The sequence below is a fragment of the Rosa chinensis genome, chromosome 2 (assembly GCF_002994745.2).
Source record: "Rosa chinensis cultivar Old Blush chromosome 2, RchiOBHm-V2, whole genome shotgun sequence".
In the NCBI taxonomy this organism is placed as follows: domain Eukaryota; kingdom Viridiplantae; phylum Streptophyta; class Magnoliopsida; order Rosales; family Rosaceae; genus Rosa; species Rosa chinensis.
This window is the reverse complement of record NC_037089.1, coordinates 69,373,107-69,444,322: the sequence shown is the minus strand read 5'-3', so window position 1 is coordinate 69,444,322 and position 71,216 is coordinate 69,373,107. Positions and strand designations below refer to the sequence as shown.

Here is a 71,216-nt window from a genome sequence, read left to right as displayed (position 1 = left end):
AACGCGTGGGCATATCCCTTCCCAATCAAGTAGTCACTTTAGTGAGCGTTTCAACCTTATTGTAAACGTGCTCCGTGGTCTAGAACCTCTTGACTTGGGTAAATGAAGTTCGCCATGAACCTTCATGTATATTCCGTATCTAGATCCCTATAGAGATACGTAGTGACCACATTTGTAAGCTGCATGTTCAGTTATTCGGAAACTACCAAACTGACAAGGTAGTTGAGTGCAATGACATCCATTACGAGAGAATATGTCTCATCGTAGTCAATTCTAGGGCGTTTTATGAGAAGCCTTGCGCCATAAGGCGAGATTGCCATCTCTTTTTCTCATCACGTTTTCTAACGAAGACCCATTAGTCAACAGGTTCTATGTTAGGAGGTGTTGGCATCTCTAGCTCGAAAACCTTCCTCTTCGTTAGAGAATCCATCTTAACCTGGATCGCATCTTTCCATTTAGGCCAAAAACTCTCTACGTGGGCATTCATTCATCAACGGAGCGTGGTTCGATATCATTGGACTCAACAAACTCATGTGCAATGAAATGCGCAACTACATCATCAATTATGATGGAGTTTCTATCCCACGTCTCATGTACACTAGTGTAAGTTTCATAGAGCTCTATATTCTCAAGAATAGGTTCTGACGTTGAGGCGTCCCCCAACGATAACGATAACCCGGAAGATACTCATGAGACGGATTTTTGAGTGTTGATTGATAGGCGCATTTTAATGTGATATTTTAAATGTTAATTCCTCACATTTTGCTTAGTTATTCCTTAACGAATCGATTTTTAACTTAATTTCTATTTTTAGGTACATTGGAGTAGATGAAGAAGAAATGAGTGTTACGTCCATAATTACCTAGAAATGATGGAGAAGAATGAAAATGCACTAAAAAGTCAACCTTGAATATTTTCTTACTCCGGCTAGGAGAATCAGAGCCAAGCAAGGAAGAAGGAGCGGCCACTTGACCAAATGAACTCGAAATGAGCTGAAACTCTCCAGATCCATTCTAGACACCCAAAGGATCATTTCTTATGAAGAGTTCCAGAGAAAAATATGAGTGGAAGACCTTCAAACAATCAGCCCAATTTTCTACAGAAGCAAAACCGGAAAACTGGACCTGTAAGAGGTCCAGCAGAATTTCCGGCCCAACCACATGGAATAAAGCTCTGAAAATTTGTGAGGATGATATACACTCATAGTGGAACATTTTTTATGAAGAAGTCGAAGGCTCATTCTGAAGTTTTGATGGAGAAATAATTGAAGGAATAAAGGGGAAGAAACTGACCTGAAAACAGCTCAACACCACATATTCATGTTTCCCACCCATATGAAGAAAGCATTTCTTTTTCCTTGGATACAATTTTTCTACCCTAAAAGATCATCATCACTTCCACATTTCTTCACCTTCATGCTTTGCTTTCATCATTACCTCATCTTTTACATATTTTACAAACCACTCTCATACTCCACTTTCATTATTTTTCTTCATCTCATCATTTCACTCTTCTTTTCTTCCCTATATAAACACCTTCTCCTCTCATTCTAAAACACATTCCTTCATCCATTCCATCTTCTTTGTCTCTCCATTTCCTTTCCATTTTCCCACACAAACATTCCTTCATCCATTCCATCTTCTTTGTCTCTCCATTTCCTTTCCATTTTCCCACACAAAAATTCCTTCATCCATCTCATCTTCTATGTCTCACCATTTCCTCTCCATTTTCCTTAGTCACCATTTCCTACACCAATTCCTTCATCCATCTCATCTTCTTTGTCTCTCCATTTCCTTTCCATTTTCCTTCTCCATTCTCTAGTTGCAAAGTTCTGCATTTTCAAGCAAGGAGAGGAAGAAGAAGAAGGAGCCGTGAAGATCATATCCTCCATCATCCACCTTGAAGGCTTGCTTCCAAGATTCAAGATCCAACCATCTAGCTCTCCATCTCCATCTCCACTCACGGTGTAATTCGTTCCTTTTCCTTGTAATGATCTTTTGTTTTCCTTGTTTGAATTCATATGAACTTGTTTCTAGTTAACAATAATGTTTAGGGTAAAGTTTAAACCCAACTTCTATGTTTAAATAAAGTTTTCGAATTCCATAATTGTGATTCTAAGTTGCTTATGTGAGTTTGTTCGATTGAATTTGCTTGATAGAAAACTTTTATATGTTTATCTTATTTGGGTCGACACTTATAGGATTTGCATGTAATTGGTGCTAGGTTTAAGAACATGAAATCGACTTTTCGTTTTGTGTAAACTTGAATCAAAGTAGTAAAGGTTTTGGACAAAAATCGAATTCAATTGAAGAGGATTGCAATTAGGTGAACTTATTCATACTAAGTTGTACACTTGAGTTGATAGCCTTTCTCTATGTGTAATGCATTAAACATGACATGATTGACTAGCTTTCTAGGGTTTGATTGCATGTTTAATAGGATTAATCTAGGTGCTTTCGCTTAGATTAATTAGCATTGAAAAGTAAAATATGGGAAATCGTTTGCTTTCGAATGTTTCACATGATCAACTCCTTTCTCATGACTTGGAAGAACAATTATAGGGTTTGAATCGAATTTGATTACATGGAATTGATTTTGATCTTTGTTCCTTGCGATCCACCCTTGTATATATGCTTTTACATTTTCTTTATTTTATTTATCTTAATTTTCAATTCTATAATTCTTAAAACCCCCCCCCCCCCTTAGTTTTGTTCACTTGTATATATTTCTATTCTTTATTTTATTTTTGTAAATAATACTTTATTATTTTAATTCTTTATTTGTTTATACAATTGTATATATTTATATTCTTTATTTTATTTTTGTAAATAATACTTTTCTTTATTTGTTTCACAATTACAAGTGTACCCTCAATCCCCGGAATAGAACGATCCCTATTTGCTTATACTACTAACGATATTTCAGGGTTAAATTGCGCGCTTGCTTACAGCGCATCAATTTTTGGCGCCGTTGCCGGGGATTGAAAAATCACTTGCTAAATTGTGTCATTTATTTTATATATTTGTTGTATATAAATTGTTTAAAACTTAGTTTAAATTAACTAGAATATTATTTAACACGAATTTTAATTGTAAGTTGTAAATTGAGAGGAATAGGTGAAGTCTCTTTTGTTAATATTGGCCTAAACCCCTTATTGGTACCTAGCTCAGGTCCCTTAAGGTTGAGGGCGGCCTTTATTAACACTTGTTGAACTGTCTTCACACTTATGAACTTTTTCATCTTAGTAAGCATAGCCTATGTGGAATGGTGTCTAGGAAGGGGACAACGTTCATGACGGGTTTTTGAATCCAGAAGTGCTTGCAAATGGGCCTAAACCACTATGTGGGAGTAGCTCATGCCAAAATGGATTTTTCCTCTCGTGTTCGTCCTCCCCTACCTGGCCATTTCAGTAAGGTTACCCAAAAGATTTGAAAGGGAGTTTGTGTCTAGGCGACTATACTTGGGCCGCACGTCCACTTGATTTACCGCTTGGAATTTGATTCGATATCAATAATGTTTATAATAAAAGAAATACTTGTGAATACTCTATACGTGTAAATTATTTTGTTGTTTCACACTTTAAACTTGTAAAAATACTTTTCACGTTTTATACTCACTTGAGTACTTAACTTGTGTCTTATGTACAATATACTTGTTAATTATACTTGTAGTTTGTAATTAATAGTTATACTTGTTTTTATTTTGTATTTATTTGTTAATTATAATTACTAACTTTATTTAATGTAGGTACCGTCTGGCTGCAAGACGTAAAATACAAGCGCTACTTGGGAGGCAACCCAATTCAGAATATAATCAGATTTGCTTTCTCTTTCCCTATTTCTTTTTATTTTTTCAATTTTTCTCTTTAGTTTTTATTTTAGGATTTGTTTTCGTAAATGTCTTCTATCTATGCTTACTTATTTCATTGCATGCTTTTAATTGATTACATTGAAGATAATGCAATATTTAAGTGTGGGGGAAGAGATTTATATTTTTGTCTTTCATTTTGAGTCCTATATATATATATTTGTCTTTTATTTTTGAGTCCTATAAATATTTTTGTCTTTCATTTTGAGTCCTATATATATTTTTGTCTTTTATTTTTGAGTCCTTTATAAAAAAAAAAATGCATTTATTCAGTCTTTTTAAATTCAGCTATTTACACACAAAAAAATTAAAAAATTAAATATATATATATATATATATAATAAAATAAAAAATTTTATACACTATACTAAGTCATGTCTGCATATCCGTAGGACTTTGCTTCAAGGACAACAGAACCATACCAAGGACATTGCAGAGCTCAAGAAGCAAATGGGACAAGTGGTGGACTTCATGACCAAGTTTCATGAGAGTGGTAAGCTTCCAAGCAACACAATTCCAAACCCAAAGGGAGGCTTTGAAGGTTCCACCAATTGAGGACAAGAGGAAACCACGTCTAGGCTGAGAAGACGTTAAAACCAAGCGCTACTTGGGAGGCAACCCATGCAAATCAGATTTGCTTTCTTTATCCTTATCTTTTATTTTTTCGTTTTTGCTTGTTTGTTTTAGTAGTTATGTTCGTAAATTTCATCCCTATATGCTTAAGTGTTTCATTGCATGCTTATGCTTGATTACATTGAGGACAATGCAATATTTAAGTGTGGGGGAAGGGATTTACACTTTTATCTTGAGTCATATATATTGAAAAATACAAAAAAAATCGAAAAATGTCAAAAATGTAAAAAAAAAAATTTTGGTTACTTTTGTTTTTGTTTTTGAGTCTTAGGATGCTCCTAACGTCTAGGATGAACATGTCTCCGAATTCATGGCTGAAGGTTTTCACAATCAAAATAGGACTTAATTGAATTCTGTGGTTAATCGACGTTGTGATACTTGTATGAAGATTTGAGATAGGATTGTAACTTGGTTCATTAAGCATGCTAGGATTAAGTCTGATTCATTTGACCCAAGTGAGCTGTTGAGCTAAAATACTTTCTTTTTGAGTGCTTACTGATAATTTCAGAATTTCATGGCTGTATTTGCAAAACCTCATCTTTCTTTGGAAATCCAATGATCATGTGCCATAGATTTTAATGGACTAGAGAGTACTAGAACTCGGCTGTTGTGACTGTCAAAACTTGTATGCCATAATATGCACTGATCCTGGATAGGATAGAAGGCATTAGGGTAACCACCATAGCCAAACAAGCATGTGTCCCCAATTGTGCCCGTCGTGGGACTCCTTAGAATGAACCCCTTTGAGCCTACGTTGAAAACCTTTGTTTCATCACCCTCACTACCCTACCATGAGCTTAGTACAGGATATCTCTACCCTGGTCTTAAGGACTTAGTAGAGCATGACATAGTATGTAGGGGTGACGATGAAAGACAAGTATGGGGTGGGAAAAATCCAAGAAAAAAAAAAATTTTGCCTTGAAAAAAAAGAAAGAAAGAAAGAAAGAAAAGCGGCAAAAGAGAAGAAAAATTGAAAACAAAACTCTTGGGAAAATGTTGAAGTGTGGTTTTGGACTTGCAAATTTGTAGAAGGCTCAAAGTTGAAAATTATGCCTTTGTCCATTCCCATGTTGGTTAGAGTGAAGGTTTGGCCCAAAACAATGATATTTGGTCTACAAAAATAATGACATAAGGTGGTCCTTATATGCTCTGCTAGGTCCTTAGGATTTTTTTGTATCCTTAATCTTCATTTCGAAAACCCTAGCTTAGCCCCATTACAACCTGTTTTAAGTGCTGACTTGATCCTTGAGATGGGCAGTCTTTGGTTAGTGGAGTCAGTTACGCAGTCGAGCTTATGGTTTAGGTCCATTTGTGCACTCAGTCATTTCATGAGGTCTTTAAAAATTCTTCACAAAATGTGTTTATTGATGAAATATGCAAGCTGTTTGTTGCCTTACAATTTGTTCTCTTGCATATACTTGAGTGTGAAGCTTTTAAGCATTGCCATTTCTGAGAGAAAAATCGAGAGTATGCCCTGTGAGTTTGGATTGGACTTGTTCGAAACATGCTATCATTCACTGTATAACTTAAGTTCTCCATATCTTGCTTAGTCATATGAATGTCACAGGTTTATTAACCATGGAATTATCGTTGTGATTTTGATTAAGTGTTTAACGTGAAAGCCATGAGTTTGGAGTCTCTGAGACAACAGTTAGGAGCAATAGAGTCATTTACTTGCTTTTTGTCAAGTCTTTGTTCTGTTTTGGATTTTTTTTGTTTTGTTTTGCTAAGGGACTAGCAAAAGCTAAGTGTGGGGGAATTTGATAGGCGCATTTTAATGTGATATTTTAAATGTTAATTCCTCACATTTTGCTTAGTTATTCCTTAACGAATCGATTTTTAACTTAATTTCTATTTTTAGGTACATTGGAGTAGATGAAGAAGAAATGAGTGTTACGTCCATAATTACCTAGAAATGATGGAGAAGAATGAAAATGCACTAAAAAGTCAACCTTGAATATTTTCTTACTCCGGCTAGGAGAATCAGAGCCAAGCAAGGAAGAAGGAGCGGCCACTTGACCAAATGAACTCGAAATGAGCTGAAACTCTCCAGATCCATTCTAGACACCCAAAGGATCATTTCTTATGAAGAGTTCCAGAGAAAAATATGAGTGGAAGACCTTCAAACAATCAGCCCAATTTTCTACAGAAGCAAAACCGGAAAACTGGACCTGTAAGAGGTCCAGCAGAATTTCCGGCCCAACCACATGGAATAAAGCTCTGAAAATTTGTGAGGATGATATACACTCATAGTGGAACATTTTTTATGAAGAAGTCGAAGGCTCATTCTGAAGTTTTGATGGAGAAATAATTGAAGGAATAAAGGGGAAGAAACTGACCTGAAAACAGCTCAACACCACATATTCATGTTTCCCACCCATATGAAGAAAGCATTTCTTTTTCCTTGGATACAATTTTTCTACCCTAAAAGATCATCATCACTTCCACATTTCTTCACCTTCATGCTTTGCTTTCATCATTACCTCATCTTTTACATATTTTACAAACCACTCTCATACTCCACTTTCATTATTTTTCTTCATCTCATCATTTCACTCTTCTTTTTCTTCCCTATATAAACACCTTCTCCTCTCATTCTAAAACACATTCCTTCATCCATTCCATCTTCTTTGTCTCTCCATTTCCTTTCCATTTTCCCACACAAACATTCCTTCATCCATTCCATCTTCTTTGTCTCTCCATTTCCTTTCCATTTTCCCACACAAAAATTCCTTCATCCATCTCATCTTCTATGTCTCACCATTTCCTCTCCATTTTCCTTAGTCACCATTTCCTACACCAATTCCTTCATCCATCTCATCTTCTTTGTCTCTCCATTTCCTTTCCATTTTCCTTCTCCATTCTCTAGTTGCAAAGTTCTGCATTTTCAAGCAAGGAGAGGAAGAAGAAGAAGGAGCCGTGAAGATCATATCCTCCATCATCCACCTTGAAGGCTTGCTTCCAAGATTCAAGATCCAACCATCTAGCTCTCCATCTCCATCTCCACTCACGGTGTAATTCGTTCCTTTTCCTTGTAATGATCTTTTGTTTTCCTTGTTTGAATTCATATGAACTTGTTTCTAGTTAACAATAATGTTTAGGGTAAAGTTTAAACCCAACTTCTATGTTTAAATAAAGTTTTCGAATTCCATAATTGTGATTCTAAGTTGCTTATGTGAGTTTGTTCGATTGAATTTGCTTGATAGAAAACTTTTATATGTTTATCTTATTTGGGTCGACACTTATAGGATTTGCATGTAATTGGTGCTAGGTTTAAGAACATGAAATCGACTTTTCGTTTTGTGTAAACTTGAATCAAAGTAGTAAAGGTTTTGGACAAAAATCGAATTCAATTGAAGAGGATTGCAATTAGGTGAACTTATTCATACTAAGTTGTACACTTGAGTTGATAGCCTTTCTCTATGTGTAATGCATTAAACATGACATGATTGACTAGCTTTCTAGGGTTTGATTGCATGTTTAATAGGATTAATCTAGGTGCTTTCGCTTAGATTAATTAGCATTGAAAAGTAAAATATGGGAAATCGTTTGCTTTCGAATGTTTCACATGATCAACTCCTTTCTCATGACTTGGAAGAACAATTATAGGGTTTGAATCGAATTTGATTACATGGAATTGATTTTGATCTTTGTTCCTTGCGATCCACCCTTGTATATATGCTTTTACATTTTCTTTATTTTATTTATCTTAATTTTCAATTCTATAATTCTTAAAACCCCCCCCCCCTTAGTTTTGTTCACTTGTATATATTTCTATTCTTTATTTTATTTTTGTAAATAATACTTTATTATTTTAATTCTTTATTTGTTTATACAATTGTATATATTTATATTCTTTATTTTATTTTTGTAAATAATACTTTTCTTTATTTGTTTCACAATTACAAGTGTACCCTCAATCCCCGGAATAGAACGATCCCTATTTGCTTATACTACTAACGATATTTCAGGGTTAAATTGCGCGCTTGCTTACAGCGCATCATTGATGATCAAAGGATTGGAATGTGCCAAAGTATCCTTTGAACCCACAGGCCTCCCACGCATCCTAGCTGGGGCCATGGCCTGTAAAGCCAGAGTGCCACTCTCTTTGGCATTGGCGCCATGCCTACCTCCGTGTAGGGTGGCGCTACGTCCACTCGTAGGGACGTCCTTCCTTGCAGGCATGTTTGCAGCATATTTGTGTGATCTCGTCACTTTAACAGGGATCGAGATGAGACATAGTGGGGACAGGCCACGACAATTCCTGTCGTTCCTGCTGAACATCTGTGTTCTTATCTCCCCCGAACGACGGGAAGACTGTCTCATCAAAGTGACAACCCGCAAATCTAGCGGTAAAGAGATCGCCTTGCAAGGGCATTAAGTGGCGGACGATTGTTGGAGTCTCAAATCCAACATAGTTGCCCATTCGTCTGTAAGGACCCATCATAGAGCGCTGTAGCGGCGCAATTGGCACATAAATTGCTCACTCAAATGTGCGTAAGTACCAAAGACGTGTACCCAGTCACTAGCTGTAACGCAGAGGTACATTGAGTGGCGGTAGGTCGTAGATGAATTAGCATAGCTGCATGAGATATTGCATCACCCCAAGCGGATGTAAGAAGATTGGTGCGCATTACCAATGTTTGGACTACCATCGTAGTCGTGTCCGCGAGACCAATTGGGTGTGTACATGGGAATGTGATGTCCAACATCAAGCCCATTGCAATATCCATCGAAAGTCTTTCGATGTAAACTCTCTAGCATAGTCAAATCCAAGTGACTGAATAGGATGATCTGGGGAGTGAGCCCGTTGTCATATGATATGTGCTAGAAGTGTAGCGTAAGCAGCATTTATAGGTGGACAATGGCACAACACGTGACCAGCGTGTTTGCGTGTCAACCAACATCATGAAATATTTAAGCGTCCGCAAGTTGGTTGAATCAATCCACAAAATCCCTACGGATTCTTTGTAAGAACAGAATGAGTATTGTTATATCCTTTGCATAGGACGGTCTTAGTCCTAGTTTCCCTAAGGAACGAGCTTTGTAAAACAAGCGAGAGGCCTTAGAAGCAACCATTGAGTATTGTGGTTAGGCCTGAGAGTCTAAAACGTTATTTGAAGCAAGTTGGTGATTGTAGCATCACCTGGGGCGCCATCACCATGATGGACGCCATCCATGACGTCATGGATAGGGACTGCACCAGCCCTAGGCTGGTAGTGGACGGAGGCAGTGCCCTAGGCAGCTGTGTCGGTCACACTTAGTCCGGAAATCAATTTTTGATTCATGCTTCGTTTCGCTTAAGAGAAAGGATGTCCATATATATGAAGTCTTTATAGACGGATCATCATATCATGACCAGGATGACCTATCCTGTCGTGACAAAGCCAATATGTGTCTAAATCCAAGAGATCTTCTCTCGTAACCTTATTGGATTAATAGCTCGAATAGTGACATAGAATCCACTAGAGAGACACATAAACTTCCACTACATCATAAAATCACATTTATAGCGTTTCAAAAACGCTATCGTAGGATACCATAGCGTTTTAGTAAACGCTATGTCTGCCCGAGCTATAGTAGATCTAGGGTCTATTATAGCACTTTTAGAAACGCTATGATATGCTCTACATCTATAGCGTTTGCGAAGTGCTATGCTATATTATGCAATAGCAATTCATAAACGCTATCTCTAAACATTCTATAGCATTTAGTAATTGCTATTGAAACAAAAGTTGTAGCTTTCATATAGTGTTATTATACACCATTTTATAGCATTTCAACTGCTATTATCTTGTACGTAAATTTTACTATCAAAAACAGCTATTATACATTGTCATAACACTTTGATCGGCAACAATAAGTTCTCACAAGTACAATCAAAAGTATGCAGATTTTTATTAAACAATCTCAGAAGTGATCAAAACATAATGTAACATTCATTGACATACACAAGCATTACATTTTCTCATTCTTTTCCTTGCGTATAAATGAAAAAAGTCCTCAACAGAACAAAACTGATCTATAACTTCTCCTCCATAGCAGCATCCAAAACTTACATGTCTCTAAACTGCAAAAACACGATATTGAAAGCTTATTCAAATATTATAACAAACTGACACAATTAGCAGAAAATATATATTTCAAACAAAGTATCACATCTTATTGACCTTAAAATATATTCTTACCTACAAGTATAGTGTTAACTTTTTCATGAGCACAACCATAGAAGTTGGAATCAGATACACACCTACACAAAAACACATCCGAACTCTTTATGATGTATTACCAAACTATTCTTCGCGTTAGATTAAACATGAAATTGTTTACGTGAATGCAAAATTGACATGTCACTACTTAAATAATCTACCAAAGCAAAAAGCATAAGAAAGTTTGAAGATTCTTAATATTTGTGATTAGTGCTGAACCAACTGTAAAAAATGAAAAAAATAAAAATAAAAATAAAAGCATGTAAAGAAATAAACTTACTTAGATCAACATAAATAATCCTCTCCTGTAATTAGGAACTGTGGATTGCAGAGGTTGTGAGAACCTTGTTAAATTTACCTTCCCTGTTCCTAAAACGAGAGAAATCAAAATAGTTGCATGAACATACAAAGATTTAGATAAAGATAAAGAAAGAGAAAAAGAAAAAAACAAGAAAACAAATAGCAGATACTAGCTATGAACTAGATAAACTAATGCCTTACCTCATCAAGTATGAATGACTCGGGCATAGTATGGTCAGTAACCTCAACCTCAATATCTTTCTCCTACAAACATCAAAAGATGCAAGTAAGCTAATTAGCTATAAAGAGTCACCTAAAAATTGATACTCTTTTGAAATTGTATTTACAGGAAGCCATTCCACCTAACTTGTATCCCCTATCAGAAGCCAACTTGATATGTGTTTCTTCTTCATGTGGAAGCTCAAGGAATTTGAGCATGTAATTCTGAACTCAATGCTCTTTGCTATAGTGACACCATCCTTTGTCACTTTAGGAGCTCCAAAGCTTTGCTCCAGAACAATTGCGTCCCTGTGGAAAAATCAAACATCAACAACCACCGTAAAGAGCCAAGCCTCCACAACAGTTAATTATTCTGATGGAATTGAAGATTGAAGACCACTAAAACTAACTTATTCTCCACTTCAATTGCAAGAAGTACCAAATTGAAGAAACAAAAAAGACAAAGAAAAACTGATAAAGCACATCTCAGACTCAAACTGAACCAATGCACCAACAAAATTCAAATATATAATTGCAGCAGCAAAATTACTACCAACAAATCAATATACAAATATATTATGTATATTACAAAACTGATAACAAGCACATCTCAGACTAAAACTGAACCAATGCACCAACAAAATTCAAATATATAATTGCAGCAGCAAAATTACTACCAACAAATCAATATACAAATATATTATGTATATTACATATATGATTGTGCTTGACCAAAGCATCAAGTCCAACAATAACAATGAAAAGTCACTCACTTTTTGCCCCGTTGTGACTTTAACAGCATCAGCAAACTCTTCCACACCCCTAAGCATCAATAATCAGGCTTGCAAACCAAAATTTAATATCCTTAGCTGCATAATTCCTTCTCCAACTTATTCTGCAATTCCTTCTCCAACTTATTCTGCTACCAATCTGAACACCAGAAAGCAATTAGAAAGCACTAATGAGATCTCAAAATTTTTAATAGAAATAGAAATTCTCTCATGGAATCATATTCAATAACTAATTTAAGTCCCATAAAATTCTTTTGAAGCTTGATCTAATTGCTTGACAACTTGAGAATACCTAGGTCATGACCCATATTGAAATCATAAAACTTGGCAGAAGGAGAGAATAACACATGCATTCTAAATTTCTAATACACGTTTAAGAGAAATACAAAAGACATAATTAAAATTCAAAAAGTCATATTTAAGTTTACCGGTCGATATGGGTACATAAGTAGTTCTTATATCAGTAGTGGTTGAATGTCTCTGACCTCTGCTGAAGATATACACAAAAGAAAAAGAGCAATGAAAAGGAAACGGATTTCAATTACAAGAGGCCAATAGAAAAAAAAGTCATATGAAAAATCCATGGCGTTAGGAAATTTGAATGCATCTACCTAAACACAATCAAGAATTCAAGATTCCCGGATTCTGCTGGGTAATTTTCACAAGAACTCATAATCATAATGGCAATCACATAGAAAAGTGACTACATAAATAGCCCCAAATTTTGCGACCATATGAATCCGTAGTTTTAAGTTTGATTCATCCCCGAAACCCTATAATCACCTTACGACATTGAAGTAGAAGAGGGGAGGGAGTGAGGGAGGGAGGGAGGGAGCGAGAGAGACTGAGAGAGAGAGAGAGAGAGATCACCTGACGAAGAAACGAAGAGATGAAAGAGATCGAAGATGTTGAGTCAGTGGCGTGTCTTGACTGAGAGAGATGATTCTTTTGGGCTTTTAATATATTGCTTTTCATTTATTTAGGTACACTTGAACTTAAAAATTAAACCCCCGCTCTACTTTTCATTGCCCGCTCACTGTTTTTGTTATCCGCTCACATTTTCAGTGTACGGTTTTAATTTAACAGCGTTTAAAAAGTATAAACGCTACCAAATAGTACAGATAATGCAATCCATAGCATTTGCTGAAAAAACGCTATAGTGAAGTGCTATAAATATGACTTTTTCTTGTAGTGTTCTCTAAGATGCGTCTTTGTTCGCAATCATTAGAGGTGATGCAAAGGAACTCATTTCCGTTCTCTACATGCATTTTCACATGGAATTCGTTGGCTATTCATAGGGTACGATTTGCCTAAGAGTGTAGAGAGTTTCTGTGACAACTGTAATCAAGGTGCCATTTGACAAGTGGAATTTGGGCTATTCCATGTCCTTGAATTAATACTGATGGCCCAGCCATCGTAGTCACAAAGTAATATGCTCAAAATCAAAATTGAGTCATAATGAAAAGAACTCGAAATTTTATTCATAAGCCAGCGGAGTACATCATTGTTTCTTTGATCAAAGAAAATCTAATCCAATAAAAAGTAATATGGCAATCACCTACATCTCTTGGAAAATAAAAAGACTTAATCAAAATCGCCAGTTTCTGGGTCTTGATCCTTGTAGTCTTCTACCCTTAGATCAAGATCGCCATCTTGATCTTCTTGTTCCATGTAATTTGCTTCCCTTGCTTCACGATACGTCTTGTATGCGTTTGCAACATTCTGGGGTGCGGTACATGTTTTGGCCCAATGTTTAGTTGATCCACATCGAAAACAAACATCATTATGGTCAGGCTCCCTTGATCAAGGCGCCATTGGGGCGCTATTTGGACGACCTATGCTCTTGGGTGGCGTTACCACCATGGTCGGAGGCTCCGCCTCTCTCTCTCTTCACACGTTGACCTCCACGGTTCCGTGCAGGCCTCTCTCGGTGATTTCCTTCCTCTTTAGGGCGAACATATGGACCATAATGTCCAGAATTGTCCCTACTCTTAGGGTTTCGCTCCTTACGTCCTCCATTGGGGGCGTGACTATAGTTAGACTCCGGAATAGGCTTAGTTCCCACGGGTCTAGCATTATAGTTCTTCACAAGAATATTATCGTGCTTTTCAGCTACATTCATGGCGCCAATGAGCTCATGAAACCTTGTGATACGTCCTGCATTTACATCAATCCGATAATTCTTTGAAATCATCAGTATAGAGACGGGGAAGGTAGAGAGTCTTCTCGATCAACGTGGTATCAGTTATGGCTTGGCCACAAAACTCCATCAGAGACTTGATACGAAGAGCTTCCGAGTTATAATCAAGCACAGACTTGAAATCACAAAAGCGGAGGCTATGCCATCGCACTTCTAAATCAGGAAGCAGGGAGTCACGAATGTTGCCAAATCGTTGCTCAAGTTCTACCCATAGCTTTCTTGGGTCTTCCTCATTGAGGTATTCATTTTGGAGCGTGTCATTCATGTGCCTTGTCATGAGAATTATGGCTTTAGCTTGTTTTGCTTCAAAAGCAGTAGCTTGCCCAATGGAGAGCACGTTCTAACTAGGCTCTTAGATGGCTTCCAGAAGTCCATCAGCCTTAAGATGTTGGCGCACATGTCGGACCCACCTATGGTATCCTGCGCCAGTTGTCTCTAGTGGAACAAAGTTCAGCTTGTTCAGGTAAATCATCCTAAAAAACAACACAAGATTAGGGTTAGTTTCGGAGCGAAAAAGGCTACCACGAAAAGCTATTAAATTTCTGAGCGTAGTCGCTTCCAAGAAATTAGGGATTTTCTTAGAGTAGTCGCTTCCAAGAAAATCTGATTCCAAGAGGGGTTTTGGATTAGATCGAAACAACGATGTATGTGGTCGATTGTTTTCTTCTCAACAAACTCTAAGTTTGGAGGACTCTACAAGCTCCAAGCTTGGAGTGAGCACGAACCCCCACAGTTCGGCTTTTGGTCTCCCCTATAAAGAAGAAAGGGGGTAGAAGAAGGGATGTTGGAAGTCCCCGAGAAAAGAAGAAGAAATTAAAAAAAAACTTCAAAAACGGGAACTTTTAGAAAAATTACCTTAAAAAGATGGCCGGAAAACTTGACCGAAAAGTGGCCGGAAGAGTCGCCGGAAAAGTGTTGACCGGTGTTGACTGATGGTTGACCGGGGTGCTGACGTGGCAGATCGGAGCTGACGTGTGCTGACTGTGTGCCTGCGTGGACGCTGACGTGGCAGCTGACGTCAATGGGCCGCGTTGCTGGGCTTCTGGGCCTAGGGTTGACAGGAGGTTGACGTTGACTGAAGCACAGGTTCAGGCGGCGGTTTGGTGGTTCAGGTGGCGGTTTGGTGGTTCAGGCGGCCGGTTCACGTGGTTCTAGGCCGGTTCACGTGGTGATTTTTCAGCTCCTGTGATCTAGGGTCCGGCTGCAGCTGCTGGTGAAGTTTGGTAGCAGTAGGTAGGGAGGAAAGCTTCGAACCGGGCAGAGGGACTTTCGCTACTTCCGGTGGCAGGTTCAGTGGTTTTCCGGCCGGTTCTGGGGGTGGGGCCGCCGGTTCTGGACTCCTGGAGTTGAGATCTTCAAGGTGGGCGGAGGTGGTTTCTGGGATTTGTAGGCTACGAATTTAGGATTTCAAGGTTAGGGCTTCGTGCTGATAACGTGTTTTAGGGAAACGAGAATTGAGAGGAATTTGCTTTGTCTTCTCATTGATAATAAGGGCCTCTTTATATAGAGGATTACAATGCATAGAGTTGGAATCATACAAGGAAAGAGAATCTCTAGATTCTTCTAATTGAACCCTATTACCACTAGGTCAAGTAACCTAGAGTTTGGATTAAACACAAATAGAGATATCCTTAAACAAAAAGCTTATTTAGAATAACAAATTTATTACCATCATCATAGTAAGAACAGTTTTGCCAGAAACCAAAAACAAGTGGCTTTGACTAAGTAAAAAGTAGCTGTCTGGGATTTAGGCGCCTTAGTTTGGGATTTTACTTTACTTTTACAAAAATCAGTTTTTTTTTTTTTTTTCTAAAAAAAAAAAATTGGGTTTTAAGATGTTTGGTAAATTAAAAAAGAGCAAATTTCAAATTACATCCCTTAACCTTTATATCATAAATTACATGTGTCCCTACACTTTTAATTTCATCACAGATATCCTTGCACTTTCAATTTCAATCAATTTTATCTAATCCTTAGCTTTTATGCCAACTATTGTATAATATATCTTGAAATTTTGGTTAATTAGGATTACATCCCACATTAGTAAATGATCTTAGAAGGCAGCCCATTGAAGCAAAATTTCCAATTTACATAATATTTGACAAAACAACTAAGGATTTGATAAGATTGATTAAATTTGAGAGCACATGAATTTAAAAATGCAAAGACATAACTGAATTAAGGTTTAAAGGTTGGAGATATAAAATGAAATTAGTCCCTTAAAACAGCATATTTAATTAGAAATTGGGTCGAAGATTGTAAAAGCAATCCAAAGATTACTTTTAAACATTGTTGTCGATCAATACACCCTAAAAACTATAAATTCCAACAACACCCTCACTCTTTGTAGAAAATAACAACCATCCCTCTATGGCTATATCTGCTTCTGTTCTCATCGTGAAGAAACATTGGGCGCGAATAACTAGGTTTCCTCCAGTGGCAGGAAGAATAGATGGTTACTATAGATATCATTTTTTTTATGTATTAACAACACCTTAAAAGTATTATTTACGAAACTAAAAATTATTTTAATTCAGTACTGATTATTCTCACAACGCAGCATTTCTAAACTAACATTTTGTTAGTAGGATGTCTTCATCCACAAAAACCTTATTTCTCAGGGGATTTTTTTTTTGACACTTTTTGATTAAAGACTTAGACCAAACAGATTCAATTAACTTTTAGACTAGGCCTGGTGTAACGTCCCGAACCTTAGACGTTCACTCATTCAGTAGTTATTGGACGAGAAACGACAATCGCTCACGTTTTACTTAAGTTTCGGTACAACTTGTTTCTCTGGGATTATATCTGACAAACATAACCAAACTATAGGAGAAAACTCACTCCACACCCTGTAGAACTAGGGGTGTTTGGAACTGCTTGCTTCTTCAAACTCCATTTCCTACAGTGAAGTAATATTCAGCATTGTCATCACAATAGGGGATGTCTCACCAATCTTCTCACGTCATTCAGAGTAATCTTCAGTAACTAATTAATGTCATCCTCCTCAAAGATTTTAAAGCTGCTTGCTGCACCAATTTTTTTATGTCCTTGAGATTTCTCTTCAAGCTCATTATCATCAATGAGGAAACTTGATGTGCTTGCTCCACCACTCTTCTTACGTCCTTCAGCATTGTCATCATCAGCAGTTTCTGACCCACAGGGTTGCGATGAGTCATGGATACTTCTTGCTGAGTAATCTTGTTTAACAAGAATGTTAACTTGACAGTTGTAAGAGATTTCAATCTCGACTAAACCATCAAGTGGGGTTTTTTTCCACAGTACTCCATCGATCATCATGTTTACAACCTCAACTGAATCCTCAATAAACTTGAAGCGAATTTCTCTTACCTAGCTAGCAACAAAATATAAGGTTAACTACTACCATGCAATGAAGGCATCCTCAACTTGAAAGACAATGAGCTCTTAACTAAGTACTGAACACACAACAATTTTAAATGATTTATGACCTGATCAAGGCGAATCCACCTTTTCTTCTGGGAAAGTAAATCATCTTTTGAACCAATAATTTCAAGATATCCATCATCTATGAAAGATGAGGACAGGCCTCTCTGTAATTCAATTTCATCAACCAAGAAAATTTTAATTGATAAGTTCAACAAAAAGTAGTAATAAAACACGAAAACCTGATTAAATTTCCAATCACACAAACAACAACTATGTATTTCACAGAAATAAAAACTAAAAAACATTCACGTACTGTTTGATCTTTCTTTATATCTGCTGTCGTCCAAGGAGTTAGCCCACCAAGAAAACTAGGCAAGTTAAGACAAACAATTGATCTGATGCTGTATGTCAAAGAAATAACTTTAGAATGATGAACTTCAGTTTTGTATATATGTCAAGTATGATTTGCTCACTACCACATTATGAGTATTCCATGAATTCCAATACATTAAACTTATCCAAGGTGAAGGGCTGAATGTAGTGGTGAGCAAATTTGTTCCGACTTCTCAACAATTATTTTCTTTCATTTCACGATCATATAAATGGAAGCAATGCAAAATAAACTGATTGATTCTTGAATTAAGTGATCATATTTTAACTAAGATGTAAATGTTCACATAAACAAAAGTAGAATAAGGTGAATTGGATTTTGATAGTTTACCTACTAGGAATGCTAAGCAACTCCCACTGATCACCATGATGTTTCAAAACCTCTACTTTTGCAAGTGCGATGCTTAAGGTCCTGTACATTAGGGAAATTAAGTATATTCTTATAATAAAAGAAAAATGTACTAGAAACATTAATCTAAAATTACTAAAATTGAATTAAATTAATAATTTGATATAAGATGTTTATATATTCATGAAAGGCTTATCTATTGATATAGCTTGGCTTGAAATACAGATCATAACGTATCAAGTGTTTGTTATGGTAGGATGAAAGCAGGAAGCTCTATATCATCTAAATTGGCTTGCAATAACTACCTTGAAGTATGACGAAAGCGGGAAGCTCCATACAACCTTGGGTCATCGACTCCTACAGAAAATGGGAGACTTTTTTGCTAGAACATGTTTACGTGCTCTTCTATTTAACAAATATTTTGGTTTCACTATTTTGAGTATTTTCTAACTTCCCATGAAGATACAAGTATTTTTGATATATTCATTTTTGCATTTGAGCTTTGCATTGCCAAAAACAAGGTCATCAATATGGTCTTATATTGCATCAAGCATATTGACTGTCCTAAACTCCTAATTCAAGCAAAGCTCTAATCTCTGGGTGAATTCTTGAGATTGAAACTTCCTTTGCTACAGTATCTTGGATATAGATGCATAAACTAAACCACTTTCAAATAGTTACATACACTATAACAAATTCAGTTTTTGTTTAAGAAAAGCTAGCTCTCATTAAAAGTAAACTTGATAATAAAAAAAGTAGATACAAAATGTGGTTTACCTGTTTTCATATGAAAATTTTGGTAGCAAACAGTAATATAGAGACTTTTGCATCAAAACTTTTGTTACTGAATCCATACATAGTTACCAGTTTAAACTTAATACAACATAAGCGACACAATATTCAGCATTTAAACAGGACATGCTATTATGTGTTGACATATTCATACATTTACTTATGTACAAATGCATGAAAAAGCAGTGGCGGATCTACATACTGCCTTGGGCGGGCTGGAGCCCGTCCGAAAATTTTGGGTCTAAAAAAAAAAATAGATATATACTTAGTTTTTTTTTTTTATTAGGTATGGTCCCGTCCTAAACCCACTCCAAACTCCACTACTCCAGTCGACCTCTCCACTTCGTGTCTTCGTATTCGATTCCTTCTCCAATCTCCAGTTCGTCGCCTCCAGTCCTCCTCCTCTAAACTCTAGCAGAGCTCGGCTAGTCGGCTTCTCCACTTCAAGTCTCAGAGATCAAGAGTTCAAGACATCAATAGTTCAGTCTTCCTCCCCAAAGTGCTTCGATTCCTTCTCCAGTTCGTCGCCTGACTCGCCTCCAGTCCTCCTCATTTAATTGAATGTAAGATTTTGTTTAATTGAATCAATCCAATTTGGGGCAATTTCTAGGGTTAAGGATTGATGTGAAATTCAATTTCGTAGGTTGTATTGGATTGATGATTTCATGGATTGAAGAATGAAGGTTGTCTCTTGGTCTGGAATTCTGGAAATCTGGTATGCAGCTCTGGTTTCTCTCCGACTTCTTGGTTCTGCAATTTCTGGGTTCTGCAGTTCTGGGTTCTGCTTCTACAGTTCTGCAATTTCTTAGGTAGGGCTGGTGTGTTCTGTTCATTCACTTCATTGTGCATTAGTAATTAAGGTGGATTTGGGATTTTGGGTAGGTGGTTTTATTCATGATTGAATGGTGGAAAGAATAATATAAACCAGCTAGTGTTAGAGTAGAGAAACATATATACTTGATGTCTTGATCAGTTGATCGATTACTAAACAAGAAAGTAGGGACTAGGGACCAATTATAATATTATATAGAATGAGAATGAGAAATTTCCAGCTTTCTATTTAAGCTCATCATCTTTCGCAATTCACATATATATAAACCTCCAGGGGCCAGGGCCAGCTAGTTATAGTTTATTTGTCTTTGTCTTTGCACCATCAACATGCTCGACCTAATCACTATTGTCAGCTTCTTTCGTTACCAACAACTCTCTTTCATATAATTTATATTGTGGTTTTTTATTTTTGTTAAATTAGTTATTATGAAAAGTAGTTAATTCAGAGTTAATTTCTTAATTTATAGGTGTTAGAGTAAAATGTCAAATCATGAGCCAAAAGCGAAGCGATCAAAATTCATTGACTCATGGTTTAAAAGAACAAATGTTGAGTCTTCAAGTTCAAATGTGGTTTCTAAACCTTCCATATCCTCTCCAAATTTTGATGTTGAACCCCAACCTTCCATTCCTGAACCACAAAATAATATCAACGCTCTTGAACGTGATCCTGAATTACGTTGTGCCATATGGAAATTATCTCGCACGTTGTGCCATATGAACGTTGATCCTGGATTTTGTTTTTTATTTTTGTACAGATATGCATTTGAGGGGTAAGGCTCACTACGTCCCCCCCTGACTAGATGTACATTTTTTTTTAATTTATAAAATTCTCTCGCACCGTCGAGATTCTCCATAATATATATATATATATATATATATATAATTTTTTTTGTTTAAGAAATCCAGCCCGTCCGAGGTTCCAATCCTGGATCCGCCATTGTGAAAAAGAATAGAAGATGCATGAGATGACTGTGAAGTTAAGGAAATAAAAAGATTTTCCCACCTTCTAAAGAAAATAAGATTAACAAGGGAGAAACTCTTACGGCTTACCCAAGCTGAAGTAGTTCCAAAATCCTCCGTATATTAATGTCGGATTATCCTGAGAAAAATAAAAGGTGCTAATTAAAAAAAAGATGCGTCATTCACTGTAAACTCACTAATGATCTCACGATCGTAAAAAGGATATTAAAAAAATATATAAAAAGGTAAACCTCGAAGTAATGTAATAAATGCAAACAATAGGGTATTTGTTGATGAGCTGTCGCTTTCACCTTAATGAGGATATGCCAGCTGAAATCCAATTCATAAAAATAACGAGAACTTAGTTTCAGCAAACTACTGCTCACCAGATAGTTTTTCCGAAAAAGATTATATTACAGTATAAGTTTCAGTACCCGTCTGTTTTCATCTGCTTTGCATGATTTAGTACCATCCCCAAAATCTTGTTCACCGGTACTTTATCAGCATCAAACTCCTGGAATTTAGCAAAACACATATATGGTACATGTGGAAATTAGATAAGTTTAAATGCTTTAATAACTTGATTAATACACAAATTAATGACAAATCTCTTACCCATCCAAATGAACTTGCAATGTTAGCTTTGATTCCCAATGCTATAGGAACAATGGAGGGTGAGCCTGGCAATTTTAGATCACAGATAACTCCCATAAACCAGTTAGCAAAAACATCCCCGCCAACAATCTGAGCAGCAATATATGTCAGAAACATACCACTGGAACCACAAAAGTTAATCACAGAAAATAGAAAAAAAAAAAGGCATTTTAGGAATTTGTGACTCACCATAATTGTCATCTTCTTTTGAATCTCATCAGCAAATTTATGTCCTTTGCACTTAAGATTTTCGAGAATGCCATAAAACTCTTTTAGCGCCTTCTCTGGTTCCTCTGTCTTTATCTTTTGCCTATTAATGAAACTCTGGTCTAGAACAGCAACAACCTTGAAAACAAAATATACTTTCAGCCCATAAAACCAAAGTCAAAAGGCATGCATGATTACAATTATAAAGCTTACATTTTAGTTTCACTAAAAGTCATAGAATTGAAAATGCATTTTCAAGGAGCCACAGTTATCCAGCAAAAAGTAAGAAAAAGAAAGAACCGGATCTTGATTAAGCTGATAGCGAAATTCTTCGAGAAGTCTTACTGCAAAGAATTCCATTTTTAAATCAACAAACACGAAGACTGGGCATTTTGGTATGTCAGTTTTATCAGCAATCCATTTTATGTTCCTTTCGTTGACTGGAACAAATATGTATGAACGATGAATAAGAAATTCATGAGGTATCAACATCTCCTTCAGGGCAGACCTACAATATTGGCACTTTTTTTTATTATATGTAGATATAAATTTGGTATTGAAAACTTAACGTGTTTCATAAGGTCAGTCTCTCCCCCCCCCCCCCCCCCCCCCCTGTTTTCCTGATAAATCCATGATAATGAGGAAAATTTTACTAATAAAAAAAAGAGAAACAAACATTTAGAGGAGCAACATTAAAATAAACAACAAGAAGAGTCCACAACCAAATGGAAACCAAAATAACCAAAACGAAAGTTCCCTGAGTTACATATATATAAAATATTTAGCTTCACAATAGGCTTTCTATCCCTGATGGGGTAATGACGTATCCCATAAGCTAATTTGGTAAGAATAGCTCTTAGGTTTTGTGTCTCAGTTAATTTCTTTGGTGTCCTCAAGTGGAACTCACTAAACTGAAGCAGCTATGCCGGAGATGACAATGAGTCATATACAGGACTTTATGTAAAGGAATATGAAGAGAGCTGTAGAATTGGAAGAGGATAGAGATGTGGGAAGAAAACAAATGTTAATAAAATAGGTTTGTTCTAGAATGAATTATCTAAAGTCCTCTATATATGTATACATAATCATAAACAACAGAAAGAAAAGGCTAAAAGTTAAACCAGGTACCCCTTATCATCAGTCTCACTAATCCGTTTTTCAACTATTAGTTCTGCGAGTGCCTTAGCAATTGATGGTAGACCACCTATTTGATCCAGAATTTCATTCTCAATCTTCTGCACTATTTCCCAATTTGACATGCTAAAACGTTTTTCTTCACCGAAACCTTCTGCTTTCGTTGTGACAAAGGACCTGAAGTGCATCCAGCACCATCCTTTGTCCCAAGGCCTAGCAAGAAATACATTATTCTGGCCTACCATGTCTTGAGCCACCTCTCTTATCCTACTAGTGACAATGACCGCACCACCACAATGCTTAGGTAATCCGTGTGATAGGCAATCACCAAATTTCTCACCTTCTGGAAGATTATGACCTATATCCGAGTAGAATTCCATAGTATGCCACACATCATCCAACACAATCAGATACCTTTTAGCCGATAAAATATGGTTGAGCCTTTCCAAGAGTGAATCAAGGCCGAGTCCAGAAATACTTGTTTCTTTCTCGCCCAACTTGTCAAGTATGCATGTCACAATGCTGATGCTGACCCAAGTGGCACTAGCACTATCTACTAGTTCTTTTTCTTGGATTATATCCGACAAGCATAACCAAACTATGGGCGAAAACTCAGTTGAGACTCTATGAAAAGTCAAAACCTCTTGCACCATAGTAGATTTACCCACGCCAGCCATGCCTACTATTCCAATTGGAGTAAATCCAACTCGATCTGTATCAACAAGCAATTCATGAATCTCCAGTGTACTTGCATTAGGAAGTACTACTATTTCTTCTAAATTCTCCTTTACAGCCACTTTCTCTTGAGTAAGTAGTCCCAAACGTTTGACAGTGTTGTTCCTCTCTTTCTGCTCCCTTGCATTAGAGACCAAAATCACAAACTTCCTTTTCAGTGTGGTCAACCGCCTCTTCATCTTTAGGAGGAAATAAACCGTGGAAGGACTGTACACTAAAACCTTCTTGTTGATCTCCCTGCCCTCATTTGCAAAGATTCGACACTCTGCCAATGCGTAATTGAGCTCAGACGGATAAGCATTAGCCCGAACATAAGTACTCATTTCCCATGACGCATTCCATGGCATCAACATTTCTAAAGAAAATGGAATTATCTGTGTGTTTACCAAGACACTTTTGATTGCTTCAAAATAAGAGAAGAGATTCATAGCACCTGATAATTCAGACTCCGAATCTACAAGAGACCTCAAAAATTTTTTCCACAGAAACTGAGCAACAACGGCCGCCGCCATTCCCTGTCCTTCCTTCAAAAGAATCAACACATCAGTCCAATCTTGTTAATCCAACTAGGTCTTCTTTGACATGGTTTGGACAGTTATTCCAAACTAAGCTTAATTAGCTGACCATCCTCCTGTGATTGAAAGTAGACCTTCTATCAACTAGTCTAATTGAGAGAGTTGACTACCCACCTATCAATCTTTGAACTTAGAATTGGTAACGTGATTGCCAACCCCATATCTCAGTCCAACTTGGACTACAAAATAAAATAACAATTCTTAATGAGGATCATTGTTGCTGTTATTGTTCTTTTGACAAAGATTCCAGCTTCAGTATATAAGAAGCTGATGACATGTCCATATTTCATATGATTTGATTCTGTAACTACAGATCAGAAAACAAGACTCTTACAAACAAGTGAGGGAGATAATCAAATGCAGAACAGTCTATCTAATGCAGGTACTGATGGCAATCATGAACAGAAGAGGTAAGAAAAGATAAAACAGAATCAATATAAAACTTATCTGAACGTCGCCAACACATTGTGAGAAAGTTCAGTAAAAAAAAGCCTCATTCGTAACTCCTAAATCACCAAACAATCCAATTACTGAGTCCGAAACGAAAGCATTGAAGACATAAGCTTTGGATGAATAGAGAGACCGGAGCAGTAACTGAAGGAGGAAGAGATGATGGGTTGTATTGATAGCACTAACATGGGCAGAAATGCAGAGGTGGAGATGGGAGACGCCAACCTCCATGGCAGCACCTCAGTGTGTTTATGACTGAAATTTTTATAGTTACTAGCCTACTCCACCGAATAGTAGGAAAGACCGAGTGTTCTTGTTTAAATTGGGCCTGGGCCGAGGTTTAGTTTTTTGGAGGGTTAAAGGATCCAGTAATGTGATTTATCGAGTTGGATCTTGATGCTTCTTGTATTTCAGTATGTCAGCTGAGAGCTCTTAGAAAAACTAGTACAGTGATTGATTATTCCCTAGTTCTTCTTGTATCATATTCACCGATCAATCAAATTGTCTTTGAATAAAAAAAAAATTGGGAAAAAAAAAAAAGGTATTGTGATTTTCTCCGCAGTAATCTGAGTAGTACCTATATATGGTCATGTTTTCCATATAAGCCTTTCATACCCCCGTCTTTGCCGCGTGCTTAGTTCAGTGTCTCGACATGGCCATCAAGTTCTTGAGAGTACGTACTCTTCAGAATTGTCAGCATGATAAGGGATTTCCGAAGGGGCTTGTCACCAAACTTTTCATGTTATTCAAAATTCAAAAGTACTCTTCATGAATCAATGTCATCAGTCTCGTGGCTCTGAGAGTGCTCTTTAGTCTTTAGCCTCATTATCATCAATAGTGAAGATATTGGAAGTACTTTCTGCACCAAGCTTCTTATATGGCTATGAGTCATGGATACTATTTGCTGAGTAATTTTGTTCAACAAGAATGTTGACTTGACGGTGGTGAGAGATTTCAATCGCATCTAACCCATCAAGTGGGGATTTTTTCAACGGTACTCCATCGATCATCATGTTTATAACCTCAGCTGAGTCCCCAATAAACTTGAAGCGAATTTCTCGTACCTAGCTAACACAAATATAAGTAGTTACATTGACTACTACCATATATGCAATGAAGGCATGCAACAAAGAACTCTTAACTAAGTACACACTAAATACACAACAAAATGATGTTGATAAGAAACAGCGTTGTATATAAACAAAAATTTAAGATATTGTGTATGACCTGATCAAGGCGAATCCACCTTTTCTTCGGACAAAGCAAATCATCTCTGGAACCAATAATTTCAAGACGGCCATCATCTATCAAAGATGGGGTCAAGTCTATCTGTAATTCAATATTATCAACAAGGTTAATGTATTTAATGAGTGAAGGTAGTAACATATTGTGAAAATGTACCTGATTGCAATTGCCAATCACCGAAACAACTTTGCATGCACATACAGAACTAAAATCCACATCCAAAAAAAAAAAAAATACTTACACTTTGATCTTTCTTCACATTTGCTTTTGACCAAGGATTTAGTCCGCCAACAAAGCTAGGCAAGTTAAGACAAACAATTGACCTGATGCTGTACATCAAAGAAATAACTTCAGAACGATCGATGAAACTAACTCTTGCAGACTATGAGTTTGGCTGTGACTAGCAAGCATTACCAACATAATATATATGAACCGCTACATGAGTTTTACATGAAATCCCAAAACTCAAACTCAATCAATGGCTGAAAATACGGTGGTGAGCAATTCTATTCTGACTTCTCAACTATTTTTTTTCATTTAGTGATTAAAATTGAAGGATAAAATGATCATATTTTAGTTCGGTAATTGTTAAAAGTAAACAAATTCAACCAACAAGGTGATGTAAATTTAACAATTTACCTACTAGGTATGCTAAGCGTTTTCCACTGATCACCGTGATGTTTCAAAACCTCTACTTTTGCAAGTAACCTGTTTAAGGTCCTGTAATATTTGCGCGCACGCGCACACACACATATTGTTAATAACTTAATACATAAAACAGAAAGGACAATTGACAGCACAGAGAAAATGCCAAGCATGAAACTCTATAAATATCATCTATATTGGCTTATAATATCTACCTTGAAATGTGGCGAAAGCGCAAAGCTCCATACAATCTTGGATCGTCAACACCTAAAGAAAAATAAAAGGACTGGCTATTAATCACAATATTATTTAACAAATATATATATATATATATACTTCCACTAATTTCTAACTTCCAATGTGTGTGTGTGTGTGTTGAAAATCCTTTAGTTCTGCCCAAGCAAGCACATCCATACACACTAGAAGCTGTTTCACATATATATCCTTTCAATAATTTCTAACTTCCCATGAAATATATAAAGCTTTGAAATCCTTTAGTTCTGCCAAAGCAAACACATCCATACACACTAGAAGCTGTTTCCAGCATATTGAGAAATCTCCTAATTTTAGTATAGCTTTGATCTCTTTTTTAATACGAAACTGAACCATCCTTTGTCTACACCTTCGATGTAGTTACACAAATTCATATCCGTGCACAGTGCACTACAACAGAGGTTTTGGTCAGAGCAAAGCTCCAAAAGTTAATGCTCCCACAAAAGTCTAAGAACAAATAGTTAAGCTGATCAAAAAACATTATTGTAAAAGCAACAGTAACTAAACCTAGTAAAATTCATTCACCAACCGTGTTTTGATTTGCTGTTTTCAACACTATTTTTAATTCAAGAGAAAAGTGAGATTAGAGAGGGAGAAATCCTTACCAAAGCTGAAGTAGTTCCAAAATTCTCCACGGATTATTGGCTGGTTATCCTGAGAAACAAGATATGCAAATGAAAAACACATACCTCATTCACGAAAAAATAATCGGTACAAAAAAAGAAAAAAAATCAATAATCAGTAAAGCAGCTAAAGGAAATTTCAAAGTAGTGTTTGTAAAAGAAAGAATTGAAAATCAAAAACAAAGAACTGAGCACTTTTTTTTTTTTTTACCACATTTTCCATATTTGGTTTGTGAACTGGATGACATAACTGCAAACAATATGGTATTTCTTGATAATCTGTAGGAATGGCGGCTTCCATCTTGATGAGGATATGCCAGCTGAAAATCCAATATATGAATATAATAACAGTTAAATTTCTTCAATGCCACATGGTCCATAGGAAAAGAGTAAAGTTTCTAGAGTACCTATCTGTTTTGATATGTTTTGTATGCTTTAGAACTGTCTCCAATATCTTGTTCACTGGTTTCATTGCATCAAATTCCTGGAAATTAGAAAACAGAATGTTGTGTTTGGAAATTACACCAAATAAGCTTGCAAGTTTAAAGTAACATTTTTTATAATTAAGTTGATTATACAAAGACTAATAAGAAATCTCCTACCCATCCAAACGAAAATGGAATGTTACTTTTGATTCCGAGTGCAATGGGAACAATGGAGGGTGAGTCTGGCAATTTTAGATCGCATAAAACTCCTAAAAACCAGTTAACAAAAACATTTCCACCAACAATCTGAGAAGCAATACATGTTTGAAAATTAACCATTGCATCCAAAGAAAAAATTAAATAAGGCAAGTTAGGAATTGTGACTCACTATAAATGTCATCTTCTTTCGAATTTCATCAGCAAAATCATGTCCTTGACCCTTAAGCTTTGCTAGAGAACCATAAAACTCCTCTAACGCCCTTTCTGGTTTCATTGGCGAACATCTTCGCGTAATGAAACTCTCATGTAACACAGAAAGAACCTAGAAAATGAATTATAGTATAAGCAAACTTCACAAAATGACTTGCAAGGTTACAGTTCAAAGATTAAATCCTCTATAATTTATTAATTGGACTAATAATCATAGAGTTGAAATGGCTTTTGAAGGAGTGACAGTTATTAAGAAAGAAAAAAAATACCTGCACACGATTAAGCTGGTAGCGAAAGTCTTCAGCTAGAGCTCCTATAAGGTCGCTTTGGAAATCAATAAACACAAAAACTGGGCATTTTGGCATGTACATTTTATCATGAGCCCAGTCGAAATTTCTTTCGTTGATCGGAACATACTCCCATGAACAATCAATAAGAAATTCACGAGGTATCAACATCTTCTTCAGGGCAGACCTACAAAATTTGGAATGTAAGCCATTTTAATTCCTATTGGTTCTGATTGCATGCAGATATTAATTCTGGGGTTCAAAAATGAATGCAATTTATAATCAATAACATAAATTGAAAAGAGTTCAAAATTTTGTTATAGTCCAATACAGGACAACATAAAACTAGATCATGAAACAGTTGAGTTGTGAGATGGAACTGATCAAAGTCAGTGATCTATATAAGCAAGTTTAAAATTATAGATCCATCAGATAAAAAGAAAAAAGTAAAAACTGATAAACAAGACTACCGTACCTATTATAATCATTCTGACTGATCTGGTTTTCAAAGATTAAGTATGCGAGAGTTTTGATCATTAATGGCAGACCACAAACTTGATCCAGGATTTCATTATGGACCTTTCTCACAGTTTCTGTATTTGACATGCCAAAACGTTTTTCTTTACCACACCGTAATCTTTCATGGAAGATAAAGCTGTCGAAGTATAACAAGCACTGTCCTCTATCCCAAGGCGTAACAAGAAACAAGTTATTTTGGCCCAAGCCAACCATATGTTGAGCCACTTCAGTTATCCTACTAGTGACAATGACCGTACCACCACAGTCCTTGGGCAATCCGTGAGATAACTGATCCCCAATTTTCTCACCTTCGGGTAACTTATAAGATAAATCTGAACAGAACTCCATAACGTCCCACACATCATCCAACACAATCAAATACCGTTTACCCGATAAACTATGATTTAGCCTTTCCAAGAGCTCGGCAATGCCAAGGTCTTGCCTCGCTATGGAAATCTCCAACATTTCGAGGATACATGCCACAATGCTAATGCTGATCACCTCATGACTGGCAGTGACATTTGGTCCCTGTTTTCTACCTTTGATTATATCCGAAAAGCATAACCAAACTATGGGATCATATTCAGACCACACGGTTTTCAAGACATTGTGCACAAAAGTGGACTTACCGACGCCAGCCATGCCAACTATCCCAATTGCTGTAAATCCAGTTCCAGTTGGATCACCAACAAGCATGCGGGAGTCCTTAAATTCACTATATATCCCTACATTAAGAAGTGGCACGTTTTCACTTGAAATGTTCTTTACCTTCTCAGCAAATGGCAAACATTCTTCTGCCACACTGGTCTTCTCTTTTGGTGTAGAGATTGATGGGCTGGGTGTGTTAGATATAGGTGTTTGGTGTTTTTGCCGTTCATGCACCAGACTGGAGACTGCAGACTTCCTTTTGAGCATGGTCAGCCGCTTATGCAGAGTACTTTGCATATCCCCACCATATCTAGAGCCACTTCTGGTATCCTACTAACCACAATGACTGCACCACCACCATCCTTAGGCAACCCATCAGATAACCGATCCCCAAATTTCTCACCATCACGAAGCTGATAGCCAAGGTCCCTATAGAACTCCATATTATGCCACACATCATCCAACACAATTAAATACTTTTTACCTGATAAAAGGTGGTTGAGCCTTTCCAAGAGCGAATTAAGTTCAAGGCCAGAAATACCGGCAGTCTCCTCCTCCCCCAACTTTACAAGTATAAGTTTCACAATACTGATGCTAATGCTGGCCCCACTGGCACTATTAGTGTTGTCTACAACATTATGTTCTTGTATTATATCAGACAAGCATAACTGAATGATAGGAGAAAACTCAGAGAGCACAGCTGTCTCTTCCACAAGTCTTTGTACTAAAATGGACTTAACCACACGAGCCATGCCGACAATCCCAATGGAAGTAAATCCAATTCCAGCTGCAGAGCCACCAAGCAAGCCCAAGAGCTCAACCATAGTTGTAAAGTCTTCTGAATTCATTGCAACAGAAAACACCACAGTTTCTTCTGAATTCTTCTTTAACACCACTATATCCTTCTCAGTAAATCCCAAACATTCCACAGAGTTTCTCCCTTTTCGCTCCCTCAAGATAGAAGTAGGTATTGATGGGCTCTCAAGCACCAAAGTCTCAAACTTCCTTCTCAGTGCCGTCAGCCTCTTCTTCATCTGTAGGATGAAAAAAACAGCGGAAGGATTCAACGGTAAAATCTTCTTTTTAAGCTCCCTGCACTCCTTTGCAAAGATTTGGCACTCTGCCAGTGCATAGTTGAGCTCCAAGAGATAAGTATTTGCCCGAACATAAGTATTCACTTCCCATGATGCATTCCATGGCATCAACATTTCTAAAGAAAATGGAATTATCTGCGTGTTTACTAAGATATGTTTGATTGCTTCAAAGTAAGAAAAGAGACTCATAGAACCTGATAATTCAGACTCTGGGTCCACTAGAGACCGCAAGAACTTTTTCCACAGAAATTGAGCAACATCAGCTGCCGCCATCGCTTCTGCTTCCTTCAACAGAATCAACACTACCCTCCAATTTTGTGAACCAAGCTTAGCAGTAAGAGCTAGCTAGGTGGAAACTGGGTCTCCTTTCACATGGTTTTGGGGAGTAGTTCCAAACTAAACTAAAATTAATCAACTAAAACTAGACTTGCATCAAGTAGTTTAATTCAGAAAGTTTACTCATTCTAACAATCAATTATTGAAGAAAACTCCAAAATAATGAGGTCAACAAGTGAGCTGTCTTACTCTCACAGAATCATATTCCATTCCTTCAGCTTTGAATTAGGGAACGTGATGGTCAACTCTATCCCCCTCCAATTCCCATTTAAAAAAAAGAATCAGGGATCATTGTGTTGCTGTTATCTTTTATTAAAGACTCAAGCTTGACCATCCAAGAAACTTAATCAAGCATTATCAAAACTAGTCTGTAACTACAAACCAGAACACAACACACTCACAAACATTAACACAGTACAACACTATCAAATGCAAGCCCTGATTAAAGTGAACAAGCTAAGGAAAAAAAAACAGAAGCAATGAAAAACTTATCTGAGTTCGTCATGACAAATAGCTCCATTGATTTGTAACTGGTAAAGATATAAGCTTTGGATTGGATGGGGGCAAAGTAAGTGGCGGAGGAAGAGACGGGAGGCGCCACCACCATGGGGCAGCACCTCCAGTGTTTTTAATCTTCAGTTAACTTTTTCACTGTTATAAAATATTCTTTATGAGTTTCCAAATTAATTGGGCCTGGACCGGGTTTGTAGGCCGGGAGGTTCCAGTTAATCACTAGGTCGATAGAGCTGTCTTTTCGGTGATTAATTATTCTATGGTGCCTGAGTATCATTTTGCATTGCCTCAAGCAAATAGAATTGAGTTACTTTTATAAGTTCTGTTGCAATGGGTAAAAATAAAATTATAAGGGATTAATCAACAAGTTGTTATGGGAATCAATGATATGTAAAGAATCGAAGAACAAGTTGTTTCCACACCTCCACCATCAATCATACCTAGTTCCCTCAGTCACCCTTCGACCAACACCGAGACCACAAGTCCACAGCCATTCCTCCCTTTCTTCTAACGAAGCCCCAACCCACCTCTCCTCTTTTCTCATCTCTCTCTCTCTCTTCCCATTTTTATTTTCTTCACCAATTTTCCACCTTTTCAAAGAATTTCAAGGAAGACTCAGAAGGGGCTCTCAGTACTTCACATCATGTGAGAGTTTGATTTTGGAGTTAGGGTTGTTAAGCTCTAATTCATCTTGTACAAATGTTGATGCTTTAATTCAAATAAATGTAATTTTCTTTGTGTATGCTTTAAATCTAAACCAATAAAATCATGTTTCTAGGCTTTATCTCCTTTTGAAATTATATCGTGGGCAATTGTGATAAATAGATTTTTTTTTTTTTTTGTGAAATAAAGAGTTCATACCAAACAGTATGACCCTGGTTCATAGATTCGAATAGTACAAAAAATGGACTACTCTATTTGGACAATGATAGCGCAGAGTAGTCCATGCTAACAAAAACACCTCACCTCGTAGGCACTATATTCTACCTAACTTCAAACACCGAGCACGCAATTGTGGTACATTGAAGCTAAGTACTTCTATAAAGGCTCATAGAGACACTTATACTAGCATAGACATTATTCTAAATAGAGCTAAACTAAACAACTAGTGTCTCCTTCCCTAACGGGAAAGGAAGTATCAACAACTAAACAATAAGAAAAAAAAAAACCCAATGAACATTCTGAACCCAAGAAGATCAAGCCCAAAAATTAACAGCAACACTCCAGGCCCAAGTAACAGTCCAAGAAGCCCATCTAGGGAAAACCCTAGTTGCACCTCAGGTAGCCACCAAAACAACTATGCCTCCATCTGAGATACCAATTCCGGCCGGCCCATCAATCCAACCAGCCCTGACCTACTTGCCGGCCACCACGCCGCCACTATCGTCCCCGAGGAATGGAAGGTCCAAAAATGGCCTTCTCCACAGATTCCCAATGTTAGGTCATCCACCACCTCAGCAACCACCGCACCACTAGCCTCTATCACAGCCTCCCTGCCTTTGTGGCCTCTTGTCAGTGCATCGCCCACTAGACGACATTGTATCTCTATCAAAGCTAGAAAGAATCCCACTAACACCAGCTAATCGAGGCTGAGCCAAAACCCCAAGAGGCCATATCGACACGATCGTCCCACCATCATAAGCCCAAGAGGGCAGGCACTCACTAGGAGGAACATGAAGCTCTTGTAAGGATAGAATGCAGCATTGGATCAAAGAGATCCAATCGAAAACTGAACCAATGTTAGGCATAACAGCCAAATCAAACACTACAGTAAGAGACTACACCAGGACGAGCCTGGCAATCCGACCGGTGGCTGAGAATAGTGCGGCCATCATGCCCAGCTCCTCTAATAGACGCCTCTAGGGTTCCAAGAGGGAGAGGCATCAAAGCTCTAGTCATCGTATCTTAATTAGTTATTTGTGATGAATAGATTGATCAATTGACAACTTATTAATCTTGTTCCATCTAGAATTTGAGTGTGGCGATCATTAGCTGGATTAATTGTAGCTAAGCTTGCTTGGGTCTCTATTAACTTGCATTCTAGGCTTGTAATTTTGGATATTGCGGCCTTAACCGTCGTAATGCCCAAGTTAGAAAGCAGGGCCGATCCTGAGATTAAGAATTAAAATGTGGCCTCCGATACATTTTTTTTCTTTTGCCAAATAACAATACAAAATTATGTATTTTGAATAAAATAAAAGTAGAATTAATTACAAAACAAAAGTATATGAATTTTTGTTCATCCATAAATTTCTGAAATACAAAAAATAGTTAAACATAAATTTATATGGAAAAGGAAAAGAAAGAAAAAGGTGGGTTTGGCCACTGGGTCCACTAACGAGAAAAAAAAAACTTAAAAAGTTGTTGATTCATGGACATAACTATAATCAGAGACAATCGCATGAGAGGGATTCTATACATTGATGATTGGTTTGTGCCTTACTCGCCCTCTTCTTCCTTGGGTGAGTGTCAATCAAACCAAGTGGCCTCCCCCTCTTCCTTTGGGGAGCCACGGTCTCAACCACACTTCCACTAAGTGTGGTTGCAGTGCCTCTATCTGCAGCACCGTGCCCCTTGTTGGGAACTTCTAACCTTGCAGGCATATTTGCAGCTGGTATATGTGATCTCGTCACTTTTGCTATATCAGTAAACTCATCAGGCATCGAATCTGCTACGTTCTGAAGATCGATTATTCTTTTCACTTCATTTTCACTTTGTGAAGTGTGGGGATCAAAATGAGACAGAGTGAGGACAAACCACGACAATTCATGTCGTTCCCTTGGAAAATCCTTTTTCCTATCTCCCCCTAACGAAGGGAAGACTGTCTCATCAAAGTGACAATCTGCAAATCTAGCGGTAAAGAGATCGCCTGCCAAGGGTTCCAAATAGCGGATAATTGTTGGGAATTCGTGTTCAACATAAATACTTAATCATCTCTAGGGACCCATTTTGGTGCTCTGTGGGGGCGCAACAGGCACATATATTGCGCAACCAAATATGCGTAAGTGTGAAATGTCAGGCTCCTATCCAGTTACCAACTGGTAGCAGAAAATGGTTGGCTAGCAGTGGGTCTGAAATGAATGAGTAAAGCTGCGTGCAATATTGCATAACCCCATGCAGATATAGGCAGGTTGGTGCGCATAACCAATGCCCTAACCACCATCTGTAGCCTTTTGATGGTGGCTTATGCGAGACCATTTGGTGTATGTACATGGGATACAGGATGCTCTACATCGATCCCGATTGACATGCAATAATCATCAAATGCTTTTGATGTAAACTCTTCAGCATTATCAAGCTTTATAGACTTGATAGGGTGATCAGGGTGGTGAGCCCTTAAATGTATAATTTGTGCTACGAGTTTTGCAAATGCAGCATTTCTTGTGGACAATAAAATGACATGTGACCAGCGTGTCGAAGCATCCACCAGAACCATAAAGTACTTGAATGGTCCGCATGCTGGATGGATAGGTTCACAGATACCTCCTTGTATCCTTTGTAAGAATGGAATGTTTTGTTTTGTATCTTTAGCATAGGAATGTCTCAATCTTGTTTTTGCTAAAGAGCAGGCTTTGCGAAACGAGTGATATGCCTTTGAAATAGTCAATGAGGCATAATGGGAGGGAGGTAGTGCTTCTGGTACTTCAGAAGGCAATGGCTGTATTTGTGCGATAGTAGGACCGACACTTTGCAGTGTGGCAGACTTTTCTCTCATTTTATTTTTCACTCGAAAGAAGGGATGTCCATATGAGTTCTTTAAAATACGGATGATTACACGCATTTTTATTCGTGTAATTATATCTAAAATACTAGAAATAAGCCAATCCTTGTGTCAATTATAATGTAATTAATTCATTTTTTGTTATTTTGTAGAAAATAAGCGGAGTTGCGGAAACGAGAGAAAATATTGCGAAATTGGAGTTTTCAAGAAAAAAATGAAATTATTGATGCGGTCAACTACAGTCAAAGTCAGAGGAGGAGCTGAAGGCAATTATTCATAATTGTAGCCATGCACTTTGAAATTACGAGGAGAGAATGAATATATATATATATATATATATATATATATATATATATATATATCAAGAGTTATTGATTAATTAATTAATCAATCATGATTGATTGATTGATTAAACCAACAAGGAAATGGTGCTGCACGTATGTTTGGCTTCTAATGTTACTGTGGCTAGCTTTTCTCTCACCACCACGTGCTTGACCACATCCATTTACCCTTTCAGACCATGTGCTGCTCACACTAGCACACTTAACGCATACATCTTTGACACGTGCCAAACCACCTTACCCATTCAGCCCTCTTTCATCCTTGACACGAAACCTACCCTATATTAAGGGATATTTCTCTCTTCCTCAGAGCTAACACCTACAGCGCCGCACACACCAAACAGAGGCAGCCCTTTTGGGCTGCTCTCTCTCTCTCTCCTTTCCTCCTCCATTTTTCATAATAGTTTTAGTTTTTTTTGGGTATTCATAGAATTTCTCACACAAGCTTCAAGGATTCATCGAGAGCTACAAGATTCAAGCTTTAGGTATTTGTGGGAGTTGTAATTCAAGGGAAGTCATATTAGCTTCCTAACTAATTGTGGCTACATTTGTGTTCTCCTACACTTCTATAATCTTTTCTCTTTGAATTTTGTATCTTTGATGTTCATAGTTATGGGTTGTGAGTAATTTCTTTGTTGGGAGTTAGGGTTGTGAAGCCCTAACTCATCTTGTATAGATATTGATGCTTTAATTTTAATAAATGCAATTTCCATTGTGTATGCTTTAAATCCGAATTTATTGGTCCTTAGAAGCATGTTTCTAGGCTTTGTCAACCTTTGGAATTATGTTGTGGGCAATTACGATGAATAGATTGATAAATTGACAACTTATTAGTCTTGTGGCATCTAGGATTTAAGTGTGGTGACCATTAGCTAGCTTAATTGTAGCTAAGCTTGCTTGGGTCTCTATTATCTTGCTCTCTAGGCCTCTAATTTTGGATATTGCGGCCTTAACCGGCGTAATGCCCAAATTAGAGAGTTGATTGTGGCCTTAACCGGTATAATCAATACACCGAAAGGATAATTGGTTTAGTAGCCTTAACCGGTACTAAATACGGGACTCGACACATATAGGAAATGCATGCATTTGTGAAATTGGCTTCGATATTTGCAAGATAGTTAGTGTGAATCACCCGACACTCCCATGTTCCCATTAATTTGAAAACCCAAATTTAATTTTCTAGTTCGTTAATTAGTTGTTTAGTTTACTTTTCGGTTGCGTTTAATTTAGTTAATTCACAATTCAAAACCCCCTACAAATTTCGATTCATTGTAGATAATCATCACTAGGCTCTTAGTTGTGATTAGGCTTTGGTGAGAACCAAAACCGAGCATTGCTAGGGCTTGGTGCCTTAGATTAACATTTTTATTTATTCACTTTATTTTTATTTTGTTTGCTTAGTGACTTTAGTTCCGACCACCCAAGGATTGTGGGTTAGCCACTAATCCCCGTGGTACGATAATCTTTGGGCTCAATATTTCCCTTTCTTGACAACGATTCGTACGCTTGCGAAAGTTTATGAGTCAAGTCAACGGATCATCATGTCACGACTGGGGTGCCCTACGCGGTCATGCCAAAGCCTGTATGAGTCAGTGTCCCACATTTCGTTGTTGGTGACAGCATAGGATTCAATGATCCTAATCATAGTGAGGTACAGTCTCTAAAATGCGTTTCCTTCCACATTCATTAGAGTTAATATCAAGATATTCAGTTCCATTCCAGAGAAACTTATCAAGGTTCGATTAGCTCTTAGTGTATATAGAGAGTCTGTGACTTGAAATGTTGTGCCATTAGGCAGCAAAAATTTGGCAGTTCCTCGCCCTTTTATTACTTGTGATGATCCAATCATCATAGTCACAGAGAAATTATAGGCTATTGATTCAATGAATAATTGCCTATTTCTTAATATTGTGTGGGTAGTCCCACTATCAATTAAGCACTTAAGTTCTCCTCCATTCATTCCTACAAATAAATGGGAGGTATTTAGAAAATATAGCTCATATTCTTTAGAGTATTTCTATTTGTGTAGAATGGTATTATTTTCATTCTAATAATTTTTCTCTAGATGTATTGCTTTACATCTTTATAGTGCTATGTCGAACCATGTAAATATGTGTAGTAAATAAATTTGAATAAATTCAGTGCTTCAGAATAAAATTCAAAATTTATTAATAAGCCAACGATAATCAAATCAAGGTCTTTGTTCAGAAATCTAATTCATCAAACCATTCTTTAAGACCAAATAATAGTCTAATTAAAAATGAGGCATTATGCCTTCACAACTGTCTGTGGAAAATAAAATGAATAAAGCAGATCAGTCAAGATTGAGAGCATCCATTGACTTAGCAAGTTCCTCTTTGTCATTGAAGTCTGCAATTGTAAGGTTGACGTCTAGGTCATGACCTCCTTCTTCCATATAGTGAACCTCTTGTTCTTTAGACTTTCTATACCTCTTGTAATTGGCTGCTACTCTGTTGTTTGCTTGGCAGTTCTTGTACCAATGCCCAATGAATCCACACCTATAGCATGGTTCATTGTCAACTCTTTCCTTTTGCATATTGTTTCCACGATCCCCATGTCCCTTTCCACGTGGTGCATGGTTGCCACGTGGGTAGGGATCAGCATGTCTAAACCCCCTTGCATTGGAATTCTTTCCACCTTTCATTTTTCCATAATTAACCTCGAGAATTTTCTTTGTCCCGGTGGGCCTGGCATTGTTGTTCAAGAGAACCTCATTATGTCTCTCAGCCACTTGCAGTAGGCTTATTAACTTATTGAAGGTTGTGATTCTTTTGTTGTCATACTCCAATTTATACTGGTTCGCTAGTATAAATGCTGAAGTAGGAAAGGTGGTAAGAGTCTTGTAGATCATATCATCTTCTGTGATTTCCTTTCCACAGAAATTGAGACGTGCCTTAAGGCTCAACATGTCCTTGTTGAAGTCATTGACCCTTTTGTAGTCAAGCAAGCGGATTCCATTCCACTGAACGGCCAGTTCTGGGAGTAAAATGTCATGAATGTTCCCGAAACGTCCCTTAAGGGCATCCCACAGTTCTTTGGGTGTCTTCAACTGAAGGTACTCCCAACGTATGCTAGGATCAATATGTCGCCTCAGAAACAGTAAGGCATCTTTGGGGTCGGTAATGGTGGCAGTGTAGTCTTTTGCTACAAAGGCAGTTTCTACATCGGAAACCCAACGATTGTACTCAAGTCCTTCTGAGTCCAAGATGTCAAAGTCAGGTTGAGTTGGATCAACCATCTACATAAAACAAGAGAGAAGATATAAATTATGCAGTCATAAAAACATCCACGTAAATTATTTTCCAAAAATATGAATTAGATTTCAAGACCAAGATTCGTAATGGTCACATTTTTTTTCGATGCTACGTGAAAATGCATTATCACGGTAAGTATGTATGTATAATGCTCATGAATTTTCATTATCATGGCAAACCGGATTATATATGTTGCATTCTAAAAATAAGCATAACACATTTAAACATAGCATATATAAGAAATAAACTACATGGCAAGCTCAAATTTCATAAATATACAACAAATTATATACTACACATAATAATAGCAAGAATATATCATGCATAAAATAAAATGTAAACAATAGCATAATACAAAGCATGCGTAGACATACTTTATATAAGCGTAAATAAAATAAAAACATGCTCAAAATTTCATAATAAAAATATCATCAATAAAATATAAAGCATGCTTAAACATAATTATATAAATAACAAGGCATGCTTAAAATGATCAAAATTATCTTAACTAAACATGCTTAATAACAAAATAAAAGCAGAAACAATAGAGTATAAAGCATGCTTAAAAATAGAAAACATAAATAAAATTCAATGCTTGGTTAAAATCATAAAATAAAATAAAGAAAACATACTTGATTTTGAGAAAATAAAACAATCCTAGCACACGCGCGTGTTGATGCAGGCGTGCGTAGCGATGTTTTTCACTTTTTTGTGCTTGAGAAAAAAAAAAAAACTGGGCCGCTTCCTCTTTCTTTTGAGCAATGGGCTATGGTTTTTCTTTTTCTTTGCCCTTTTTTTATTTTTTATTTTAGATTGGGCCGGCTTTTTCATTGGGCCGGATCAGCCCCTTTTTTTTCTTCCTTCTTTGATCTTTTTGCTTTTTTTCTCTGTTTTTTTTTTCCCGTTTTTCCTCTCGTCTTCTTCTTCGCGCTCTCTGTTCTTCGTGTTGGTGTGGAGGCAGCGCCGGCGAGGAGGCTATGCAGCGATTGCAGACGGGTGGGCTAGAGGCTGTTGCAGATCAGGTTGCTGCTGCAAGGGTGGGCTGGGATGCGGGCTGATGCAGATCGGGTTACTGCCCGGAGGTAGGGATGAGGCCAATCTGGTGGAAGGCCGCACGCGAGTTGCTATGGTTGCTAGAATCTGCGCAAGTGAGGCAACGCAGGGCTACGGGGATCTGCGCGGCTGTGCGTGCGGGGGGCTGAAAGGTTGCTGCGACTGGGCTGCAGGCTGCAGATCGGTTGCTTCACGATGATGTGGGTGCGGCTGGGCTTGCTAGGGCGTTGCAGGCAGGTGCTTGGCCAATGTGGGCTGGCAGGGTGAGGTGTGTGCTCAAGGTTGCTGCAAGGCGGGGAGGGCTGCTTGGAGGCCGGTCTGCTGCAAAAGAGATGGAGGCCGGATGGGGCCGTTCTGGGGAAGAAGGAATTTTTTTTTTTAAATGGTAGCGGCAGAAAAAAAAATTCTAGGGTTTTTTTTTTTTTCTAAGCTAGGGTTTTTTTTTCTTGGCTATTGGCTTTGAGCGTGCTGATAACGTGTTAAAGTAACATGACAATTGGAATTGGTCTACTCATTTAATTTCATAGTCCCTTTATATAGGGATAGAATTACAATGGAAATATCGATTACATTAATGATACTAAATGTTGATTGATCCGTAATTGCGTTGATTGATGGTAATCACTGATTCCTTGATTCCCTCTCCGTCAGTTGCTTTGACGAAGGCACACAATATGTTTTTCCTTTAACACTAAAATTTTTTTGTGAGATATGAGAATTGTTCTCATATCAATTATACCAAACATTTTTTTGGTAAGATATGAGAATTATCCTCATAACAATTATGTCAAAAAAAATTTATGACAAACCCAAATTCAAACATAACCCATTTAATAATCTGTTAAAAATACAAACTAAAATCCAACTGTTCAAGTAAATCCAGAATATGTATCTGGCCCAAACTCGAGGTTACTTGCTCTAGTTGAAATAGAGTTTATATTAGAGATATTCTCGGAGAATCTTAGGAGATATCCAATCAATGTACGATTATGTTCCATGTACAACTCTATCTCTATGCTTGTAATCCTCTATATAAAGAGGCCCCTATTATCAATGAAAGTACGACTCAATTCTCTCCTAATTCAGTTTTCCTTAAACACGTTATCAGCACGAAGCCCTAACCCTGAAACAAATAGACAAACCCTGATTCAAGAAGCTAAAAACCTTGAATTCGGATACAAAACCTTGACGTCTTTTCTGCCTCCACCTCACATCTTTAAGAACTCGATCCCAGGAGTCCAGAACCGGCGGCCCTACCACAAGAACCTGCCGGAAACCTACCGAACCGGCCACCGGAAGCTCCATACAACTCGCAGTAAATATTCCACCGGTTCACCATCTTCCAGACCTCCAATTTCCACCAAATTTTGGTAGCAGAAGCCTCTCAAGCTAAAGATTCAGGAACTGGAAGAAAAAGCACAAAAACAGGCATAAAAGTTGGCGAACCAACCGACTAAATCTTCCACAGAAAACTGGCAAAAAAGAGAAGAAAAGAGAGAAAAAAAAAAAAAAAAAGAGGAAAAGAAGGAAGCCCAAAAGCCCAGAGGCCCACTGACGCAGGCCCACCGCCACGTCAGCTTCCAAGACCCACTGCCATGTCAGCACCGAGGGACCCATTGCCTCGTCAGCATCAGGACCCCATTGCCACATCAGCACGAACCCCACTGCCACTTCAGCGACCAGTCAACGCCGGTTGACCAATTCCGGTCAACTTTCCTGTGACTTTTTCCGGCCAATTTTCCCGACGATTTTTTCTGGCCACCTATTTCAAGGTATTTTTTACTAAAAGTTCCCTTTTTTTTAGTTTATTCAATTTCTCTTCTTTTTCTCGGGGACTTGCAACATCCCTTATTCTACCCCCTTTCTTTATCATAGGGGAGACCAAATTAAACCAAACGGTGAGGGTTTGTACTCACTCTAAGCTTGGAGCTTGTAGAGTCCTCCAAACTTAGAGTTTGTTGAGATAAAACGATTGACCGCAAACATCATTGTTTCGATCTAATCCAACCCCTCTTGGAATCGAATTTCTTGGAAGCGACTATGTTCAGAAATTTCTAATTTTTTGGAAGCGACTACGCTCAGAAATTTTATTTGTTTTCGTGGTAGCCTATTTCGCTCCGAAACTAACCCTAATTTCTTGTTCTTTTTCAGGATGAGTAACCTGAACAAATTGGACTTTGATCCATTGAGAACAACTGGCTCTAAATATCACAGGTTGATTCGTGATATCCGCCAGCATCTCAAGGCCGATGGAATCTTGGATACGATTCTCGAGCCTAGCCAGGACATGCTAACTGTTGAGCAAGCTCAAGCTTTGGAAGCAAATAAGGCTAAAGCCATCATCCTAATGACTCGACGTATGGATGATTCGCTCTAGTATGAGTGTATGAATGAAGAAGACCCCAGAAGGCTGTGGGTCTCACTCGAAGAAAGATTTGGCAACGTCCATGACTCCTTGCTTCCTGACCTAGAAGTGAAATGGCATAGCCTCCACTTCTGTGATTTCAAGTCAGTTCTTGACTACAACTCGGAAGCACTTAGCATTAAATCCTTAATGGAATTTTGTGGTAAAGAGATCACAGATGCGATGTTGATTGAGAAGACTCTCTCTACCTTCCCCGTCTCTGCATTGATGGTTGCTACGAACTATCGAATCGATGTTGTTGCAGGACGGATCACAAGGTTTCATGAGCTCATTGGAGCTATGAATGTTGCTGAAAAGCATGACAACATCCTTATGAAGAACTATAATTCAAGATCCGTGGAAATAGAGCATATTCTGGAATCCAATTATAGTTGCACCCCTAAGAGAAGGCGCCAAGGGCGAAACCCTAATCTTAAGGATACTTCTGGACGTTCTAGTCCATATAATGGCTCTACTTTGGAAGGTAACCACCAAAATAGGCGAACACGGAACCGAAGAGGTAAACGTGGAAAGAGAGGGGGAGGCAACGCCTCTGGCCATGTTGGTGGTGCCACCAACACTAAGAGCCATCTAAATGACGCTTTCAAAGTGCCTCAATCAATGATGTTTGAGCAAAGAGATGTATGTTCTCGATGTAGAGTGTCTGATCATTGGGCACACATTTGTAGAGCTCCTGAAGAAATCGTCACCTCCTACAAAGCATATTGTGAAGCAAGAGAAGCTCATCATATGGAACAAGAAGATCAAGAAGATGATCTAGAGTGAAGGGTTGAAGACTACAAATCTGGCTGGGATCAATATATCGCCAATTCTGTTTAAGTCTTTATTTTTCCAAGAGATGTAATAGGCAATTGCCATATATTTTTGTAGTAAATGCCAATAATTTATTTTTTCTTCAAAGTAGGCTCACTCAAAGTAAGTGTGATGTCTAGGAAGGTTCTGAGATTAGTGATACTTAAGCCAGCCTTGCTCCACCAACATCTCTCTACTCATCTGGTCACATTTATTTTGAAATTAACGAAAGAAGTTAGACGACTACCATTGTTTTGCATTAGCTATCATTTTGTATTAAATTTTGTTTAGTCAAAGAGACAATGATGTAACTCTGTTGGCTTATGAATAAAATTTTGAGTTCTTTATGACTCCATTTTGATTATGAGCATATGACTTTTGTGACTACGATGGCTGGGCCATCAGTATTAATTCAAGGACAAGGAATAGCCCAAGTTCCACTTGCCAAATGGCACCTTGATTACTGTCACAGAAACTCTCTACGATCTTAGGGAAAATCATATCCTATGAATAGCCAACGGATTCCATAAGAAAACGCATGTAGAGAACGGAAATGAGTTCCTTTGCAATACCTCTAATGATTGTGAACAAAAGCGCATCTTAGAGAAGTTTATGTGTCTATCTAGTGGACTTTATGTCACTATTCGAGCTATTAAAGCCAATAAAGTTACGAGAGAAGATCTCTTGGATTTAGACACATATTGGCTTTGTCACGACATGATAGGTCATCCTAGTCATGATATGATAATCCATCTACTAAAGACTTCACATGGACATCCTTTCTCTCGAGGGACATGAAGCATGAATCAAAAATTGATTCCTGGACTAAGTGTGACCGACGCTGCTGCCTAGGGCACCGCCTCCGTCCACCACCAGCCTAAGGCTGGTGCAATCCCCATTCATAATGCCATGGATGGCGTCCATCATGGTGACGGCGCCCCAGGTGATGCTACAATCACTAACTTGCTTCAAAGTAGCGTTTCAGACGCTCATGCCTAACCAAAATTCTCATTGGTTGCTTCTAAAGCCTCTCGCTCGTTTTACAAAACCCGTTCCTTAGGGAAATTAGGACTAAGACCGTCCTATGAAAAGGATATAAAAATACTCATCATGTTCTTACATAGAATTTGTGGGGATTCTGTGGACTAATTCAACCAACTTGTAGACGCTTAAATATTTCATGATGTTGGTTGACACGCAAACACGCTGGTCACGTGTTGTGCCATTGTCCACCTATAAATGCTGCTTATGCTCCACTCCTAGTACATATCATATGACAACGGGCTCAATCCCCAGATCATTGTATTCAATCAATTGGATTTGACTATGCTAGAGAGTTTACATCGAAAGACTTTCGATGGATATTGCAATGGAACTGATGTTGGACATCATATTCCTATATACACACCTAAATGGTCTTGCGGAAAAGACTACGATGGTAGTCCGGACATTGGTAATGTGCACCAATCTCCTTATATCCGGTTGGGGTGATGCAATATCGCATGCAGCTATGCTAATTCATCTACGACCCACCACCACTCAATGTACCTCTGCGTTACAGCTAGTGACTGGGTACAAGTATCGTACTTACGCATATTTGAGTGAGCCATTTATATGCCAATTGCATCGCCACAGTGCTCTATGATGGGTCCTTATAGACGAATGGGCAACTATATTGGATTTGAGACTCCAACAATCGTCCGCCACTTAATGCCCTTGCAAGGCGATCTCATTACTGCTAGATTTGCTGGTTGTCACTTTGATGAGACAGTCCTCCCGTCGTTAGGGGGAGATAAGAACATGGATGTTCAGCAGGGAAGACATGAATTATCGTGGCATGTCCTCACTATGACTCATCTCGATCCCTGTTAAAGTGACGAGATCACACAAATATGCTGCAAACATGCCTGCAAGGAAGTATGTCCCTACGAGAGGACGTAGCGCCACCCTACACGGAGGTAGGCATGACGCCAACGCCAAAGAGAGTGGCACTCTGGCATTATAGGCCATGGCCCTAGCTAGGATGCGTGGGAGGCCCGTGGGTTCGAATGACACTTTGGCACATCCCAATCCTTTGATCATCAAAACTCAAAATCCATCTCATGAGAATCTTCCAGGTTAGGGTTATCATTGGGGGACGCATCAACATTAGAACCTATTCCTGAGAATATAGAGCTCTATGAAAATTACACTAGTGTACATGAGACGTGGGATAGAAACTCCATCATAATTGATGATGTAGTCACGCACTTCGTTGCACATGAGTTTGTTGAGTCCGATGATATCGAACCACACTCCGTTGATGAATGAATATCAACGTAGAGAGATTTGGCCTAAATGGAAAGATGTGATCCAAGTTAAGTTGGATTCTCTAACGAAGAGGAAGGTTTTCGAGCTAGTGATGCCAACACCTCCTAACATAAAACTTGTTGACTAATGGGTGTTCGTTAGAAAGTGTAGTGAGAAAAAGATATGGTAATCTCACCTTATGGCGCAAGGCTTCTCATAAAACGCCCTGGAATCGACTACGATGAGACATATTCTCTCGTAATGGATGTCATTGCACTCCACTACCTTGTCAGTTTGGTAATTTCTGAATAACTGAATATGCAACTTACAAATGTGGTCACTATGTATCTATATGGGGATCTAGATACGGAATATACATGAAGGTTCATGGTGAACTTCATTTACCCAAGTCAAGTGGCTCTAGACCACGGAGCGCTTTTACAATATGGTTGGAATGCTCTCTAAAGTGACTACTTGATTAGGAAGGGATATGCCCACGCGTTTCCATAACAAGTTTCGGATTCTATCGCGGTTCATGTTGGACATGATCTTCATTAGAAGTCCTTAAAGTGTTAAGGGAAACCGCTGAACACTTGAAAACCAATTTTGAGATGAAGGATTATGGGAGAACACGATTATGTCTCGGTTTGGAACTTGAGCATCGTGTCTCGTGTCGATAGATGCTTAGGCAATTTGACAAGGTCAAGCCTTCAAGCACCCTCATGATCGTCCGTAGTCTTAATCCTGAAAATGATCTTCTTCTTTGAAAGGATGATAATGAAGATGTGCTAGTGGCAGGAGTGCCTTACTTGAGTACAATAGGCACATTATTGTACTTAGCTCAATGCACAAGACCGGACATCTCATTTGCCATGAACTTGTTAGCTAGATATAGCTCTGCGCCAACGCGCGCCATTGGATTGATGTAAAAGATATCTTTCGATACTTGAGATGTATGATTGATATGGGCTTGTTCTATCCCTACAAAGAGATGATGGATTCGAACCCATCACACACCAGGAACGCCGCCAACACTGGCCTGTGTCCACTATCCCCATCATTCAACGACATGTGTTTTGGAAGGTTTTGCTGATGTTGGGTATCTCTGTGACCCATACAAAGGTCATTCCCAAAATGGTTAAGTGTTCACCATGGATAAAGACCGTGATATCTTGGAGGTCTACAGAAATAGACCATAGTCGCTTTATCTTCGAACAATGCAGAGATTATTACTCTTCACAAAGTGGTTCATGAATGTATATGGATTGGATCCATAATTAACCATGTTCGAACAATTGTGGTTTGAAGTCTACCACAGATGAGCCTATGAGCATTTAAGATAATGCTGCTTGTTTTGAATAAAGAAGCAAAGGCTACATCAAAAGCTACAACACCAAGCATAATCAGCAACAACAAACTCTCCTCAAGATCAAAGTGAACTAGGTTCGATCTGAGGACGGTGTGGAATACTTGCTTACTAAGTCAATGCCTAAATTCCACTTTTGAGAAACATGTTGGTAGCATCTTTTGCGGAAGTTATCCGAACTCCCATGACCGTTGTCATCAGGGGGAAATGTAGACATCAGGGGGAGATGTTTACATGTATGGTCTCAAAGCGTGAATGGTGTGTTGTGCTCTTTTTCCCCTTCGACCGAGCTTATTTTTGTCCCACATGGTTTTTGTTACTCGGAAAGGTTTTTAATGAGGCAACGAGAGGATCACCACGTTTGGGCGACACAAGGGGGAGTGTTCAAGTAAATCCAGAATATGTGTCTGGCCCAAACTCGAGGTTACTTGCTCTAATTGAAATACGATTTATATTAGAGATATTCTCAGAGAATCTTAGGAGATATCCAATCAATGTACGATATGTTTCCATGTACAACTCTATCTCTATGCTTGTAATCCTCTATATAAAGAGGCCCCTATTATCAATGAAAGTACGACTCAATTCTCTCCCAATTCAATTTTCCTTAAACACCAACATATTTATAAAACAGGTGATCCGCGATGACGTGCCTAACCCATTTAAAAAAATAGATCATGTTGGGTTGAATTCAAATGATCCTACTAAATCATATAAAGGGGTCACCACTTGACCCATTTAAGACATTTTAATTATAAAAAAAAAAGAGCAAATCTTGAAATAATTACACAGGCCACTTAACACATTTAAGATGTTGACCTAAAATATTTAAAAGATTACGTATTTTTAATGGGTTTTGTATATGAATTTCATACAGGTGAACTCAATCATAATAATAGGTGGGTTACACCGGTTGCTTTCGTGTTAGCGGATTGATCAACATGCAAATTACTCATTTATTAAATGGGTCTTGGCAGGTTGACATGCAAATGATCCGTTTTTTAATTGTGCAGGTTCAACCCGCTTTATTTCTTGTGGGTTTCGAGTCATATCAGAATTGACAGCTCTAATCTTATCATCCACAATGCGGCATTGCTGCTATGGATTTCCTAATTCACACTCTCCTCTAAAGTTTTTACTATAAATTAACCTTAGTTTACATATATATATATATATATATATATATATATAAAATAAAAAATCACACGCAGTTTAATGCAAGACCTAAGAACAAATATCCCCACACAGCAGTTCACAGAAACAGAATTTGTAAATACAAGACAATATCAAAACCTTTTAAATTTAATTCATTCTAATACAAGAAGATAGAGAACTATGAATATGACCCGTAACGTAAAAACCTAACCGTCTGCTAGGGTTTGAGAACAGACGCCTTCAGCTTCTTAAGTCTTCACCTTTGATTAGGGCATCACTTTAATTCTCTCTTGCTCCCCCATATCTATTATGATTGAGAAGATGGCAGCATGTTTGTCAACAGCTCTGGCATTGACGGAGGCGGCGATGGTTGATTGTGGGTCCCTGGGCGGCAGTGGCGGACGAGGGTTTTTACTTGGTGGGACAATTTCTATTGAGGATTCCCAGTGATGAGAAAGGTTGCCTGGTTTGATGGCAACATTCTGGGTCCTGAAAAACAGTCTAGTGATTACGTCTCAGGGAGGGGATCAATTTGTGTTTCCTTCTAAGGTTGGGGAGGAGAGAAATCGTATATTGCATGGGGAGCTTTCACATTTTGGTGGCCGCATGCTGGTGCTAGGCAAGTGCGACGGCTTGAGCGAGGTGGAAATAGTGCCGCTGCAGATGGTAGAGACCTGGAATATTAGGATCAAGGGCTTACCTTCTCATCTGAGGACTGAGGAAACTCTAATCCTCATTAGGTCTTCGATGGGAAAGTTCTTGAGCAGACCTGTTGCCATTATATCGTGGTATGACAGAGCAGCGGTACAGAGGTCAGGTGGACGTGGGGTTTACTTTCAAGGCTAGAATCTTGGAAGAGGTTCAGATCCAGTAAGAGAAGTTTAAGGGGCTATGCTGGGATTCTGGATTTTTTTATCTCATGAAGTGAAGGACTGTGACAGGTTTCTGCGCCACCAAGCCGAGAAACAGGTGCAGAAGGTAGCGCTAGCGGCGGCAAAGACAAGTCTAGTGGCGGTGGCGGCTTCTGTTGGGTCGCAGAATAGTGTCTCTGGTTTGGGGGGGGCAAGGAGAAGCAAGGGTCTGGCCGGGGAAGTGGTCAGTCTGAAACTAGGGTTTCTAATCCTAGTTTGGAGACCTAGAAGACAGTGATGGTGACTCGGCGGCCAGAGAAGGATTTGAGTAGTCTGTTCAAACTTCAAAGCGGCGGATCTGAGTGCAATCCCAGGCTGGGATGCAATGGTGCCATCCAGGGTGGTTGTGGCAGTTTCACCAGTGGAGATGCAAGCTCCCACTATTCGAGTCTCGAAGGTCCGTCGAGAGGCCCAAACTGCATTGAATCGGATCAGAAAGAAGCCCAAGTTGGTGGATGGTACCAATTCAGTCCCTTTAAATTTTGAACCTAGTTTTGATCTTTCAAACACCGATGGGTGATTTACTTGTCCCCTAAGAAACGAGGACGTCCAAAAGGTAGCAGGAATGTAGCTAAACCAATTCCTGGTGTTCCCAAACCCAAGAAGAAGTAGTTCCCTACAAAAGGAGCGGAGAAGATGGCGGAGGAGGCGGTGGTGAAATTGTCTTCAAGTGAGGAAGAATAGGGGGGAAATCGATGGATTGTGCCAACCTCAGTTTAGAATTGGCACCTAATTCAATCCTGGATTGAAGGAAGTCGCCACCGACCCTTGTGGTATCTTTTTTTTTTTTAAAAAGGATTTGATTTTATTAAATATCAAAACCATGAACAAACAGGCCAGAATCTAACAGAACTTACATAAGAAGAGCCGGAACAAACATGATGTCCTATCTAAGTCACACTTAAACTCATTAAAGTCTAAATGGTCACTTGCTGAAACAGCAAGCCAAAAACTAAGCAAGAATAAGCTCACTTCCTAAGGCAAAATCATTTATCTAGTCTAATCTGCCAGTACTCAATTGTGGTACACATATCAACTAGAAACATCTTAGAAAGTATATAGAAGTCACTCCCACTTGAGAAGGCTTGAAGTTCAGAATGTCTTGAAATTTTGTACCTTAAGCAAGTACCATATCTTTCCCCTTAGGGTTAGAGCTAGTACTAGTTTTAGTCTCCTCAGCAGCTAACAACCTCAGCATCAAGTTGGTCTTTTTGCTCTTTGTCTTTTCCATTTCACCGTCTTTCTTTTTTCCTTTTCCTGCTGTTCCATAAGGCAGCTTATTCACACTTCCAATAGGGCGTCCTCTTTTTCTCTTTGGTTAATCACTGTTGTTGGAAGGTCCTTCCAATAAACCCATAATCACTGCATCCAAATTTTTCTTCCCAATAGCAAGACTTAAACATAATTTTTTTGGAGAAATAACTACCTCGTCATTTTCCCTGCTTCGCCTTTGTCCTGTAATTGGATCTCCATTGAGTCTTGGCTCTCTCAGTTCTCGAATTTGCACCTATCTTTGACGACGCATGGCCATCACAGATTGGGGAAGTAAAGCTTCCAGTATGCTATTTGGTATCTGAGCCTTGAAGATCAAGGTTGATTGTTTACCACCACCCTATTGTTATTAGGGTTTTCCTGTCCCCGTAGTATTGCCAAGGTCGTGGGCTGCACCACCCTGCAACTGGTGTATCACTATCTTCTTCCAGATCAGGCCCTAAACAAGGAAGGCCAACATGGGTAACTAGGCCACAGGTACCGCATCTGCAAACAACTTATCGTACCGAAACTGCACCATGAATTGAACTTCATCTTCCACCCAAAATCGGCGACGAAACAAGAGAGGCTTTGCATAGTCTATCTCGACCCTGATGCACAGGACTCGGGTCTGGAAAGCCGGACGATCAAACTCCTTGAAGTCTCCCAGCGTACTACCGATCAGGCGCATAATACGCTCAGACCTGAACGCCGGTGGTACCCCTTGCAGCGTCATCCAGTAGGATGATTTCTTCAATGGTATCTCGCTTGCCAGACTGACACCGTCGTACAGCGCTAGTGCTACAGGAGCCCTGTTGTAGCCCTACGGTCCACCTTTCTAAACCCTATCCACATAAGAGGGATCTGTGAAAGTGAACAGAACTCGGTCATCTTCTCCAACTTCTTCAACGCTCAGTCTGCCATTGATCGCCATGCAAATCGGAACATGCCAAGGAAAGAGCGACGAGAGTATTCCCGCGCCGTGAGCAGCTTTCCCACCATGAAAGCTTCGGGTTGTCTCAGTCCTTTGGATGGACGCAGGTCCACCGGTTTCTTGCCATCAGCCAACGCTAGGGAGGAGGCCAAGCGGGCTGCCATTGCATCAATTGCCATTGACGTGAGAGAGAGGCTACGTAGTCAAAAACCCTAACCCTAGTTTAGAGAGAAGAGGGCGGCTACGTCTGGATCTATCCCCTTGTGGTATCTTTCCTTTTGATTTCTTCTTAGATAGTGCAGGGTGTTTTCTAGATATTTTTAAGTTTCTGAGAATAAAAAGGTCGAATTAATTTGGTAGTGACTCTATCTGACAGCTACACTAAGCCCGTCATTATATGTAATTTTGCTGAATTTCAATATTAATTGACTATTCCTCTCAAAAAAAAATAACATAACCCGTAAATCATTGATGGGAGTGACCTAACAAACTATTTTGCTGACCTATTAAATTGAGAATAACAATTCAGGTAATCATATTGAAGACAGACTCAAATTCTTGCTTAATTACAAACGTTACTTCTAGCTTTTTTGGGGCCGGGACAGCCAATGAAATGTACAACCTATTTAGTCATCAGAAGGACCAACAAACAACATATAACGATCCTTGCTCATTTTCAGCAGAGTCATGCATGTACGTTTTTCGGGGTGTGTAAATAACTCGTCTTCCATTTGGCCTTCAATACCTTGTCTTTGGTGGGCAAGCTTACTCTTTCGAATTGTCAGCGTGATAGGGGGGGATTTCGGAAGGCTTACTTCACCAAACTACTCATGTTCTTCAAAGCGATCTGCATCAATTGATGTCACCATTCATATGGCCTTGAGAGTGCTAGCTCTTTAGCTTCATTATCATCAATGCCAAGCTTCTCATTCATAATCCATTAGTGACAGGGTTGGTGAGCAAGTACTCTCTAATCTCACAGAGTTGCTAGCAGCTGCTATGAGTCGTGGATACTTTTTGCTGAGTAACCTTGTTCAACAAGAACGCTGACTTGACGGCAGTAAGAGATTTCAATCTCATCTAAACCATCAAGTGGGGATTTTTTCAACGGTACTCCATCGATCATCATGTTTACAACCTCAGCTGACTCCTCAATAAACTTGAATCGAATTTCTCGTACCTGGCTAACAACACAATATGAGTTATAGGTTTACTACTACCATGCAGTAAACACAGAAAATGCAATAAGTATCAGCAGTAGGTATGAAGTTTAAGATAACGTATATGACCTGATCAAGGCGAATCCACCTTTTCTTCGGAGAAAGTAAATCATCTCGGGAACCAATAATTTCAAGACGTCCATCATCTGTGAAAGATGAGGTCAAGCCTTTCTGTATGTAATTCGATTTCATCAAACAAGAAAATTTTGATTAATGAGTGCAAAAAACTGGAAAAAAAAAATTAACCAAAACAAAATAACCTTACTCTGTGATCTTTCTTCAAATTTGCTGTTGTCCAAGGAGTTAGTCCACCAACAAAGCTAGGCAAGTTGAGACAAACAATTGACCTAATGCTGTAAGTCAGAAGAATTAAGTTTGTAGTGGTCAGCAAATTAATATATTCTGATCGACCACTCATTTATTTTTGGACAATAACAAACTTAATTTCTTTTTTTCGTTTTACACTGGATAAATAAAGCGAAGCATGCATATGCATGATCACTACAACATAAACAATATAGTTCTCGGATATAAATGATCATGTTTTAATTAAAAGATAATTGTTAAAAAAAACAAAAGCATTTAAGTAAGGGGATGTTAATTTGACAATTTACCTACTAGGAATGCTAAGCATTTCCCACTGATCACCATGATGTTTTAAAACCTCTACTTTTGCAAGTAACCTGTTCAAGGTCCTGTAAGGGATAAATATATTGTTAACACTAAAAGAAGAATATATATATACTACCTACTAACATTAAAATTCTTGCTAGAATTGAATATAAAGAAGCTTGTTTGTATATTACTCAGAAAGTTATATATGTAGTTTTAAACTTCGGCTCGAAAGATAAATAATAATGTTTCGAGTATATCCCTTACAAAATCTACCTTGAAGTATGGCGAAAGCGCGAAGCTCCATACAGTCTTGGATCGTCAACACCTACACAAAATTAGCGATAGAGAATTTTGCTTCCAGAACTATTTAGCAGATATTTACTTTCGCTAATTTCTAACTTCCCATCTCATTGCAGAGAAACAAAAATTAGATTGGCAAGAGAGGAAGTCTTACCAATGCTGAAGTAGTTCCAAAATTCTCCACGGATTAATGGTCGATTGTCCTGATCAAGATATATGCAAATGATAACATGCCTCATTCACAAAGTACTAATAAGAATCTCATGATCATAAAGCAAGAAAGATGAGATCTCGATCAAAGTAGTGCTTTTCAAGGAGTAGAACTGAAAAACAAAACCAAAGAACGTAGCACTTGGAACTTAATTTGTTACCACATTTTCCCTATCTGGTTCATCAACAGGAGTACATAAATGCAGACAATATGGTAATTCTTGATTATCTGTAGGAATGGCTTTCAAGTTGATGAGGATACGCCAGCTGAAATCCATTATATGAAAATGGCGAGTTTAATTTCTTAATGCCAACTAGTTTCCCATAAGAGCCAATATATACTGACTTTAACTTTCAGTACCTGTCAGCTTTGATCTGTTTTGTATGATTTAGAACCGTCTCCAAGATCTTGTTCACTGGTTTCATAGCATCAAACTCCTGGAATTTAGCAATCATGGTGCATTTGGCAATTAGACCGAGCTTAAAGTAAATGTTTCAATAATTAACTTGATTATACACAAGCTAATAATGAATCTCCTACCCATCCAAAGGAGAATGGGATGTTACTCTTGATTCCGAGTGCTATGGGAACAATGGAGGGTGAGTCTGGCAAATTTAGATCACAGAAAACTCCCAGAAACCAGTTTATAAAAACATCCTCACCAACAATCTGAGAAGCAATATGTGTTGGAAAAATTAACCACTGCAGCCTAGATATTAATTGAAGAAAAATAGATAAAAAGGCAAGTTAGGAATTGTCACTCACTATAATTGTCATCTTCTTTTGAATTTCGTCAGTAAAGTTATGTCCTACACCCTTAAGCGTTGCTAGAGCACCATAAACCTCAGTCAGCGCCCTATCTGGGTTCACTGTCGATAATTTATACTTGTTATGGAAACTCTCGTGCAGAACAGCAATGACCTGAAAAAACAAACAACAAAGAATTTTTTTTACTAGTAATGAATTTTTTTTTTACTAGTAATGACCTGAAAAATCAAAGAATTTATACTTGTTATGGAAACTCTCGTGCAGAACAGCAATGACCTAAAAAAACAAACAACAAAGAATTTTTTTTTTGGTCTGAAAACAACAAAGAGTTAAATAAATAACAAACTTTACAAAAAAGATATGCATAAGCTCTTTTTTTTTTACTAGTAATCATATATAGAGTTGGAAGTGCCTTTTGAATGAATCACAATTACTCTTCAGTCAGGCCAGCTTTCGCGTTTCGAAAGTGAACACTCGCGAGCAATTTTTCTTTCCTTGACATACTCTGTAGCATTCTGTACTTGTCCACTGCAATTCAGTAACATTATGCAATGTCACTGTGATTGCAGTGTCATTTAAATTTTTTGACATTTTCAAGCCTATAACATCCATATCTATACTCCGAAGAAAAAAGAAAACATGAAGTAAAGAAATTTAAAGTTAAATATGAAACTTTACTTCAGGCAATTAAGAGCTTTTGGTGAAGTGCTAATTTGCTATGGTATGGCAAATTGAAAATGCATTAACCGCAAGGGGGAAAATGTATTAGTTTTGGAGAAAGTCATTGTAGAATTGTACCTGCTCACGATTAAGCAAGTAGCGAAGGTCTTCAGCAAGATCTCCTACTTGGTCACTTCTTAAATCAATAAACACAAATATTGGACATTTTGGTACTTCGGTTTTATCCTGAATCCATTTCGCTTTCTTGTCTTTTGTCGCAACAGTCACCCATGAACATTGAATACGAATTTCATGAGGTATCAACATCTTCTTCAGGGCAGACCTACAATTTTGGAATGTTACCCTTTCCTTTGCTTTCTTATTGCACGCAATTATGGAATTTTAATCAATCTTCTACTTTGAAAGGAGTTCAAGAAATTGCAAGTGCAATATTGGATACATAACGACCAAAGTTAAGGGATCAAATAAGAGTTCAATATATTGTAGGAAGAACTATGGAAAGTCACTTATTCTTATAAGTCAAATAATAAATCCATCAGACAAAAGAACGATTTTGTTGTTGTTGTTGTTGTAAGAAAATAAAAACTTGGGAAGCTGAAAAATAAAATCATGTACCTATTATAATCATTTTGACCAATCTGATTTGCAATGATCAAGTCTGCCAGAGTCTTGGCAATTGATGGTAGGCCACAAACTTGATGCAGAATCTCATCATGAACCTTTTTCACAGTTTCCATGTTGGACTTACCAAAGCGTGTTCCTTCACCGCACCTGTATTTTTCATGGTGTAAAAAGCTGTTAAAGTTGGAAAAGCACTCTTCTCTCTCCAATGGCAGAACAAGGAACAACTTATTTTGGCCAAAGCCCACCATATCTCGCGCTACTTCCGTCAACCTAGTAGTGACAATGACCGTACCACCAGAGTCTTTAGGCAATCCGTGTGATAAGTGATCCTGAATTTTTTCACCTTCCGGGAGTTTAAAACATAAATCCGAGTAGAACTCCATAATGTCCCAAACATCATCAAGCACAATCAAATACCTTTTACCTAATAAAACATGGTAGAGCCTTTCCAAGAGCTCGGCAAGGCTAAGGTTCTTGTCTATGGAGACCCCCAACATTTCAAGGATACATGTCACAATGCTAATGCTGATCTCCTGATCAGTGGCAGCAGTAGCATCCGGTACTTGGTTTTTAGCTTTGATTATATCCGACAAGCATAACCAAACTATAGGATCAAATTCGAACCACACAGTTTTCAAGACCTTGTGCACGAAAGTGGACTTACCAACACCTGCCATGCCAACTATCCCAATGGCCGTAAATCCAATTCCGGCTGGATCACCAACAAGCAAGCTGGAGTCCCTAAAATCCCTTTGGTTCCTGGACCTCCCTACATTGGGAATTAGTAGCACATTTTCTGGTGAAATTTTCTTTGCCTTCTCTGTTAATGGCAAACATTCTTCTACAACATTCGTCTTCTCTTTCGGCGTAGAAATCGATGTGGGGCTGTTATCTATTGGTGTTTGATGGTCTTGCCGTTCCACTGAAGTTGTCGACCGTACTCCAGACTTCCTTTTGAGTGTGGTCAGCCGCTTATGCACAGAATTTTGGCGAAGCCCCACCATATCGAGAGCTACTTCTGGTTTACTACTAATGACAATGACTACACCACCACTATCCTTAGGCAATCCATGCGATAACCGATTCCCGAATTTCCCACGGTCATTACCCAAATCCGAATAGAATTCCATAGCATTAAACACATCATCCAACGCAATCAAATACTTTTTACCTGATAAAAGACTGTAGAGCCTTTCCAAGAGCGAAGTGAGTCCTAGGCCAGAAATACCAGTTTCCTCCTCCCCCAACTTTTGAAGAATGAGTTTCACAATGCTCATGCTGACCCCATTGGCACTAGTACCGCCTACTACATTGTTTTCTTGCATTATATCAGACAAACATAACTGAATGATAGGAGAAAACTCAGAGCGTATGTCATTCCACTCCAAAATTTCTTTTAATAAGAAAGTGGACTTACCCACACCAGCCATGCCGACTATCCCAATGGACGTGAACCCATTTCCGGTTGCACCGTCACTGAGCAAGTGGAAGTCCCTAAGCGTCAGTGAACCACTATACTGTCTCCCAAATCGTACATCAGAAAACACCACAGTTTCTTCTGAGTTCTTCTTTATCACCACTATATCTTTCTCTGTAAATCCCACACATTCGACTGCGTTCCTCTCTTTTTTCTCCCTCAGGACAGAAACAGACGTTGATGGGCTGCTACGCACCAAAATGTCAAACTTACTGCTCAGTGCCGTCAGCCGCTTCTTCATCTTTAGGATGAAATAAACTGTGGAAGGATTCAAGGGCAAGATCTTCTTGTTAAGCTCCTTGAACTCCTTTGCAAAGATTCGGCACTCTGCCAATGCGTAGTTGAGCTCCAAGAGATAACGGTAAACCAGAATGTAAGTATTCCTTTCCCATGACACCATATTCAATGCCATCCCTGCAGCTATCTCGGAAAAAGGAATCGTCTCTGTTTCTATTAACTTCTGTTTGATTGTTTTGAAGTAAGAAATGAGATTTATGGAACCTGATAATTCAGACTCTGCCTCTAACAGAGATCTCAAGAACTTCTTCCACTGGAATTCAGCAAAATCCTTGGCAGCCATTGCTTCTCCTTCAACAGAGTAAACACACACCACGCACCCCTCCAATTTTGTGAATCCAGGAACAGAGTTTTGCTCTGGTTTGGGCACTTGCCAAAGTGTGAACTAAAATTCAAGAGTGGATCGTTTGATTGTTAGTTGATTCATGATGTATGAGCTCGAGAGAGAATTCAAGTTCTCCACCTAACAATTATTGACAGAAAACTCTAAATTAATCCCGTTGATCAGCTCAGCTGTCTCACTCTTACAAATACTAGTATTATTTTTCTACTTGCCACATGACTTGGGATGCATAGTTGACTTCAACAAGCCTGTGGAGTCTCTATGCTCTGTTTTCACTTCCACAGCTGAAACAATCTGCAACACTTTTTTACATCTCAAAACAATGTCTACTTCATCATCAAAAGATGCAGAGAAATGCATTCCCAAGTTGCTGGGTCGTCTCAGCGAAGCCCGGACTGCCGCCAACACCGACGATCCGGCGGTTCTAAATAGCTTCCAGAGGATCCAAGAAGAGCTTGAAATCATGAAAAACATGCTACTGCTACCCAGAGCCAAACAGTGGGAGCAAACTCTGTCAGACCAGTTCAATGCCTTGGAACGCCGCCTCGACAAGTTCATCTTGGGATCCCAGGACGGCGAGTCCATGAGCAGCGTGGCAATCAACCGCGTGCTGGATCCCATTTTCGATAACGTCGAAAACATCAAACTCGCAATCCCTTTGGTGGAGTCGATGCCATCATTTCAACACGTTCCTGAGTCATGGACACGTTCGTCTCAGAGTCATCAAGCAGCTCAGAAAAAGTCACAGGTGTGGTCTCAACTGGACGTGGAGTATGGGCTTTACGAGAGTGCAGCCATGAGTAGTATAAAGCTCAGCTATGAGCGTTTAGAGAGCATCGAACTGAAGATGTGCTGTCTATCACTGTCGATCTTTCCAGAGAGTTCTGTCATAAAGAAGAGGCCTCTAATTTACTTCTGGATTGGCCAGGCTTTCGTTACGAGCACACAAGACGAGACTGCAGAGGAGGTAGGAGAAGATGTCTTTAGAAAACTCATGATATGCAACTTGATTCAACCACATTTAAATGCGTCCAGTACTTTTGTGAATAATTGTACAATACATCCTTGGATTCATCGCATGTTGATGTTCTTGGCTCATGAAGCTGAGCTTTTCGACTTTAGTTCAAGATTGCCATTGAAGGAAACTATGAAAAATAGTATGGGTGTATGCTTAACTTTTGATCAGCCAGTCCCTGAGTTACCTCCAGCTGACTTCGACAATGTAATACCGACAGTTTTCAATGTAAGTGCCCAATATCTCATATTGAAACCAGAATGGCTAATCGGGTTGAAGACACTCACGGTTCTCCAGCTGGGACGGTGGCAGAACTCGACTTCTCATCACATTGAAGTGGATGATGAAGCGTTTTTAGATGGATTAGGAGCCCTGAAGCACTTGAAGTATTTTAGCCTCCGCGGAATGTCAACAATTGCCAAGCTCCCTTCAGCTCTCCTTAAGCTCATCAACCTTGAAATTCTAGATCTGAGAGCATGCCACAACTTGGAGAAATTGCCTTCGGATATCTCATCGTTGAGGAAGCTCACACATTTGGATGTGTCAGAGTGTTACTTGCTTGACATTATGCCAAAAGGGATTGACAAACTCTCTTGCCTTGAAGTTCTGGAAGGTTATGTGATAGGAGGTCCGAAAAGAACTCCCTGCAGAGTTGGTGATCTTGCCAAGTTGAAGAGACTAAAGCGGCTCAGCATACACATGGGGAATGAGGCTGAAGTTAAGGAGGGGGAATTGGAGGAGTTGGAGAAAATTGAATCTCTTTGCCGCCTAAAATTATCATGGGGAGTGGTTGCTCCAAAGTTGAGAAAGAAGGTCTCTCAACAGTCCTTAAAACTCTCATTTCCACCAGATTTAGAAAAATTAGAACTTCAAGGCATCCCCCTAGGACAAGTACCTGAATGGTTGAACCCTAGCAAATTGAAGAAGTTAAAGAAGCTCTACATTAGGGGTGGGGGGCTTGATAGTTTGAATCATAAGGAGACTGAAGATTGGAAAGTTGAAGTCTTGCGTCTCAAGTACTTAAAGAAGCTGGAGATAGGATTTCAACAGTTGCAGCAAGAGTTTCCTCATCTGCGGTACTTGGAGAAAATCGACTGCCATCTGAGTCAAGGGGATACATATGATAAAGACATTGTTTGGAGCAAAGTGGAAGGCGATATATCAGATAGGTATATCAATGCTACGAATAAAAGCTAGTCAAATAGCTGTACTTTCTGTGTGAATTTATAATGTGACTTAATCAAGTAAGGCTGTGTTTATATGTTCTTCTATAAACCTTTCAGGATTTCATCCCTTGTGTTATGAGTTCTCTAGCTACTTTAAATTTGTATGTGAATCTAGTCTACTACTTTCTGTTGTTTCTGTGGAAGATAAGTAATGTTCATATTTAACAAATACATGAAAAGCATATGTTTGTAAGAACGATAGTCTCCAAATTTATTTGACGATGAGAGTCAAATCCATGGCAACCTAGATGATTATTACTCATTAGTATCCACATATATGATTGTTCTGGTTCTTCTGTTATTTTACAGAAAAATGTGTACGGCTTACAGAATAGCAATTATTCATCAGAAGCAGCAAACAATTAATTAGCTCCTTGGTGTTCTTTTTATGCATACAATGTAGCAGGTTTCCAACTGCATTTTTTTTTCTCTTAAATGGAGTAAAAACTTACAAAAATAACAAATTAAATAAACAATGTCTCGATTCAACAATAGAAGCAAAACAGGATAGACAGCAACCGCCAATTCCGGATTAAAGAAGTGAAGAGGTCTTTCTTTTATTTGTTATTAGGTCACTCCAGTGCACACTGTTTTATTTATTGTATTAGAAACAGTTTATTCATAGTAAACAGAAATATAATTTGTCCATAGTGAACGAGTAACATGCAAAACAGCTGTTCACTAACTGCCTGATTGCTTAAAACAAATTGCATTTGTTTTGTTATGTTACGTTAGAATTTTTTTATTTGGTTCATAGAGTTCTCTTTGGTTATTAGGTAGATTCAATGTTTTCATTTGGCTAATCTGGCTTTAAATCAGAGTCAAATTTATGGCTCTTCTTAGATTATCTTCAACAGGCCAGATTCTTCTATTAGAAAATGATCATGTTTGTGAAGAGCACACTATTATTAATGTCTTCCCAATTAGTTCGCATCGATCAGTTAGCTGCAGATTTCTTGCTCTGATAGCACTTGATGCAGCCCAGATATGAATGGGGAAGTAGATAATTATTAAGGCATAAGCAGTTTGAGTAGCATAAAGAAACTTGAAATTTGTTTTCAAAAAAAAAAAAAAAAAAACTTGAAATTTTGCAGAAGCATCCCCCATACGAAAAGAGAAACCACGAGGCAGATACAATTAAATGAACTGAAAAGGATATATAAGTACTCAACAACAGAATGTATATGCATCATCAAAGAAAAAGACTTTGTACACAACAAGTCTGGGTTTTCAAGCAGATCGCTAATATCCCCAATTCACTTAATGATAAGGCTACACTTACTACATTAATTATTCAAAACATAGATACGTTTACTTTCCCACAACAAGTTTTGCTCTAGCATGGCCCTCATTTATTTGGAACTGCTCCCCTATGCCAAAATGAGCCATCAATAACCAAACAAAAGTGACAAGCTCTCCACCTTTACACAGCAACTGAGCATGGTCATTTGCTCTGCAATGCCCAGCAGAAAATGACAACAATTCCACCCACACTTCACTTATTAAATCCCATTTATTTTCCTTCAATTTCTGCAGCTCTTTGGCCAAAATGCATGCATCAAACAAAACAGATTTACTTCTATCCCCTTTGACATCAACAGGTTTGACATCAGTGTTTACATCAAGGATTCTTTTACAAGCCTCTTCGATTCCAGATCTCAATTCCCTTCTGCTGAAGAACTTTTTGGCTTCTTCACAAGTATCTCGGAATCTTATTTGTCCAATTCCTGGTACAGAAGACATCATAGTAGGCTGCATAACTAAGAGATATAACATGTAATCAGACAGTGTCTTACTGTATTCTTTTCTCTTATTAAAATAGTGGTCACTATCATCACTATCATCATCATCAGCACCAGCACATTCATCATGTTGTAGATGATCCCCAGCAATTTGATGCGAAACTAGATTTTGGCAAAAATTGGCCATGGCCTCCCCAAGCCCCCATATCGCTCCTTTTAATTTCTTAATAAAATCTAGACCTATATGTAATGGTCTTGAAAGTTTTGCGAAGAAATTGTTGATTCTGCCACTATCAGCAATAGCCTCACCAGCAATACCACTATCATTATCATCACTTGCATCATTGTAATCATCCATGTTATAGCAAAACTCAGTAGCAATATGCCATAATAGAATGCTTTGGTCATAATCAACATCAACAACATAAGATAATAACTTACTGATCACCATGTTTTTGTCCACAGTACTATCCCAATAGCTATCTCGGAGAGTCCAATCGCTATCCTGGAGAACCCAATCACCTCTGGCTGAACATATCTTCTTCGCAGTTTCAGGATCATCTGCCAGCAGAGATTTACTTTTCACCTCTTTGAAAATGAAATCCCATAAATCTTTAGTTAGTGGCTTGCTGGACCTGTATTTCATCCTATCTCGAAGATCCTTAACACCCAATAAGTCAATGATTTTAATGTAGACAATGCCAAAGTAGTCCAAAATTGTAGGGGAAATTTTTGGACATTCCTTGAGGGAATAATGTATCAAGTTGAATGCAGACACAGATCCATACCATCTCCGGAACAGAACTTCTCTAGTCCACTCCAAACAGATTGTTGATCTTGCAATTGGAGTTTCATCACTGCCATTTTTTGCTTTGGTAGACCACCATGATCTCTTAAGATGGAGATACTTTCCTAGAATAGCAGTGGCTATGCAAGAGTCTTGCCAATACTTGTTCAGGGCTGCTACAGTCCAATCGGAGAATAGAACCATGAAAGCAGATAATGAATCCAGGCCAATGGCACCATAAAGCAACACATAGGTAATTCTGACATCATACCTATGAAGATCCGTTTTCTCTAATTTATAGAAGAAAACAAGAGCTACAGAAACTGCACCAAAGGATATAGCCCGGAAGAAGTATCCTAGCTTAGAATGCACCACAACCACCTTGGTGAAGAGAGCTTCATATATAAAGTTGAGCTCAACAGCGATTAATTTGAAAGCTTCTTCTGAGTTTCGCTCATGGAAAATCACACGGCTCTCGTAGCGTTCATGAAAGCTAAAAATGAGATCTACAATAAGACCCTTGAAGATTTGGAAGAAGTGATGAGCATGTCGTACCACTGCAATGTCATTCTCCATATCGCCTTTTTCAATCACATAAGTTATTGTCCTGGATTCTTTGCTGCGCTCTGCTGTGAGTTCAATATGAGTTGGAAGTTGAGCATCTAGCTTTGAGGAGTATTCTTCCATGAGCTTCGCATAATTAGGTCCAGCATCAGGCTTCTTAAGCATGGATTCCTTGAAGTTATCCAAGCTTGCAAGATACAAAGCACGTGTTCTCTCTGCATACTTAATGATTCCAGCAACAAAGAGAAGCCCTGTTGGTAGGCACAGCTTATTCGGTAGTGACTGAAGGAAGAGATAAATAGAAGCTATGACCTGGAATACGAGGCCAAGCAAGTGCCTTAGCCACAGGGTATTATCTTCCAGAGCAAAAGCAGTGATGGTGTCTGGACCACCAAGGTGTAACAAAAGAAAGGGAGTCCAAAATACCAAAAGATCACTGGCCTCATCGGGAACTGAATTATCACCTTGGCTGTTGGAGATTAATCCAACTGCAAAGTTAGCAGCCCAATCAGCAAGTAGGTACGCTGACCAGATGACCAAGGTTAGCCATGTGTTGGGTGTTCTCTTTCTGAATGGTGCAAAAAGAATTAAAGTGGTCTGCAATGAGAGGCTTAAGAGGACAAAGCTCTGGAGATTCCACCTTTCCCATAGATTCCTAACGCTGTCGGGAATGAGAGTAACCATATCCTCCTTTGGCTCCCCTCCTAGTTTCAGACCACTAGAAAATAAGCTTCAGAGGTTAGTTTTACGTCCTACAAGTTATCATTAAAGCAGAAGGGATATACGATTGTGTGCTTAATACAATAATGAAATCAACTATTAGACTACTATTGGATCCATGATGACCTCTATTATTGGTAATGGTACCCTGGTAGGTAGATGATTAAAGACTTATTACCAGATGAGTTCTATTCAATTACCATCAAAGAAATTATGTTTCGAGGTATCTTATAATACTCAGAGAACCTCTCTCTCTCTCCCCCCTTAAAACTAAAGACTAATCTATCACCTGAAAGTCTAAAGCTAAAAGAACAAAGACAAATCTCTAGATGATTCTAGCCATTGGAATATAGGACACATCTGAAACATTTTCCAAGTGACAGATAGCAATATTCAGAAACCGTATAGCAAAAAATCAGAATTAGAACAAGAGATGATTAAATGAATACAGGCTCATAAAGATATCTAACAATGAGAGATGTTAAGTTCATGAGAATCTGACAGGGTATCTGAAATAGATCTTCCTAATTGACAAAGAATCATAACAGCCAATGAGTATATCAGTGCAATGTGTTTTCAACTGTTCAGTATCGAGTACCGGCAACACTAATGGGCAATTTGTTGCCAACAAATAAAGACAATCCCATCAACAATTGCTCAAGCAATGAACCAATACACAGAACAAAGCAGAAAATAAAGACAGTGAACGAGAGATGAGAGAACATACACAATCCGAGCTGTACGCAAAAGACTAATGACAGCGTGCTTGATTTCCAGTTGATATATATGATACTTCTCATATCTGAGCCATACCAGGAGTCAACTGTGAAAGTCCATATCCTTGTGACTATCTCCAACCGAAACTGAAACAAAACTCTGGAGAGCAACCTCAAAGTTACTACAAATTAAATGATCCAGCAAAAGAAAATGAAAATTTAGTCAATATAATATATATTTCAGCATTGACCAGTTAAAACTAATAATGATTCCAGGATGGCCTCCGTTTACTAGTAGCTAGGGACCTTATTAAACTATTCCAGGAATGGCATCTTTTGTTTTGTTTTGGTTGCATACTTGCATATGTTCAATTAGTTAGAACAAGCATTTCTGGCCCGACTTACTTTCCACCTTCTCTCGCAACTTGGGCTAGTAGCCCCAAAACCAATTACTATATCCCATTTCAAGAACATAATTTTCACCAATCTTGGTTGCATGTGGAAATTTGATTCAAGTTTAGCGGAAGTTAATTCCTCAACTGCAGACTGACACTAATATCACATAAGAAAGTTTCAACAAACACCTTCTTCTCAAAGTCATCCATATTTCATCGAATAAATCAAACCCAAATCACAGAGGAGTGCAAGAACGTCTATTGATGATAAAGCAACAGAGGAAGAAACTTGAACCCAAAAACCTGTGGAGAATACTAAACGGATAGACTGATGGACTCCTCATCATTCTTATCTCTAATGACAGACGGCAACGTCGACGGAGTCTAGGCAGCCGGTGTCTCCCTTCCGACGTGACGAAAAACGAAAATACTTGGGATCCCAAAATATCAATACCAAATGATGGGGCATTGGGGCGTACGTCTTCAACCTAATAATTTCCGGCTTTGTATTTCTATTAAACTTTGTAACTTTAAAATAAAACATTAACTATTAAAAAATTTAGTCAAACTCGAATAAGTTTTCCAACCCTATCACATACACACTTCTCCAGATGATTGTATTTCATAAGTAGGATACAACTCTCATTATAAACCGAGAATGATTTCTAATTTTGATTTGAAATCAGCCAAGATGGATTATAGAACAGTATATGAGTTTTGAAAACACAATGGCAAGTGATATATTTGGTGAAAATTATATGGATAGTTGTTCTGCACTTTTGATTGTGTTAGGGTTTAATCAAGTTTTTAAATTATTATTTTTTGGCTAAATAATTATTTCTTTTTTAAATGAACACTTAATTTAATTTACTGGATTTTATTGAATTAAAGGTGATGATGTGGCACTTACCGTGTCAAATGTTACGTCATTTGGTATGAATATTTCATATAATTTTTTTGAACTTGTAGCACTGCTCGATTTTTTTTTTTAGGGTAAAAGAAAACTTTAATAACTAAATACGATTACAATCGTACATGAGGGCATCCAGAATAATCGCTGGAGCATTAGTAAACCATTCAAGATGAACATTCATGACTAGCTAAACGATGAGCAACCACATTTGCTTGTCTAGGAACAAAGCAAACTGTAGTCTCTCCTAACTCCAGCACCAGGCCTTGGATATCAGAAATCAAAGCTACCAATTCCAACAGATCCCCAGTCAGAGAATTAATAGCTTGAACTGCATTTAAGCAATCACTTTCAAGCACAGCCTTTGAGACATTCAAGGCCTGCAGCAGCTCTAACCCATGCTTGATCGCCAACAACTCAGTATGCAGCGGGGAATTGACAAACTCTACCCTATAAGAAAATGCAGCAAGAAAGTGTCCAAGAGAGTTCCTTAAAACACCACATGTACCACCGTACGGAACAGAAGGGAGAAAAGCCGCATCCACGTTTAGCTTAAGAGTATCTCCCATCGGTGCCGTCCACGTCTTCCGACAGGAAGATCGAGATCGGTCCCTATTATCAGAAGTCCTATGACACTGGAGTACTCCTCAAACCAGGCCATAGCAGAGGCCACAAGTCTAGCCCCTGTTTGTGATCGATCCCTCCACAACTTATCATTCATATTATTCCAGATGCTCCACATTAAAACTAGAAGCTTATCAAAACACTCAGATGACATAGAGGTCGCTCTTTCCAGGACCCAATCCTTCCAGGACAGGGATGAAGGCTGAATGAAGAAAGGAGGAGCGCCTAGAATTTCTGTAGTCATGGGATAATGACAAAACAGGTGTTCGACAGTCTCCACAGCGTTGGAACATACCACACAATGCAGATCACCTGAGTATCCTTTACTTGTGAGGGCTGCACGAGTAGGGAGAAGGTTCAGCGCTGCTCTCCACCCAAAGATAGCCACCTTGCTGGGAACATTGGCCTTCCATAGAGCCCTCCAGACCTGGCCATAAGGGTCCTCACTCGAAGATGAAGCAAACTGATCGCCCATGACCAAATCACGAGCTACTGTATAAGCAGATTTAACCGAGAAAAAACCTCTCTTATGTAGCATCCATGCCACCCTGTCATAATCATGATGTCTACTTAGAGGAATTGACAGAACCTTAGTAACCACCAGTGGATCAAAACACAAGTGAACGGCAGCGTCATTCCACGACCACGAATTCACATTGATCAAATCTACGACTCTCTCAAACACTGTACCCTGAGGCCGGATTAGAAGATGATGGGAAACATATGGTATCCAGTCCGAGTCCCATATGACAACAGAGGCTCCATTACCAATCCGCCAAGTCAAACCAGCTTGTAATACTGGTCTAGCCTCCATAATACTCCTCCAAGAGTAGGATGGTCGTTCGCCCATGTCAGCCGTGAGAAACGATCCATGAGGATAGTAAACCGCCTTAAAAACTTGGGCCACAAGAGAATGAGGATGAGAAAGAAGACGCCACCCTTGCTTAGCTAGCATGGCAAGATTGTGAGCATAGAGATGTTTAAAACTCATGCCTCCTTGTTCTTTAGGGAGGCACATTCGCTCCCATGATCTCCAATGGATTTTACGTTTCTCATCAGTACTGCCCCAAAAGAATTGACAACAGAGTTGCTGAAGATCATCACAGAGTGACCTAGGCAAAGCATAGCAATTCATAACATAGTTTGGCAAAGTTTGAGCAACTACCTTGAAGAGCAGCTCCTTACCTCCAACACTAAGAAGCTCAGCTCTCCAGCTGATTAACTTTTTCGTGAGTCTCTCCTTCAAGTAGGCAAAGATGGCAGTCTTGTTGTGTCCTACATGTATAGGGAGGCCGAGATATAGACCGTGTTCTTTCACACATTCCACACCCAAAATTGCTGCCAATTGAGTTCTCTTAGGCTGACTTACATTACCACTGAAGACCACACTTGATTTCTGTAGGTTGATATGCTGACCTGAGGCCTTTGCATACATGGTTAAGTGATGCGCTTTTAGGAAGCTGATGTGCTTTTGGGAGCGCACAATTTAACCCTGAAAATATCGTTAGTAGTATAAGCAAATAGGGATCGTTCTATTCCGGGGATTGAGGGTACACCTGTCATTGTGAAACAAATAAAGAAAAGTATTATTTACAAAAATAAAATAAAGAATAAATATATACAATTGAATAAACAAATAAAGAATTAAAATAATAAAGTATTATTTACAAAAATAAAGTAAAGAATAGAAATATATACAAGTAACAAAATAAAAAGGAAGGGGGGTTTAAGAATTATAGAATTGAAAATTAAGATAAAGAAAATATAAAAACACATGTACAAGAATGAAACATAAGAAACAAAGATTAAACCCAAGTTTATCATTGAATTCGAATTAACCCTACATTGTTCTTCCAAGTCATATGAAAGGAGTTGATCATGTGAAACATTCGAAAGCAAACGATTTCCCATATTTTACTTTTCAATGCTAATTAATCTAAGCGAAAGCACCTAGATTAATCCTATTAAACATGCAATCAAACCCTAGAAAGCTAGTCAATCATGTCATGTTTAATGCATTACACATAGAGAAAGGCTATCAACTCAAGTGTACAACTTAGTATGAATAAGTTCACCTAATTGCAATCCTCTTCAATTGAATTCGATTTTTGTCCAAAACCTTTACTACTTTGATTCAAGTTTACACAAAACGAAAAGTCGATTTCATGTTCTTAAACCTAGCACCAATTACATGCAAATCCTATAAGTGTCGACCCAAATAAGATAAACATATAAAAGTTTTCTATCAAGAAAATTCAATCGAACAATCACACATAAGCAACTTTGGAATCACAACATAAGAATCGAAATTCTTTATTCAATCATAAAATTTCAGAATATAAACCTTGTTCAAACATAAATGTTAACTAAAAACAATTCTCACGAAACTAAGCAAGATTACAAAGAAAGAGGTTGAATTACACCGTGAGATGGAGATGGGGATGAAGGATGAAACGTTATGGATTCTTGAATCTCGAAAGCAAGCTTCAAGGTGGAGGATGGATGATGATGCTCACGGCTCCTTCTTCTTCTTCTTCTCCTCCCTTGCTTGAAACGTTGAATGCACTAGAGGATGGAGAGAAAAATGGAAAGGAAATGGAGAGACAAAGAAGATGAGATGGATGAAGGAATTGGTTTTGAGAGTGAGAGGAGAAGTGTATTTATAGCCCAAAAAATGATGAATGGAGGGTGGAGATGAACATAAATGAAGGGCTAGATATGTTAGACAAATTTGTAAAAAATATCTTCCCTCATGTTTATCACTTGTTCAACTTGAATTGATTTTCCTCCTCAAGTTTTTCCACTTGGTTGCAACTTTGATTTTCCTCCTCAAGATTTTCCACTTCCTTGCAACTTTGATTTTCCTCCTCAAGATTTTCCACTTGGTTGCAACTTTGATTTTCCTCCTCAAGATTTTCCACTTCCTTGCAACTTTGATTTTCCTCCTCAAGATTTTCCACTTGGTTGCAACTTTGATTTTCCTCCTCAAGATTTTCCACTTGGTTGCAACTTTGATTTTCCTCCTCAAGATTTTCCACTTGCTTGGAGGTCCTAAAAAAATAGAAACTAATAAGAAAAATAGAAACTTTCCTAAAATGAAAAATGGCAACTTACTAAAAATGATAAATAGAAACTACAAAAATATAAACTTTCTACAAATAGGAACTTTCCCAATCAAAGAATGGAAACTTTCCTAAACAGGATTTTAATAAGGAAATAACGTAAGAAATGTAGGGAAATGCAGTTAAAACGTCGCATTAAAATGCTCCTATCAAATTCCCCCACACTTAGCTTTTGCTAGTCCCTTAGCAAAATCACACTAAGACACACACTAACACTCAACGAAAATTAAAGACTCTACAAAAACAATGACTCTATTGCCCTTCAACTTTTTGTCTCAGAAATCTCCTACTTTCACTACATCAAGATTAGCACTCAACCAAGAATCAATATGTAGATATTCAAGAGTTAATTAAAACATATAATCCACACATACACAAGTAGGACTTGGTTGTAATAATGGTGATGGTTTCTGTTAAGCATGCTTCGAACAAGTATGATTCATATCCTCACAAGGTATATCCACTCTTTCTTCTCTCAGAATTCAAGACAATGCTTAAAAGCTTATAATCACTCAATTATATGTGAGAGAAAATATTTTGAGGCAATCAAATATCTCACATATATAAGAAACGAAAAGCACTTTGTGAATATAATTTTTTTTTTTTTTTGAAAAGATCTCATGAAGGATATCAACTACTTGCACGGATGGACCCAAGCCATAGGTTCAACTCTTGTAACTCATCTCCACAAATCAAAGGCTGTCCCATCTTAAGGATCAAGAAGGTCTTATCAAGGGTTGTAGTGGGGCTAAGGCTCAAGGTTTCAAGAATTGAAAGGTAAGGATTTATCAAAGTGTCCTAAAAACCTAGCAGAGCACATGTAGATGTAGAGACCTCAAGAAATCCACCAAGGCATTGCAAAAACGTCACTTTCCCTAGAGGTAACATAAAAGGGCCTAATGTCTTCATGTTAGGCCAAATCTTCATTGTAAACTTCCCTAGAACTATAGTGGAATGGACAAAGGCCAAATTTTTCTGTAGTGGGCCTTCAGTTCAAAGTAAACTCCAAAATCACTAAGTATGGGGGACTAAAATCCATAAACATTTTTCTTTCTTTTCTTTTCTAGCCGTACACAATTTTTTTCTTTTCATTTTTCACGGCTTTCACATATTTGTTTTCTTTATGGACAAGTCTACCCCCACACTTGAACTTTCACCTCTTCTCAATTTTTCATCTTTAGCACCAAACCCACGTAGTATGTCTCAAAAGATAGCTCCGCTAAGTTTTTAGAACAAAGGGTAGGAGTGTAGCTATACTAAGGTTCAGGGTTAAGGATTTAAGGGTGATGAAAGAAAAGGCTTAATGTAAGCTCAAAGGGGTTTATCTAAGGGAGTCCCACGACGGGCACAAATAGGGACACATGCTTATTTGGCAATGGTGATAATTCCTAGGTTGCCTCTATCCCTTCCAGAATCAGGGCCATGTATTGACAAACGTCTCAACAAGCACAAGAGCGAATTCTAGCATTCTCTAGTCCATCAAACTTAATCTATGGCAAGCAATCAATCAAATGAAAGAGTAATGAGATCATCAAAACATCGCCAAAAAATTAAGAATATATTTTTCAATTATCACTCCAAGAAAAAGGGACATGGCTCAAATAT

At 38.3% G+C, this 71,216-nt stretch overlaps 5 protein-coding genes and 2 long non-coding RNA genes across 14 annotated transcripts; 2 read left to right on the top strand and 5 right to left on the bottom strand.

The window, feature by feature from the left end:
- Window positions 1–10,336: 10,336 nt before the first annotated feature.
- Window positions 10,337–12,879, bottom strand: LOC112190624. Of its 2 annotated transcripts, XR_002932476.2 has the most exons (7): window positions 12,448–12,879; window positions 12,002–12,158; window positions 11,377–11,537; window positions 11,211–11,273; window positions 10,990–11,078; window positions 10,689–10,750; window positions 10,337–10,570 (listed from the first exon to the last, which is right to left on the bottom strand). It is a non-coding gene; the product is annotated as an uncharacterized LOC112190624 (long non-coding RNA). The 2 variants fall into 2 exon arrangements; XR_002932477.2 differs by lacking the exon at window positions 10,689–10,750 and having other exon boundaries at window positions 12,002–12,123.
- Window positions 12,880–16,898: 4,019 nt separating this feature from the next.
- On the bottom strand, window positions 16,899–25,048 carry LOC112190943. Its single transcript, XM_040514372.1, has 13 exons — window positions 24,113–25,048; window positions 22,939–23,944; window positions 22,111–22,318; window positions 21,793–21,948; window positions 21,565–21,693; window positions 21,384–21,463; window positions 21,201–21,279; window positions 21,040–21,088; window positions 18,672–18,723; window positions 18,349–18,429; window positions 17,941–18,028; window positions 17,690–17,791; window positions 16,899–17,570 (listed from the first exon to the last, which is right to left on the bottom strand). The coding sequence occupies exons 1-13, from the start codon at window positions 24,189–24,191 to the stop codon at window positions 17,208–17,210; spliced, it is 2,472 nt and encodes an 823-aa protein (XP_040370306.1). The 5' UTR covers window positions 24,192–25,048; the 3' UTR covers window positions 16,899–17,207.
- Window positions 19,437–20,823, top strand: LOC112190088. 2 transcript variants are annotated; one of them, XR_005806328.1, is made up of 3 exons: window positions 19,437–19,721; window positions 19,802–19,967; window positions 20,457–20,823. It is a non-coding gene; the product is annotated as an uncharacterized LOC112190088 (long non-coding RNA). The 2 variants fall into 2 exon arrangements; XR_002932236.2 differs by having other exon boundaries at window positions 19,439–19,721; window positions 19,802–20,823.
- Window positions 25,049–25,181: 133 nt separating the features above from the next.
- Window positions 25,182–57,934, bottom strand: LOC112185567. Of its 5 annotated transcripts, none has more exons than XM_040514371.1 (12): window positions 55,665–57,934; window positions 55,167–55,371; window positions 54,366–54,521; window positions 54,141–54,269; window positions 53,961–54,037; window positions 53,761–53,866; window positions 53,544–53,592; window positions 53,363–53,414; window positions 53,089–53,169; window positions 52,740–52,827; window positions 52,544–52,620; window positions 25,182–25,768 (listed from the first exon to the last, which is right to left on the bottom strand). In XM_040514371.1, the coding sequence occupies exons 1-12, from the start codon at window positions 57,728–57,730 to the stop codon at window positions 25,720–25,722; spliced, it is 3,135 nt and encodes a 1,044-aa protein (XP_040370305.1). In that variant the 5' UTR covers window positions 57,731–57,934; the 3' UTR covers window positions 25,182–25,719. The 5 variants fall into 5 exon arrangements, 4 of the variants coding, with proteins under 4 accessions (XP_040370305.1, XP_040370304.1, XP_024179593.2 ...); XM_040514370.1 differs by having other exon boundaries at window positions 52,544–52,645; window positions 55,665–57,931; XM_024323825.2 differs by lacking the exon at window positions 25,182–25,768 and adding an exon at window positions 51,739–52,434 and having other exon boundaries at window positions 52,544–52,645; window positions 55,665–57,928.
- On the bottom strand, window positions 28,101–31,872 carry LOC112184872 (probable disease resistance protein At4g19060). Its single transcript, XM_040514373.1, has 4 exons — window positions 29,107–31,872; window positions 28,614–28,818; window positions 28,304–28,456; window positions 28,101–28,184 (listed from the first exon to the last, which is right to left on the bottom strand). Exons 1-4 carry the CDS (start codon window positions 30,093–30,095, stop codon window positions 28,167–28,169), a joined length of 1,365 nt encoding a protein of 454 aa, XP_040370307.1. The 5' UTR covers window positions 30,096–31,872; the 3' UTR covers window positions 28,101–28,166.
- A 178-nt stretch (window positions 57,935–58,112) lies between the features above and the next one.
- Window positions 58,113–60,002, top strand: LOC112184870 (disease resistance RPP13-like protein 4). Its single transcript, XM_024323098.1, has one exon. The coding sequence runs from the start codon at window positions 58,113–58,115 to the stop codon at window positions 60,000–60,002; it is 1,890 nt and encodes a 629-aa protein (XP_024178866.1).
- A 1,193-nt stretch (window positions 60,003–61,195) lies between these two features.
- Window positions 61,196–65,406, bottom strand: LOC112185861. Of its 2 annotated transcripts, XM_040514089.1 has the most exons (3): window positions 65,145–65,406; window positions 64,572–64,720; window positions 61,196–63,842 (listed from the first exon to the last, which is right to left on the bottom strand). In XM_040514089.1, exon 3 carries the CDS (start codon window positions 63,806–63,808, stop codon window positions 61,343–61,345), a length of 2,466 nt encoding a protein of 821 aa, XP_040370023.1. In that variant the 5' UTR covers window positions 63,809–63,842; window positions 64,572–64,720; window positions 65,145–65,406; the 3' UTR covers window positions 61,196–61,342. The 2 variants fall into 2 exon arrangements, with proteins under 2 accessions (XP_040370023.1, XP_024179950.1); XM_024324182.2 differs by having other exon boundaries at window positions 64,572–65,406.
- Between the last annotated feature and the right edge of the window lie 5,810 nt (window positions 65,407–71,216).

Bases quoted from the DNA above. Each gene is read 5' to 3' on its own strand.
- LOC112190943 (XM_040514372.1), bottom strand. From the start codon at position 24,191: ATGGCGGCGGCCGTTGTTGCTCAGTTTCTGTGGAAAAAATTTTTGAGG. The intron at 21,949-22,110 runs GTTCTTTCTTTT...TTTGTTTTCAAG, and splicing joins ATCAGCTTAATCAAGATCCG to GTTGTTGCTGTTCTAGACCA. The intron at 17,792-17,940 runs GTACGTGAATGT...ATTGAATTACAG, and splicing joins ATATAAAGAAAGATCAAACA to AGAGGCCTGTCCTCATCTTT.
- LOC112184872 (XM_040514373.1), bottom strand. From the start codon at position 30,095: ATGCAAAGTACTCTGCATAAGCGGCTGACCATGCTCAAAAGGAAGTCT. The intron at 28,819-29,106 runs GTACGGTAGTCT...CAAATTTTGTAG, and splicing joins AGTCAGAATGATTATAATAG to GTCTGCCCTGAAGAAGATGT. The intron at 28,457-28,613 runs GTATTTTTTTTC...TTCATTTTCTAG, and splicing joins ACCAGCTTAATCGTGTGCAG to GTTCTTTCTGTGTTACATGA.
- LOC112185567 (XM_040514370.1), bottom strand. From the start codon at position 57,730: ATGGCTGCCAAGGATTTTGCTGAATTCCAGTGGAAGAAGTTCTTGAGA. The intron at 54,270-54,365 runs GTGAGTGACAAT...ATTGCTTCTCAG, and splicing joins AAAAGAAGATGACAATTATA to ATTGTTGGTGAGGATGTTTT. The intron at 53,415-53,543 runs GTAAGACTTCCT...AATTTTGTGTAG, and splicing joins TTGGAACTACTTCAGCATTG to GTGTTGACGATCCAAGACTG.
- LOC112184870 (XM_024323098.1), top strand. From the start codon at position 58,113: ATGTCTACTTCATCATCAAAAGATGCAGAGAAATGCATTCCCAAGTTG.
- LOC112185861 (XM_024324182.2), bottom strand. From the start codon at position 63,808: ATGGTTACTCTCATTCCCGACAGCGTTAGGAATCTATGGGAAAGGTGG.